We start from the raw sequence: 51,558 nt of genomic DNA on the forward strand, positions 1-51,558 counted from the left end.
TAGTCCGCAAAATTACATAAGTCAGCAAATATCCCCTCCATTGCATATGAAGAAAAATATAAAAGATTGAGATGTTTGACGATCGACATCAGTCTGCGATCGGATCTTGTCATCATGGCTGTGCCAACGTTTGTGGATCTACAAGGATTTATCGTTGGAAAAAATTTTGTCGTGAAGGAAGCTGCTGTTCTGAGAAAGGGATCCATACCTTTTCATTACATTTTTACATGTCCTGAACCATGGCACATGCTCACAAAATCTGAGAGATGTCAGGTTTTATGGCTGTTGAAAAATCACCATGGATTATCGTGGAATGATGGACACGTTTCATATTGGAAGTCGAAACGTTTAATTACGACTGCGGTGATGGGTGCAACGGGGGAGGATGATGATGCGTCACCTCTCATGTACGTTAAAGGGCACGAAAAACGGCAATGGTTAGCCGATATACTGGACAATGATGCGAGAAACGATGTGATTATCGAAACTTTGGATGCAGACTATGAGGATGTAGCTTCTTTAAATAAGTTAGATGTTAAGAATACTGTACGTTGTGAAAATCATGTAAAAAATTGCGCTTTACAAAATGTATTTAAGATTTATAATTGGTGGTTAAAACATCATGATAATGATTCATCGAATCCATATTTATAATAAATTGATGATGCAATATATTTTTATCGTCTTTCTTATTCTCTCCTTTCTTTCCTCATCTCTATCTATGTACGTGTGCAGTATCGTGTTTCCGTACGTGACACAGCTGCTACAGATATTGTATTTCGATACTACATTGTAGTACATGATAAAACATTTAAATATTTGATAATTGAATATAGTTTTACGTTCGATGACCGTTCGTTTCCGTTCGACGGGCGTTCAATTACCGTTCAATTCCGTTCGATTACCGTTCAATTCCGTTCGATTACCGTTCAATTCCGTTCGATGACCGTTCATTTCCGTTCGATGACCGTTCAATTACCGTTCGACGACCGTTCAACGAGCGTTCGTTTCCGTTCGACGGGCGTTCGATGACCGTTCATTTCCGTTCGACGGTCGTTCGTTTCCGTTCGACGAGCGTTTGATGACCGTTCAATTCCGTTCGATGACCGTTCATTTCCGTTCGATGACCGTTCAATTACCGTTCGACGACCGTTCATTTCCGTTCGATGACCATTCTATTACCGTTCGATGACCGTTCAACGGGCGTTGGTTTCCGTTCGACGGGCGTTCAATTACCGTTCGATAGCCGTTCGACAGTCGTTCGTTTCCGTTCGATGACCGTTCAATTCCGTTCGATGACCGTTCAATTACCGTTCGATGACCGTTCATTTCCGTTCGATGACCGTTCATTTCCGTTCGATGGACGTTCATTTCCGTTTGATGACCGTTCAATTACCGTTCGATGACCGTTCGTTTCTGTTCGATGACCTTTCGAGCAGGGTTGACGCATTATAATGTTATATTATATCATGCTAAGTTGCATGGGAACATGCATACTTTTGTCTTACGGCGCGTTTTTGGTAAAGCGATAATGATATGTCCCTATTCTAAAGTTTGGTACCGAGACGACTGTCTCCTCATAAAGTCGCGATATGATAATATTAATATTATATTATATACCATGCTGAGTTTTATGGGACCGTACTTTTGTCTTACGACGCGTTTTTGATATGGTGGTAATGCCACATCTCTACTATAAAACCTCGTGCTTACGTAGGTGATGGTGATTGTAAGACTTTCAAGGCTATTGTTGAGCAGAATCCAAATGTCAAAAAAAAAGAATGTATTGATCACGTTCAGAAAAGAATGGGCACCAGGCTTCGAAAATTGGTGAGTAATACAAAAGGATTGAGCGGTAGAGGTAAATTAACGGGCAAATTAATAGACGAATTAAGTATTTACTACGGATTGGCTATCCGTAGACACTGTAACTCAATCGAGGACATGAAGAAAGCCATTTGGGCAACACTCTATCACAAAATTTCTACCGATGAGAAGCCGCAACATCATTTTTGCCCGGAAGGCCCGAAGTCGTGGTGTGCTTGGCAGCTACAGAAAGCAATCGTGGGAAACACCAACAAGTTCAAGCATAATCCAGCAATGAGCGATGAAGTTTTTAAAGCTATAAAGCCTGTGTATGAAGAATTGAGTAGGGATGATTTGCTAACGCGTTGCTTGGGCGGGTTCACACAGAACTCAAACGAAAGTTTCAACTCGCTCGTGTGGTCGATGGCTCCCAAGTCAAGTTCCAGCGGCAAATCTGTACTCGATATTGCTGTGAATCTCGCAGTTTTATATTTCAACGATGGATTTTTCGGAATTATGCAAGTTATGAAGCAAATGGGCATTTCAATCGGACTGAGTTGCTACAATTTCTGCTCGGAAGCCAACGCCGCGCGCATCGCGCAATCTGAGCGCTCCCTGTCCGTAGAGGCGAGAGAAGCTCGCTCAACATCATTATCGTCAAGGAAGGATGAAGAGCACAAAAATCTTAATTTAGAAGGACAATTGTATGGCCCAGGCATCGCCGATTAGTGGTAAATAAAAAATTACATTGAAATATACGTACTTTAAACTTTAAACGCGTTTTACTCGAAACCATGTTTTTCAAGCTGGCCGTAAAGCTAGCGCCTACAATTTTCAACCAATCGACTGGAGATTTTAACTGTAGCTAAAAAATTAAATTTTCTAGTGAACGCCCGTAGAACGTTTTGATTTATGAAAATTTACTGACTTTATAGCCGATTTTCGGCCGATTTTTTCCGAAAAAACGTGTTTCTTTTTTAAACTGACGCCATTTTTTAAAAACTCAATATTTTGAAAAGTTCTACGGGCGTTCACTAGATTTTTTGATATAATTTCAAAATCTTTTTTGTTTTTTATTCTAGATGCACAATTGCGACCTGTAGGTTTACGGCCAGGGAGGTCATAAAAAAAAAAGATGTTTCATTCCGACAGATGTTGTGCCGCCATTTTGTTTTTAAATGACTTAAAAAAAATTTTTGTATATACTATAAGAGATGTATAATGATGTCTAAACTGAATTTCAATAAATTGTTTTGCCTTTCCACAATAAATTCAAGAAAATGAGCCTTGATTTTGACCCCACAAGGTAGTGTTACCCCTTAAACGGTCATCCAACGATCGTCGAACGGTCATCGAACGGAAACGAACGCTCGTCGAACGGAAACGAACACCCGTCGAACGGTCATCGAACGGTAATTGAACGACAATTGAACGGCTATCGAACGGCTGTCGAACGGAATGAACGCCCGTCGAACGGCAATTGAACGGTAATTGAACAGAATTGAACGGTCATCGAACGGAAATGAACGCCCGTCGAACGGAAATGAACGCCCGTCGAACGGAAACGAACGGTCATCGAACGGTCATCGAACGGTCATCAAACGGAAATGAACGGTCATCGAACGGAATTGAACGGTCATCGAACGGAAATCAACGACTACCGAACGCAAAACTATATTCAATTATTAAACAAATATTTAAATGTATTACAATGTATCACCATGTATCGAAATACAATATCTGTGGCAGCTGTGTCACGGACGGAAACACAATACTGCGCACGTACATAGATAAGGAAAAGGAAAGAATGAAGAGAATAAGAAAGACGATAAAAATATATCGCATCAATTTATTATAAATATGGATTCGAAGAATCATGGTGTTTCAACAACCAATTATAAATCTTAAATACATTTTGTAAAGCGCAATTTTTTACATGATTTTCACAACGCATAGTATTCTTAACATCTAACTTATTTAAAGAAGCTACATCCTCATAGTCTGCATCCAAAGTTTCGATAATCACATCGTTTCTCGCATCATTGTCCAGTATATCGGCTAACCATTGCCGTTTTTCGTGCCCTTTAACGTACATGAGAGGTGACACATCATCATCCTCCCCCGTTGCACCCATCATCGCCGTCGTAATTAAACGTTTCGACTTCCAATATGAAACGTGTCCATCATTCCACGATAATCCATGGTGATTTTTCATCAGCCATAAAACCTGACATCTCTCAGATTTTGTGAGCATGTGCCATGGTTCAGGACATGTAAAAATGTAATGAGAAAGTATGGATCCCTTTCTCAGAACAGCAGCTTCCTTCACGACAAAATTTTTTCCAACGATAAATCCTTGTAGATCCACAAACGTTGGCACAGCCATGATGACAAGATTCGATCGCAGACTGATGTCGATCGTCAAACATCTCAATCTTTTATATTTTTTCATATGCAATGGAGGGGATATTTGCTGATTTATGTAATTTTGCGGACTACATTGGTCAATGGATTATATTCGACAACCCGATCGTGCTAGATGAGACAATAGGCGGTAGTATTCGCCGGTATATTTTCCCTGCATTCAAACTCTATTCTCACGTCCACGGTAGCAGTTTTGACAGACTCGTTTTGTCGCGAACAATCAATGACCGCGAGAGGACCGCAATGTAGAAACTTTGAAATAGTTAATAGCATGGTGCTGTTATCGCATCCGTAATAAGATTTGCGAAAACGAGAGTACATGTTGAATAGGACGGCGAATCTATTTTTTTCAAAATCTAAATTTAAATCATCGTAGGGATAAAATTCCGAGATTAAATAGAGTTTAACGTTGGTCAATTTGCAGTTATCGAATAATGTAACATCTTGTGACACTGAATTCTTTTTACCAGTTTGCAGTGCAAAGATCACGTATCGTGGTTTCTCTAGCTGGGAGGCGGCTTTCACGGTCCACGAATGCTGAGTCGTGCTATGCAGCAGAGGAAATTCGTATAGATCCCAAGATCGGAAACTCATGTTCAAGTATCGTCCGCTTTCCAACATTCGCAACATCGACAATTTATTAATCTCGTTCAATATTACATGATGCATACGCCACTGTATCTTGAGTAATTCAATCTCTGCTTCCGACGATGGATGTCCGAATAGACAATTATTATCGTTGCGCGAACGTATCAAAATCAATTCGTGACGAGCGTTAATCACAACGCGTTTATAATCTTCGCAAAATCCCAGCAACATGTTGAGCGGTACGCAATAGTTGAAATAATTTTTGTCACCGTTGTACGTCAAATCCCACGCAGCGTTCTTCAAGTTTATACTTTTCTGGTGCGTTAGAGAGACATAATTTTTGAGCGTCGAAGTTATTCCAAAATTTCTGTTGCGATCAATCTCTACTCCGTCGAGTTCGTATCGAAGCTCATCAAACATGAATGCGGCGCAATTGTTTCCCAATACAACCTTCATTTCGTAATTCGCTTTACGCACATTAAACCTTCCCTCAATGTAAAGAAAGCTTTCGCACGGCAACGTGTACAAATCCTGATGTATAGGTATTCGTATCTCATCGCTGTATCCAAGCGTCGTATTGGCGTACGGATTGTACGTATGAGTCTCAATCTTGACGATGCGATCGTCAAAGACTGGCTCACCTCCGATATTCAAAATATCAATCATTCTTTTCGTACGATGAATCCCAATGATTTTAAAAATTCACGATTCAACGCGCTCAGCTTCTTCTTAACGGCTATCTTATTATGGTCACCCGATACCGCAATAGTATTGTCCCTCGTAAAAGTATTGTATCTCGCGTGCTCCGTTTCGCTCAGCACGAGCATACTATGTTTGTCGCCGCCGTATATGCAATCTTACAGTAATTTCCTCTCCTCGAAAATCAAGCAATCGACCTCTTTGATCCACAATACGTATCGTTAAATCCGTAATGCTCCGTACGATGATCGGCAGATAAATGATCTGTGCAGGCGTTTCCGATATCTTATATCCTGGCGGTACGCTCGTGAAAATTCATGTATCGTGTGTACGCGCATGCCATTGCTGTACGCACCAGTAGTCACGTTACATTCTATACGAATAATATTTACGTTTATAATATTAACCGGTTCGTCCGATTCATACCACTTGCGAGGTTGCAATATACGATTCGATGAGAATCCAAGCAAGGATCCTACATTGTCGGGTTTGGTAAAGTTTATTCTGTAGGTGCATTTGATTTCGCTCTTTAGCGTGCTATGATTGGCGCGGAGCGCTTTTGGATATTCCTCATCATAATCGTTTTCAACATCTCTGGAAAGGTGTTCATCTTGCAAAATTGCGCGTTTGAGATAGTCATTTATAGCGTGTAATTCGTACGAATCCTTCGGGAATCGTAATTTCCTTGTCGTCGTTGCCAAAGTAAAATTTATTATTCGAAAAATTTACATTCGGAATCGTGTGATAAGTTTCAAAATCAGTTAATCCGAGCTCGTAATCGGCATCGGTCAAATCTATAGCGGGAAAATAGCTTACAGCGAGAACGCTGCTTTTGCCACTCAACGTAAGTGTCAGTGACATGTCGAACGAATACTGAGTCGTGACGATGGATTGTTAGGCTTTAAATTGATCGTCGACTGTTTGAAGAAATTTTAAACACAACTGTCCACAGATGCTCTGATTGTAACTTTGATAAGATGCGTAATTGTATTCAATTTTCACTCGTCCGAAATATCGCACAAGTTCCTTGGGTGGTCGAAGATTTCCAAAACTGTCGAAATATACGACACGATCACCCCTCTTTGCATACGCTACCCAATGAGTACCGGGACCATCAACGTCATCCAAATTGACGATACCGCTCTCGTTTCGTCGTACACCGTTTACCGGTAAATTACTGCGCATGAAAACACCTCTAAAGAAAGATATGTGCATACGTTTCGCCAATTGTTCCAATTGCACGTTAGTTGTCGCACCCGTAGGCATTTTTAATGTTTTTTCGACGTTTTTTTTTCTCTTAGACTTTGTTGAGAATCCCTGTCCACGCTTGTACGGAGCGAGATAAAGTCCGCGACCTTCCATAGCGCGATTGTGACGCTGCAACTTTTCCAGCTGACGTTGCGCCGCCTTGCTATCGTTTACCGCCGTTGCGATTCCCGCCGCACCGCCGGCCAAAGAACCGATAACTCCCAACAACGGTAAAAGTGGTAAAATACCACCGCGTTTCGCTACTGGAAGTATTCGTTTTTTCCTCCTCTTTGTCGTCGATGGCTTTTTCATCCCCATGCCGAGTTTTGTCTTTGCCTTCATTGCCGCCCAAACAGTCGTAGCGGCTGCTCTTTCGCCAAGAGTCGAATCCCTCGCGGTAATGCGTTCTCGCGCTCTTGCAGCTAGTATGCGATCCGCGACGTGTCGTTGACCGAGGTTGTTGCTTCGCGACTAAGCAATGTCGTGCTCGCGACAAGCGGCGTCTAATGGATTGATGCCTCGATCGCCTCTAGCCAATCGTTTCTCTAATCGAGTTCCCGGGCCGCAAAACTGATAACCGGGAATATGTAATTCGATTGGAAGCGCGTTTATCGCACGATTTAAGAGACCGCTACCTCTTACGATTCTCGCTGACATTCGTAGCAATCTTTTATTAACGGTGGCGGACCGTCGATGTGTGTTCGCTGCCACGGCTGATTGTAATGTCGCATGCACGAACGATATTGTCGAACCTCCGAATCAGCCTTTATATATTCTGGAAGCTTGTCCCACAATCGTTCCACGTAATCACCAAAATTTTGCAGTAAAACAATCTTTGGGATATACTGCAGTTGTTCGGCGGTAAGCCGTAAAATGTCTCTTTCATCTGACAGAAGGAGAAACATTTTTGATACTGAGCGGTTTCGAGTTGAGACACCTCTATAAATAGGTCTCCTCCCTCGTGATCATTCGCAAAATTGATTCGAAAGAGAAAACATGCGGTTCGTGCGACAAGCGCGGATAATCAAAGTATCAAATTTCGACGATAGACTAATATCGGAGAAAAAAGTACGCAAGCATGGAAACATGCTACCGACTACTATACGCAGTATCGTTTGCGGCCCTTCAAACTGCGGTAAGACAAACGTGTTGATTAGTTTGATAGAAAGTCCGTACGGTGTACGTTTCGAGAACGTGTACGTATACTCGAAATCGCTTCAACAACCGAAATATAGATACTTGGAAAATTTATTAGCACCTATAGACGAAATTGGTTATTTTACATTCTCTAATAACAGCGATGTCATTCCACCGAGCGAGGCGCTTCCGAATTCCATCTTTATCTTTGATGACGTGACATGCGACAAGCAAGATACGATAAGAGGGTACTTTGCAATGGGTCGACACTCGAGCGTCGACTGTTTCTATCTTTGTCAAACGCCAAGATACCTAAGCATCTTATACGCGACAATGCGAATCTTTTGATTTTATTTAAACAAGACGGCACAAACTTGAAACATGTGTACAACGATCATATAAATACCGACATGTCTTACGACGATTTCCGCGCATTGTGTCAGAAATGTTGGCAACGCAAATATGGCTTCGTAGTCATTGATAAAGACAGCACGTTGATCAATGGACGATATAGAAGAGGATTTAATGATTTCGCGATACCGTAAAGCGATCAGTCGTCGACACATCGATCGAGCATCATGAACGGCGATCGTGAAAAGATTGCGAGAGAGATTGCAAAAACGAGCGAATCAATTCGCAACAAATATCGCGCTTTGAAAACTGGTAAAATGGAGGAAGACGTTGCATTGGAAAGACAATTTAAGCCAATTACCGAACCTTTAAAACAGCTTGTCGAAAATACTGTGGAATCTGATGCGCCGAAAATCGAACCATTGAGTTTGACGTTTGGAGAGAAGCACGAGGAAAAAATAAAAGAGTCAAAGCAAGGAATAAAGCGAGCACGGATAAATATGCCAATAAACGATTCGCTGATATATTCGACACCGAATCGATCAAAACGAAACAATTTTCTAATATGGCTACTGTTTCTACTCCGATAGAAGTACAACCGCGTCAAACAATGCCATCCCCGTCCGTCGAAGAAATTTACGAGACCACACCCGATTCGTTTGTAACATCGGTCCGACACGAATTAGAAACGTCCGAAGGTCAGAAAACGTTCCGAGATCATTTTGGTCCACTAGCGCAAAAATATATAGGAGCTATCATGAGTGTTGATAAAAATAAGAGTATGGATTACGTCTACGGGGTTAAATTTACTAGCGAAGGAATGATGCTCGGTGATAAACGTTTCGATGTGGACATGGAAGATAATATAATTATCGATGGAATAAAATATACGGGAATCGAAGGTATCTACGATTTGATTTTTAAAAATATTCCCAATCATAAAAAATACACTCAAGACGATTTGTATAAATGTCAAAGTATATTAAAAGCAACAAATGCGCATAAACGTGACAACAAAGTTAATAATCCTATTAAAAGTAATAAGGGATACAAGTACAAATATATAATTGCACCATTATTTCCCGATAGAAAGGTGGGAAGAGGTATAGACGCGCCGCGCACCATGACTCTAAGCGACAACATGATCGATTACGTGCATTGGAACGATCCCAACGAATTGGTAGATCGTTTGCGATTGCTGGACGCCTCACGTCGAGCTGGCAACAATGCTCATGACAATGAAACTTGTCAATTATCGAAGAACTTCGCGAGGCTGGCATTATTATAAATTAAACTATGCGTCGACATTTCGGTACCGAGAACATTGACCGAATGACACGTATCGTCGACGCATAGTTTAATTTATAATAATGCCAGCCTCGCGAAGTTCTTCGATAATTGACAAGATTTCATTGTCATGAGCATTGTTGCCGGCTCGACGTGAGGCGTCCAGCAATCGCAAACGATCTACCAATTCGTTGGGATCGTTCCAATGCACGTAATCGATCATGTTGTCGCTTAGCGTCATGATACGCGGCGCGTCTATACCTCTTCCCACCTTTCTATCGGGGAATAATGGTGCAATTTTATATTTGTACTTGTATCCTTTATTACTTTTAATAGGATTATTAACTTTTTTGTCACGTTTATGCGCATTTGTAGCTTTTAATATACTTTGATATTTATACAAATCGTCTTGAGTGTATTTTTTATGATTGGGAATATTTATAAAAATCAAATCGTAGATACCTTCGGTTCCCGTATATTTTATTCCACCGATAATTATATTATCTTCCATGTCCACATCGAAACGTTTATCACCGAGCATCATTCCTTCGCTAGTAAATTTAACACCGTAGACGTAATCCATACTCTTATTTTTATCAACACTCATGATAGCTCCTATATATTTTTGCGCTAGTGGACCAAAATGATCTCGGAACGTTTTCTGACCTTCGGACGTTTCTAATTCGTGTCGGACGGATGTTACAAACGAATCGGGTGTGGTCTCGTAAATTTCTTCGACGGACTGGGATGGCATTGTTTGACGCGGTTGTACTTCTATCGGAGTAGAAACAGTAGCCTTATTAGAAAATTGTTTCGTTTTGATCGATTCGGTGTCGAATATATCGGCGAATCGTTTATTGGCATATTTATCCGTGCTCGCTTTATTCCTTACTTTGACCCTTTTATTTTCTCCTCGTGCTTTTCTCCAAACGTCAAACTCAATGGTTCGATTTTCGGCGCATCAGATTCCACAGTATTTTCGACAAGCTGTTTTAAAGGTTCGGTAATTGGCTTAAATTGTCTTTCCAATGCAACGTCTTCCTCCATTTTACCAGTTTTCAAAGCGCGATATTTTTTGCGAATTGATTCGCTCGTTTTTGCAATCTCTCTCGCAATCTTTTCACGATCGCCATTCATGATGCTCGATCGATGTGTCGATGACGACTGATCGCTTTACGATATCGCGAAATCATTAAATCCTCTTCTATATCGTTCATTGATCAACGTGCTGTCTTTATCAATGACTACGAAGCCATATTTGCGTTGCCAACATTTCTGACACAATGCGCGGAAATCGTCGTAAGACATGTCGGTATTTACATGATCGTTGTACACATGTTTCAAGTTTGTGCCGTCTTGTTTAAATAAAATCAAAAGATTCCCATTGTTGCGTATAAGATGCTTAGGTATCTTGGCGTACGTTTGACAAAGATAGTAACAGTCGACGCTCGAGTGTCGACCCATTGTAAAGTACTCTCTTATCGTATCTTGCTTGTCGCATGCCACGTCATCAAAGATAAAGATGGAATTCGGAAGCGCCTCGCTCGGTGGAATGACATCGCTGTTATTAGAGAACGTAAAATAACCAATTTCGTCTATAGGTGCTAATAAATTTTCCAAGTATCTATATTTCGGTTGTTGAAGCGATTTCGAGTATACGTACACGTTCTCGAAACGTACACCGTACGGACTTTCTATCAAACTAATCAACACGTTTGTCTTACCGCAGTTTGAAGGGCCGCAAACGATACTGCGTATAGTAGTCGGTAGCATGTTTCCATGCTTGCGTACTTTTTTCTCCGATATTAGTCTATCGTCGAAATTTGATACTTTGATTATCCGCGCTTGTCGCACGAACCGCATGTTTTCTCTTTCAAATCAATTTTGCGAATGATCACGAGGGGGGAGACCTATTTATAGAGGTGTCTCAACTCGATACCGCTCAGTATCAAAAATGTTTGTCCTTCTGTCAGATGAAAGAGACATTTTCCGGCTTACCGCCGAACAACTGCAGTATATCCCAAAGATTGTTTTACTACAAAATTTTGGTGATTACGTGGAACGATTATGGGACAAGCTTCCAGAATATATAAAGGCTGATTCGGAGGTTCGACAATATCGTTCGTGCATGCGACATTACAATCAGCCGCTGCAGCGAACACACATCGACGGTCCGCCACCGTTAATAGAAGATTGCTACGAATGTCAGCGAGAATCGTAAGAGGTAGCGGTCTCTTAAATCGTGCGATAAACGCGCTTCCCATCGAATTACATATTCCCGGTTATCAGTTTTGCGGCCCGGGAACTCGATTAGAGAAACGATTGGCTAGAGGCGATCGAGGCATCAATCCATTAGACGCCGCTTGTCGCGAGCACGACATTGCTTACTCGCGAAGCAACGACCTCGGTCAACGACACGTCGCGGATCGCATACTAGCTGCAAGAGCGCGAGAACGCATTACCGCGAGGGATTCGACTCTTGGCGAAAGAGCAGCCGCTACGACTGTTTGGGCGGCAATGAAGGCAAAGACAAAACTCGGCATGGGGATGAAAAAGCCATCGACAACAAAGAGGAGGAAAAAACGAATACTTCCAGTAGCGAAACGCGGTTGTATTTTACCACTTTTACCGTTGTTGGGAGTTGTCGGTTCTTTGGCCGGCGGTGCGGCGGGAATCGCAAAGGCGGTAAACGATAGCAAGGCGGCGCAACGTCAGCTGGAAGAGTTGCAGCGTCACAATCGCGCTATGGAAGGTCGCGGACTTTATCTCGGTCCGTACAAGCGTGGACAGGGATTCTCAACAAAGTCTAAGAGAAAAAAAAAACGTCGAAAAAACTTTAAAAATGCCTACGGGTGCGACAACTAACGTGCAATTGGAACAGTTGGCGAAACGTATGCACATATCTTTCTTTAGAGGTGTTTTCATGCGCAATAATTTACCGATAAACGGTGTACGACGAAACGAGAGCGGTATCGTCAATTTGGATGACGTTGATGGTCCCGGTACTCATTGGGTATCGTATGCAAAGAGGGGAGATCGTGTCGTATATTTCGACAGTTTTGGAAATCTTCGACCACCCAAGGAACTTGTGCGATATTTCGGACGAGTGAAAATTGAATACAATTACGCATCTTATCAAAGTTACAATCAGAGCATCTGTGGACAATTGTGTTTAAAATTTCTTCAAACAGTCGACGATCAATTTAAAGCCTAACAATCCATCGTCACGACTCAGTATTCGTTCGACATGCCACTGACACTTACGTTGACTGGCAGAAGCAGCGTTCTCGCTGTAAGCTATTTTCCCGCTATAGATTTGACCGATGCCGATTACGAGCTCGGATTAACTGATTTTGAAACTTATCACACGATTCCGAATGTAAATTTTTCGAATAATAAATTTTATTTTGGCAACGACGACAAGGAAATTACGATTCCCGAAGGATCGTACGTATTGCACGCTATAAATGACTATCTCAAACGCGCAATTTTGCAAGATGAACACCTCTCCAGAGATGTTGAAAACGATTATGATGAGGAATATCCAATAGCGCTCCGCGCCAATCATAGCACGCTAAAGAGCGAAATCAAATGCACCTACAGAATAAACTTTACCAAACCCGACAATGTAGGATCCTTGCTTGGATTCTCATCGAATCGTATATTGCAACCTCGCAAGTGGTATGAATCGGACGAACCGGTTAATATTATAAACGTAAATATTATTCGTATAGAATGTAACGTGACTACTGGTGCGTACAGCAATGGCATGCGCGTACACACGATACATGAATTTTCACCGAGCGTACCGCCAGGATATAAGATATCGGAAACGCCTGCACAGATCATTTATCTGCCGATCATCGTACGGAGCATTACGGATTTAACGATACGTATTGTGGATCAAAGAGGTCAGTAGTAATACTATGAGGTTTCTAACGCGTGGGCTCCGCGGGGGGGTGAGGGGCGAGGGGTAACCGGGGGGGTGACGTCACGCGGGGAGGGTGATGACGTCACGCGGGGGATGATGACGTCACGCGGGGATGATGACGTCACGCGGGGGATCACGCGGGGGATGATGACGTCACGCGGGGGATGATGACGTCACGCGGGGGATGGTGACGTTACGCGGGGGATGATGACGTCACGCGGGGGATGATGACGTCACATGCGGGGATGGGGGATCCGCGGCGCGAGCGATGGATGAGAGGGTCTGCGGGGGTAGGGGGGGATCCGCGGCGCGAGCGATTGACGAGGGGTCCGCGCGGGTAGAGGGGATCCGCGGAAAGAAGTCGGTAGTGTGAGAAGAATAGCTTTAGTTGTGGGAAATGGATAGTGCTACATGTGGGAAAAGGATGGCATCAACGTGTGACAAGGATGACATCAACGTATGACAAGGATGACGTCAATGTGGGACAAGGACGACGCACTGTAAGATGAGAGAAGGATGATGTAAAGGTAACTGAGCAACGAATATATGAATGAGAGAATGATAATATTGCGAACAACGCATGCGAGAGAGAACGATAACGCGAAAACAACGCGTGCGAGAGAGAACGATAACGCGAAGACAACGCGTGCGAGAGAGAACGATAGCGCGTACGAAAGAGAGAGCGATAATAGCGCGAGAACAACGCGTGCGAGAGAGAACGATAATAGCGCAAGACAACGCGTGCGAGAGAGAGCGAGAGAGCGCGAGAACAACGCGTGCGAGAGAGAACGATGGTATCGCGAGACTTACAACTAACGCGCGAGAGAGAACGCAACGAAGATATCGCTATACTTACAACTAGCGCAAGAGAGACGCAAGGGATGAGAGAGCGCACGGAGAGGCGCGTAAATAAATACATTCTTTTTTAAATTAAAATATATAAAATTTATTTTAAAATGTGTGTATTATACAATTTTGTGTGTGTGTGTATGTGTGTGTATGTGCTTTATATGTAATAATAATAAAATAAAAATTTAAAAAATATATAATAAAAATATATAATAAAAAATAAAAATATATAATAAAAAATACATGGGGAGGGGATGATGCGCTAGGCTAAGGGAAGGCCGCTCCTGCAACAGAAAAAGAGACATTTCATTAGCTTTATTTTAATAATTAATAATAAAAATTGTAAAAAAATAGATATACCTTAGCCCCCTGGGGCTACTAAGTCCTCCCACTCCTCCTCTTCTCCCCAATCTTCCTCTTCTTGGACCCATATCTCTTCTTCTATTTCTTCGTAGGGCTCTTCCCCGAAGAGCCGCCGCAGATCAAATATATCTCCATCTAGGCCCTCCGGGGTGTCGTCCCACACGTCTCCAAAATTCTCCCTCTCGGCCCGGCGCACCGCCCGCACCCACTGGCAGTGCTCTATGTTCATGAAGCCCGGAATGCGGACTTCTTCCTGGAACTACATAAAAAGTATAATTAATATAAATACAAAATTTTTTACACTTTTTCACAAAATAATCACAAAACACTACTTACGTTCCACGTGAAAGTCATGTTGAGTGCTACGATACATAATATGTCCATCAATTTCGTCTTCCAGTCCTTGTACAATGATGCAAGATGATCCATTGTTTTTTAAACTTTTACACACTTCTTACTCGCGCACTTGTAAACTCTTTCTGATGAGAGAACGAGGTCTCGGCACGAGATTTTATAGTAGAGATGCGGCATTATCACCATATCAAAAACGCGTCGTAAGACTAAAGTATACGCGGTCCCATGCAACTCTCAGCGTGGTATATAATATAATATTAATATTATCATATCGCTACTTTGTGAGGAGACAACGAGCTCTCGACACGAAACTTTAGAATAGGGACATATCATTATCGCTTTACCAAAAACGCGTCGTAAGACAAAAGTATGCATGATATAATATAACATTATAATGTGTCAACCCTGCTCGAACGGTCATCGAACGCAAACGAACGTTCGTCGAACGGTCATCGAACGGAAATGAACGGTCATCGAACGCAAACGAACGCTCGTCGAACGGTCATCGAACGGAAATGAACGACTGTCGAACGCAAACGAACGCAAACGAACGCTCGTTGAACGGTCATCGAACGGAAACGAACGCTCGTCGAACGGAAATGAACGATCATCGAACGGAAACGAACGCCCGTCGAACGGAAACAAACGCTCGTCGAACGGGAATGAACGCTCGTCGAACGACCATCGAACGGCTACCGAACGGAAATGAACGGTCATCGAACGGAAATGAACGGTCATCGAACGGAAACGAACGCTCGTCGAACGGAAATCAACGACTATTGAACGCAAAACTATATTCAATTATCAAATATTTAAATGTATTACAATGTACCACAATGTAGTATCGAAATACAATATCTGCGGCAGCTGTGTCACGTACGGAAACACGATACTTCACACATACATAGATAAGGAAAAGGAAAGAATGGCGAGAATAAGAAAGACGATAAAAATATATCGCATCAATTTATTATAAATATGGATTCGATGAATCATTATCATGATGTTTCAACCACCAATTATAAATCTTAAATACATTTTGTAAAGCGCAATTTTTTACATGATTTTCACAACGTACAGTATTCTTAATATCTAACTTATTTAAAGAAGCTACATTCTCATAGTCTGCATCCAAAGTTTCGATAATCACATCGTTTCTCGCATCATTGTCTAGTATATCGGCTAACCATTGCCGTTTTTCGTGTCCTTTAACGTACACGAGAGGTGATGCATCATCATCCTCCCCCGTTGCACCCATCACCGCCGTCGTAATTAAACGTTTCGATTTCCAATATGAAACGTGTCCATCATTCCACGATAATCCATGGTGATTTTTCATCAGCCATAAAACCTGACATCTCTCAGATTTTGTGAGCATGTGCCATGGTTCGGGACATGTAAAAATGTAATGAGAAAGTACGGATCCCTTTCTCAGAACCGCAGCTTCCTTCACGACAAAATTTTTGCCAACGATAAATCCTTGTAGATCCACAAACGTTGGCGGAGCCATGATGACAAGATCCGATCACAGACTGATGTCGATCGTCAAACATCTCAATCTTTTATATTTTCCTTCATATGCAATGGAGGGGATATTTGCTGACTTATGTAATTTTGCGGACTACATTGGTCAATGGATTATATTCGACAACCCGATCGTGTAAGATGAGACAATAGGCGGCAGTATTCGCCGGTATATTTTCCCTGCATTCAAACTCTATTCTCACGTCCACAGTAGCAGTTTTGACAGACTCGTTTTGTCGCGAGCAATCAATGACCGCGAGAGGATCGCAATGTAGAAACTTTGAAATGGTTAATAGCGTGGTGCTGTTATCACATCCGTAATAAGATTTGCGAAAACGAGAGTACATGTCGGACGGCAAATCTATTTTTTTCAAAATCTAAATTTAAATCATCGTAGGGATAAAATTCCGAGTTTAAATAGAGTTTAACGTTGGTCAATTTGCAGTCATCGAATAATGTAACATCTTGTGACACTGAATTCTTTTTACCAGTTTGCAGTGCAAAGATCACATATCGTGGTTTCTCTAGCTGGGAGGCGGCTTTCACAGTCCACGAATGCTTAGTCGTGCTATGTAGCAGAGGAAATTCGTATAGATCCCAAGATCGAAAACTCATGTTCAAGTATCGTCCGCTTTCCAACATTCGCAACATCGACAATTTATTAATCTCGTTCAATATTACATGAGGCATACGCCACTGTATCTTGAGTAATTCAATCTCTGCTTCCGACGATGGATGTCCGAATAGACAATTATTATCGTTGCGCGAACATATCAGAATCAATTCGTGACGAGCGTTAATCACAACGCGTTTATAATCTTCGCAAAATCCCAGCAACATGTTGAGCGGTACGCAATAGTTGAAATAATTTTTGTCACCGTTGTACGTCAAATCCCATGCAGCGTTCTTCAAGTATATACTTTTCTGGTGCGTTAGAGAGACATAATTTTTGAGCGTCGAAGTTATTCCAACATTTCTGTTGCGATCAATCTCTACTCCGTCGAGTTCGTATCGAAGCTCATCAAACATGAATGCGACACAATTGTTTCCCAATACAACCTTCATTTCGTCATTCGCTTTACGCACATTAAACCTTCCCCCGATGTAAAGAAAGCTTTCGCACAGTAACGTGTACAAATCCTAATGTTGTATAGGTATTCGTATCTCGTCGCTGTATCCAAGCGTCGTATTGGCATACGGATTGTACGTATGAGTCTCAATCTTGATGATGCGATCGTCAAAGACTGGCTCACCTCCGATATTCAAAATATCAATCATTCTTTTCGTACGATGAATCCCAATGATTTTAAAAATTCACGATTCAACGCGCTCAGCTTCTTCTTAACGGCTATCTTATTATTGTCACCCGATACCGCAATAGTATTGTCCCTCGTAAAAGTATTGTCTCTCGCGTGCTCCGTTTCGTTCAGCACGAGCATACTATGTTTGTCGCCGCCGTATATGCAATCTTATGATAATTTCCTCTCCTCGAAAATCGAGCAATCGACTTCTTTGATCCACAATACGTATCGTTAAATCCGTAATGCTCCGTACGATGATCGGCAGATAAATGATCTGTGCAGGCGTTTCCGATATCTTATATCCTGGCGGTACGCTCGGTGAAAATTCATGTATCATGTGTACGCGCATGCCATTGCTGTACGCACCAGTAGTCACGTTAAATTCTATACGAATAATATTTACGTTTATAATATTAACCGGTTCGTCCGATTCATACCACTTGCGAGGTTGCAATATACGATTCGATGAGAATCCAAGCAAGGATCCTACATTGTCGGGTTTGGTAAAGTTTATTCTGTAGGTGCATTTGATTTCGCTCTTTAGCGTGCTATGATTGGCGCGGAGCGTTATTGGATATTCCTCATCATAATCGTTTTCAACATCTCTGGAAAGGTGTTCATCTTGCAAAATTGTGCGTTTGAGATAGTCATTTATAGCGTGCAATTCGTACGATCCTTCGGGAATCGTAATTTCCTTGTCGTCGTTGCCAAAGTAAAATTTATTATTCGAAAAATTTACATTCGGAATCGTGTGATAAGTTTCAAAATCAGTTAATCCGAGCTCGTAATCGGCATCGGTCAAATCTATAGCGGGAAAATAGCTTACAGCGAGAACGCTGCTTCTGCCAGTCAACGTAAGTGTCAGTGACATGTCGAACGAATACTGAGTCGTGACGATGGATTGTTAGGCTTTAAATTGATCGTCGACTGTTTGAAGAAATTTTAAACACAACTGTCCACAGATGCTCTGATTGTAACTTTGATAAGATGCGTAATTGTATTCAATTTTCACTCGTCCGAAATATCGCACAAGTTCCTTGGGTGGTCGAAGATTTCCAAAACTGTCGAAATATACGACACGATCTCCCCTCTTTGCATACGCTACCCAATGAGTACCGGGACCATCAACGTCATCCAAATTGACGATACCGCTCTCGTTTCATCGTACACCGCTTATTGGTAAATTATTGCGCATGAAAACACCTCTAAAGAACGGTATGTGCATACGTTTCGCCAATTGTTCCAATTGCACGTTAGTTGTCGCACCCGTAGGCATTTTTAATGTTTTTTCGACGTTTTTTTTTCTCTTAGACTTTGTTGAGAATCCCTTTCCACGCTTGTACGGAGCGAGATAATGTCCGCGACCTTCCAGCGCGATTGTGACTCTGCAACTCTTCCAGCTGACGTTGCGCCGCCTTGCTATCGTTTACCGCCTTTGCGATTCCCGCTGCACCGCCGGCCAAAGAACCGACAACTCCCAACAACGGTAAAAGTGGTAAAATACCACCGCGTTTCGCTACTGGAAGTATTCGTTTTTTCCTCCTCTTTGTTGTCGATGGCTTTTTCATCCCCATGCCGAGTCTTTGTCTTCATTGCCGCCCAAACAGTCGTAGCGGCTGCTCTTTCGCCAAGAGTCGAATTCCTCGCGGTAATGCGTTCTCGCGCTCTTGCAGCTAGTATGCGATCCGCGACGTGTCGTTGACCGAGGTCGTTGCTTCGCGAGTAAGCAATGTCGTGCTCGCAACAAGCGGCGTCCAATGGATTGATGCCTCGATCGCCTCTAGCCAATCGTTTCTCTAATCATGTTCCCGGGCCACAAAACTGATAACCGGGAATATGTAATTCAATGGGAAGCGCGTTTATCGCACGATTTAAGAGACCGCTACCTCTTACGATTCTCGCTGACATTCGTAGCAATCTTTTATTAACGGTGGCGGACCGTCGATATGTGTTCGCTGCCACGGTTGATTGTAATGTCGCATGCACGAACGATATTGTCGAACCTCCGAATCAGCCTTTATATATTCTGGAAGCTTGTTCCACAATCGTTCCACGTAATCACCAAAATTTTGTAGTAAAACAATCTTTGGGATATACTGCAGTTGTTCAGCGGTAAGCCAGAGAATGTCTCTGTTATCCGAGAGAAGGAGAAACATTTTTGATACTGAGCGGTTTCGAGTTGAGACACCTCTATAAATAGGTCTCCCCCTCGTGATCATTCGCAAAATTGATTCGAAAGAGAAAACATGCGGTTCGTGCGACAAGCGCGGATAATCAAAGTATCAAATTTCGACGATAGACTAATATCGGAGAAAAAAGTACACAAGCATAGAAACATGCTACCGACTACTATACGCGGTATCGTTTGCGGCCCTTCAAACTGCGGTAAGACAAACGTGTTGATTAGTTTAATAGAAAGTCCGTACGGTGTACGTTTCGAGAACGCGTACGTATACTCGAAATCGCTTCAACAACCGAAATATAGATACTTGGAAAATTTATTAGCACCTATAGACGAAATTGGTTATTTCACATTCTCTAATAACAGCGATGTCATTCCGCCGAGCGAGGCGCTTCCGAATTCCATCTTTATCTTTGATGACGTGGCATGCGACAAGCAAGATACGATAAGAGAGTACTTTGCAATGGTTCGGCACTCGAGCGTCGACTGTTTCTATCTTTGTCAAACGTACGCCAAGATACCTAAGCATCTTATACGCAACAATGGGAATCTTTTGATTTGATTTAAACAAGACGGCACAAACTTGAAACATGTGTACAACGATCATGTAAATACCGACATGTTTTACGACGATTTCCACGCATTTTGTCAGAAATGTTGGTAACGCAAATATGGCTTCGTAGTCATTGATAAAGACAGCACGTTGATCAATGGACGATATAGAAGAGGATTTAATGATTTCGCGATACCGGAAAGCGGTCAGTCGTCATCGACACATCGATCGAGCATCATGAACGGCGATCGTGAAAAGATTGCGAGAGAGATTGCAAAAACGAGCGAATCAATTCGCAAAAAATATCGCGCTTTGAAAACTGATAAAATGGAGGAAGACGTTGCATTGGAAAGACAATTTAAGCCAATTACCGAACCTTTAAAACAGTTTGTCGAAAATGCTGTGGAATCTGATACGTCGAAAATCGATCTATTGAGTTTGACATTCGGAGAGAAGCACGAAGAAAAAATAAACGAGTCAAAGCAAGGAATAAAGCGAGCACGGATAAATATTCCGATAAACGATTCGCCGATATATTCGACACTGAATCGATCAAAACGAAGGAAACAATTTTCTAATATGGCTACTGTTTCTACTCCGATAAAAGTACAACCGTGTCAAACAATACCATCCCCGTCCGTTGAAGAAATTTACGAGACCACGCCTGATTCGTTTGTAACATCGGTTCGACACGAATTAGAAACGTCCGAAGGTCAGAAGACATTCCGAGATCATTTTGGTCCACTAGCGCAAAAATATATAGGAGCTATGAGTGTTGATAAAAATAAGAGTATGGATTACGTCTACGGTGTTAAATTTACCAGCGAAGAATGATGCTCGGTGATAAACGTTTCGATGTGGACAAGGAAGATAATATAATTATCGATGGAATAAAATATACGGGAACCGAAGGTATCTACGATTTAATTTTTAGAAAATTTCCCAATCGTAAAAAATATACTCAAGACGATTTGTATAAATATCAAAGTATATTAAAAACAACAAATGCGCATAAACGTGACAACAAAGTTAATAATCCTATTAAAAGCAATAAAAGATACATGTATAAATATATAATTGCGGCATTATTCCCCGATAAAAAGGTGGGAAGAGGTATAGACGCGCCGCGCACCATGACGCTAAGGGACAACATGATCGATTATGTTGGCATTGGAACGATCCCAACGAATTGGTAGATCGTTTGCGATTCCGTTCGACGAGCGTTCATTTCCGTTCGATGACCGTTCAACGAGCGTTCGTTTGCGTTCGTTTGCGTTCGACAGTCATTCATTTCCGTTCGATGACCGTTCGACGAGCGTTCGTTTGCGTTCGATGACCGTTCATTTCCGTTCGATGACCGTTCGACGAGCGTTCGTTTGCGTTCGATGACCGTTCGAGCAGGTTTGACACATTATAATGTTATATTATATCATGCATACTTTTGTCTTACGACGCGTTTTTGGTAAAGCGATAATGATATGTCCCTATTCTAAAGTTTCGTGTCGAGACCTCGTTGTCTCCTCACAAAGTAGCGATATGATAATATTAATATTATATTATACAGGGTGGCCCACATAACTCTTAACAGCTCAATATCTCGAAAACTATGCCATCGATTTTAAAGTTCTTGGTCTTAAATTGCATGGATCTGAAGGGCCTTTCTAACTACATAAACGTGAAGTGGCCCCCCTTCCCCTTTAAGGGGGGGCGGGGGTAACTTTATAATTTTAAATGGAACCCCCTATAAAACGTTACATATTTAGATTCTACAGGAAAAAACAAGTAAATTTTGTCTGAAACATTTTTTTGTCAGATATTTCCATGATGAGATATAACAGTTTGAAGTTTCGACTTGTAGGTACTTACTAAGCGCTCGGAAATAGCGTTGTTGAATTATACGCGCTTGAGTTCTTTGCTTATTCGTGAAGAAATAAAATGTTCTTTAAATTAAATGTTCAAAATGTCCACCACGGACTTGTAAACATTTATGTACTCGAAACATCAAAGTTGTTCTAACATTTGTTAATATTTCGGGAGTCACTGAAGCGCAAGCGTCACGTATTCTTTGTTTCATATTCTCTTTTGTCGTCGGCGGTTCAAACATAACTTTGTCCTTTACATATCCCCATAAGAAGAAATCTAATGGTGTTAGATCGGGGGATCGAGGAGGCCATTGACGAGGTCCCCCACGATCTATCCATTTGTTCCCAAATTTTTCATTCAAAAATTGTCTGGTGATGATTGCAAAATGTGGAGGAGCGCCGTCTTGTTGAAACCACATTTCTCTTCTAATGTGTAGTGGCACATCTTCCAAAAGCGCAGGCAAATGATTTTTTAATAAATCACAATAACTTTCAGATGTTACAGTTTCTTCAAAAAAATAAGGTCCAATCACAAAATCTCCTATTATGCCACACCAAACATTTAAAGACCATCGATGTTGAAAGGGAACAGATCGCATCCAATGTGGGTTTTCAACGGCCCAATAATGCATATTATGTTTATTTACATGTCCTGAATTCATAAAAGTAACCTCATCGGAAAAAAGTATTTTGCATAAAAAGTCATTTTCCATAACACCCTGCAGCCACTCACAAAATGTTACGCGGTGATCGTATTCTGCCATCGAAAGCTCTTGTGATAAAATCAAGTGATATGGATGATATTTTTGCCGTTTCAAAATTCGTTGAATTGAAGAACGACTGATATGTGATGTTTGTGCAAGTTTACGTTGACTAATATGAGGATTTAATGTAATTGCAGCAAGAATATTGACACTATTATTTTCATTAGTGACAGGTTTAGGTTTATTGCGAATTTTTTTACACAATTCACCGTGCTCACGAAGCCGCTTTTCTAAATTATAAAATGTTACATGAGATTTTTCGATCCCATAACGTTCAAAAAACATCACTGCTGCACGCCGATAATTTTTTTGGCATTCACCTAACACTAATAACATATTCACTTCTGTATCAAAAATAGCCATAATCACAATGTTACTGCTTGAATAACAGCTCTAAACTGAAAACGTTTTCATGGATAATTGAGTCAAACTCAAGAATTGTAAATATTATTATTTTTGTTTTTTCACGAATAAGCAAAGAACTCAAGCGCGTATAATTCAACAACGCTATTTCCGAGCGCTTCAAGTAAGTACCTACAAGTCGAAACTTCAAACTGTTATATCTCATCATGGAAATATCTGACAAAAAAATGTTTCAGACAAAATTTACTTGTTTTTTCCTGTAGAATCTAAATGTATAACGTTTTATAGGGGGTTCCATTTAAAATTATAAAGTTACCCCCGCCCCCCCTTAAAGGGGAAGGGGGGGCCACTTCACGTTTATGTAGTTAGAAAGGCCCTTCAGATCCATGCAATTTAAGACCAAGAACATTAAAATCGATGGCATAGTTTTCGAGATATTGAGCTGTTAAGAGTTATGTGGGCCACCCTGTATATCACGCTGAGAGTTGCATGGGACCGCGTATACTTTTGTCTTACGACGCGTTTTTGATATGGTGATAATGCTACATCTCTACTATAAAATCTCGTGTCGAGACCTCGTTGCCTCGTCACAAAGTTGCAGATAGTGTGCGAGTTAAGAAGTGCCAAATTAAAAAAAAATGGATCGCGTAGATATATATCCTGAATGGAAGAGAAAATTATTCGATATTTTATGTATCGTGTTCCTGAAGCTTTCATGTGGAATGTAAGTATCATTTTTGCGAATATTTTGTAAAAAAATTGTGTATTTATATTAATTATATTTTTTACGTAGTTCCAGGACGAAATGGAAATTCCCGGGTTCGCCAACATAGAGCGTCGACAATGGTGCGGACGGTGCGGCGGCAAGCGCGGGAGGACTTCTTCCACATGTGGGGCTACACCCCGGAGAGTCATCAGATCGAAGATATTTTCGACCTGCGGCGGCTCTTCAGGGAAGAGCCCTACATTGAAATTATTCATGAAAATTGGGTCCAAGAAGATTGGAATATTGAAGAAGAGAAAGAGGAGGAGGAAAGAGAAGAGGAGGAAGAGGAGGATGAGGAAAGAGAAGAGGAGGAGCAGGAGCAGGAGCAGGAGGATGAGGAAGAGGAAAGAGAAGAGAAGGAGAATGAGGAAAGACAAGAGAATGAAAGAGAAGAGGAATGGATTGATAGATGTGTTTTTTCTTTTATAAATTTTATTGTAACTAGGTTTCCATTAAGGCAGTATATTTTCTTTTTTCTGTTTCAGGAGCGGTCTCCTACCTAGCCCGGCGCAACCTCCCCACCTTTATATTTATTATTATTAAGTTTTATATTTTATATATTTTTATATTTTTAAATTAAATTTTATATCTTATTATTATTTTATTAAACACAGACACACACACAAATGTATTATTACACAGACACATTTTAATGAACTTTATATATTTTAATTGAAAAATTGCAATTATTTATACGCCTTTCCTTGCGCTCCCATCCTTTGGCATCTCTCTCTCGCGCTAGTTGTAAGTCTCGCGATATCTTCTTTGCGCTCTCTCTCTCGCGCGTTAATCATAAGTCTCTCTATCTTCGGCACTCGTCATTGTTCTTTCGCGCTATCTCTTTCTCTCGCGCTTAGATAGAATAAGTATAGTAATCTCTCTCGCACGCGCTATGACACAGAAATGTAACTGTTACACAGTTAAATAAATTTTATATTTTATATTTATAATTGAAAAAATGTATTTATTTACACACCTTTCCCTTGCGCTCCCATCCTTTGCGCTATCTCTCTCGCGCTAGTTATAAGTCTTTATCGTTGTCTCTATCACACTCGTCATTATTCTCGCGACATTATCGTTCTCTCTTTCGTACGCGCTACGTTCTCTCTCGCACGCGTTGTTCTCTCTTGCGCGCTAATTGTAAGTCTCTCTCTTTCGTATGCTCGTCACTCACTCACTTACCTTTGCGTCGTCCTTCTCCCACCTATACGTCATCTTACAATGCGTCGTCCTTGTCCCACGTTGACGCCATCCTTGTCGCACGTTGATGCCATCCTTGTCGCACTGTCGTGCCTTTGTCGTCCTCTTCACACTTAGCGTTATCCTTTTCCCACACGTAGCGCTATCCTTCTCACACCTTAGCACCGTTTCTCTTTCCGCGGATCCCCCTTCTCCTCGCGGACCCCTCGTCCATCGATCACGCCGCGGTTCACCCTTCCCCGCGCGGAGCCCCTCGTCCATCGGTCGCGCCCATAGACTTACTAGAATAGACTGCTCATGAGCGTTCATTATGGTAGTGGGGGTATCCGTCACTGAGAAAAGGATAACTGTCGTTAATATGAGTTTCTATCTCTTTCTAGTGGGCGTGACTTACGTAGCAGAGCGTGCGCGCTGTACGCGTGACTCTAGCGGTTTACAGCATAGCGAAATGCGCATCAAATTTGTTAGAATTATGTATATATAAGAAGTTAAAACATTATATATATATATGTATATAAAATATTTTAGCATGTAGCTTATAGTTTTAATAATGTTTAATACTGTTCAATATTTTGTTTCCAATTATATCTTATAGTTTTATATATATATATATATATATATATATATATTGCGACGCTTTTTATTTTTAATTTTTCAATCCTCCTCGGGTGTTGGAGAGGAGGATGTTAAAGGGGGAGCGAAAACGCCGTCAAAAACACAAGGCGGATAGAGGATACTCGCGCTCGAAGGAACTAAGATGGAGGGTGTTCTCGCGCGAGCCGCGGCGAAGCGAAGGCCGTTTCGAGATCTCGAAGTTGGGCGCCAGATACGGTCTCTCGCGTATCAGTTCGCTAAAACGCCAGAATGACACGAAAAGGAAACGTTAGTCTATTTCGCCACGGGCCGACTAGCTCACCTAACGGTAGAGGGGCAGGGTCTGTTGAAAAGGATATTGAATTATTTTCTGCGAGGTTGTCGGTAATTACCAAAATTGACAAACACAACGGAATCTAACACTCACGAAAAACGAACACTCAAATAACTTACGCGAATTTAATAGAAAAGATAATATAACAAATTTATTCAAGAAAAGAAATATAAAGAAAGAATATAAAGTCAAAGAAATAACGAGTTTCCAGAAAGAAATAATAATAATAACATAAATTAGCAAATCTGAATTAACGGAATATAACTGCGGTTAACATAATTTCGAAAATTTGAAACAACGGAACGTATACCGAATAATTCTTCGACAGCGGTGATAACAATAACAATAAGAAAGCTTTGATATTTGTAGTTTTTCTGGCCCGTTTTTATGGCCGGACTTTGCGAGGCCGAACGGCGTTTCGAAAACGTAACGACAATTTCGACAATCTTATCGATGACTCATTTTACAGATCTATTTCCTTTGTTCTTTCATTCGCTCTTTTAATCGACAGCACTATGTTCGGAAAGAGGCTTAATAATTGAGCGAGAGTAATCAAGCAATTTGCGAAGACGGAAAATCTCGCTTGCGACGAACAAGATCGATTCGCTCGAAATTCGATAGCCGTCGGACGCCGCTTCACTTCTGTTCGGCGTAACGCTTTTTACCCACGCGAAACCCTCGAAGTTCGGCACTTTCTTAATTCGCTGTAATCTATTATACACCGCGACACACTCATACACACGACGAATATCTCACAATATGCACAATTCATACAAGTAACAAGCGTAACAAAGACAGCACGACATTTGTCACGCCACGACACGCACACGGTCACACTCTCACATACACGCCAATTACTAACGAAAATTGCCCGAAGATCGATTACGGGGATGTCTTATGCGGCTTCGACAACTCTTCTCGACAGCACGGATAGCGAACGCATTCCCCGCGATTTACTGCGCACGTGATCGATATATGAGAGCCGGTCACTACGCGTTTCACGACACCCCGAATCCCAGAGAGAGACGGTTCCTTATCAGCTACGGCCGACGTTACGATTGTCCTGGGTGCCTCGGTCGCTTGTTTCCGGTCGCCCGAAATACACGAAAATCGCGAGCTCGGTACAATCCCCGAGCGACAACGAGACACGAAAATGGCGACGGCGTCAAAGCGGCCGGTCCGCGGACAGAATCGCGTACGTGGCTCACAATTCAGCGATGGGCAACCTCACCGATACTTTCTCCCGTGGCCAGGGGATGGTCCTCGGCTCGTCCTCTCGACTTGATCTGCGACGGCGACACACATGACGACAACGAATATATATCTCGACAAACGTCTACAAGTTGAGAGCGCCCGCACCAGAATGATTCCCTGGATCTCGCGATCCAGGGTCGATAGCGGCGTCAATCCTGCGCGCAAGGGTGCGCGGATTCGCGGCCAATAGCGCCGCGACACGCGAGGTATTACTGCGCCCCGCGACAACGCCGTATCGAGGGCCGTAACGGCCCCGATAATTTAAAATTCCGAATTTCGGCGACCCTACTATCCGTGGTCTTCCGGAGGCAGGTCTTTCGTCCTCCGTCCTCGGAGGATGGCGCCGATCCGGTCCGGTTATCCCGGTTCGAGACAGCTGGTTCTTTGCCGCTTTTCCGCCTTTAATTGAAGGGGGCAAAATTCACCCGCGACTCTGCGCTGCCCTGTTCCTTCTCCGTTCTCAAGTCGGAGGTAGGAAATGTCGTGTCGGCTGTCGTAACAAGGATTCCTCTTGGGCCTTTTCCGGTTTCCTTCCGGCGGGTTGTCCGACGTCAAGAAAATGATACAAAAAAATAAATTAATAATAGCGCGAAATATACTAATGGCTCGTCTCTCCGGAGATTTCGATACGGCTCTCGCAATCTTTTTTCTGGCGCGGCCGCTCGGCTCGCGTCCCGTCAAGATTTCCGGGGCGGATGGACGCGCGTCGGGACGGCAACGTCACAATATATATATATATATATATATATATATATATATATATATTAGATTTTTTAGTTTTACAATTTTAAATAAATAAATAAATATATATATATATATATAAAATTATAAAATTAAAAAGTCTAATAACTATAAGATATAATAGAAAACAAAATATTGAACAGTATTAAACATTATTAAAACTATAATAAGCTAAATGCTAAAATATAATTTTCTTATTACAAGTTCCATCAAAGAAGTTTAGTCTTTATATTTTTGTCAGCTGTAAAATGTAGAAAAACTGCCAAAAAATTATGAAATAATAAAAAAGAATGTAACAACATATAAAATGGTTTAGTCCAAATTTATTCGAAACATATTTCAATATTTATAAAAAAACATACATATATCTATGTTATTGCAAAATAATAAAAGAATACATTTTCTTATATAGTGTTATTTTACACTTTTTAGTTTTTTGGTCAAAATTTGATTAAAATATAAATACGTTTGTGCAACTGTTAAAAAACATATTTTCTTATAAACTTTTCAATATATTACGCTTTTTATAATATTTGATAAAATATGCAATAAAACAAAAATAAAACTTAAATTAAAATAAATAAAAAGAAGACTAATAAAGTCTATTGACCCTTAAATAAAACTAATTTTGTATTTTTCGATCTTATACGAGTTGTAGTATTTTCTAATGAATTTGTTTCGTGATGTAAACGTATCTTAAAATATTGATGTAATATCAATCGTATGAGTTGATTACGATGATCAGCTAATGGCACTTGATCATACATATGTTCATTATCTAAAAATAAGCTATTTATAGGAAGTAAATGAAGCGCACTAATATTCATTTGTTGCAAAATTTTGGAATATTTAAATTATGTTTATAGTGGCGCACAATTGTTTCAGCTATTTTACAAATGTGTATAACATCCTTGGAAGCAGATATTAAATTTCCATAAGCCTTTCTACGTTGAAGCAACGATTCTGACTGTTGGCCTTTCTTAACTATTAAACTATTTTTGCAAATATCACAACTAATTTTTTTATTAATTGTTTTAACAACAGCTCCACTGATATAACTGATAATATCGTCAAGATAATTATTAAAAGTCACATCAGAAATTGAAGTATAATCGTGATCAAAATAAGTTTGTCCTATGTTGTTTGTATCATTATTTTTATCTGACAAACATAAAGTTTGATCTTTTAAAGTATCATTTTGGTTTAAATCTTTTAAAATGTTATCTTCTTGTAAAAGAAGTGTGTCATCTTTTAGTATGCAATTGGCTGTTAATGGTACGCTAATATTAATATGCGTTAAAAGCTTTTTATAAGCACTTTTGAATTGTCTAGCCGTAGGATTGTTATTAAATCCACCGCAACGTCTAATACAAGAAAAAAATGTTTCTAGATGATCTTGTGATAATTTGTAGGTAAGAAAAAACGTAATCTTTTTTTCTTCTAATAAATCTCTTGCTAATAAAACTACGTTTTTTAAATCAATTATAAATCCAAAAAATGAAACTTTTCTACTAGTTTGTAAAATGTTAACATTATTTATTTTTAGATTTTCAATATATGTAATATATGAATTTACTTTTTCTTTTATTTGTTCAAAATTTGTATTTGTTATACCTTGTTTAGTTGGGTTTTTATTGCATAAATTTTTTGAATTTAGCAAATCAAAAATGTCATTAAATATTTGACAAAATCAGCTAGTACCAAATGCACCAGTAAACTGAGGAAGCTTTAAATCTTGTTCACAAAATTGTAATGCTTTAGATGTGCTACAACTTAATGTTTGAGCTGCAAGATTAACTTTCATCTTCTCATTTCGAAAATTTATATGTCTTTTACGTAGTTTGGTTGCAACGTGTAAACCTTGTTCATCTTGAAATTTAACTAATTCACAAATAACCAATTAACATTTCCTTGATCATCTGTAATTAAATAATCCGCAAGCATATTGCGTATTAACTTAAGCATATGACATGCATCCAACATAACATACAGATTTTTTTTTGTGTAAGGATTCTGAATATATGTCTTGGAGTTGTTTTCGAAAAGATTAACTCCAAAATTCCTAATCATTGAAATATTAGAGGACGCACCGTCGAACGTTATATTTCTGACATCTATATTAAAATCGTATAAAGCATGTAAAATATTATCTAGAATGTTTTTTTTTTCCAAACCTGTTAAACTATTTATTAAATAATACGCGATTGGAATTTTAAAACTTTGATTTATACACGTTAACATAAAAACAAAAGCATTTGATGCTTGTAACATATTATTGTTATTGTCTTTTAAATTGTTAGTATTCTGTATGCCTAAATCTACGTATCCATGAAATTCTCTTCCATCCCATTCGACACGTTTACGTATTGCCATTTCATCTAAAGTTAAATTAAAATAAAGTTTCTTATTTTTTGTTTCGGCTTTTGTTATTAGACGATTCACAACACTTAATGCTTCTTGAGAAATTCCAGGTTTATAACAAACTGATAAGAGCCATCTACGCAAAGATGATGGATGCGGTAATCTTTTCAAGAAATAATTTCGTGCATATAAATATGCACTTGGTGAATAAAAATAAAGAGTTAAAGCAAAGTTCCTTAACTCAGACGGAAATTTTTGACTTTTCTTTTTTTTATCAACTCTTCCAACAAATGATCAACATGGGACGGAAGGTTACTCTAAAAAAGATTTAAAAAATAAAAACGATAAACATATTTCATTTTTAAAACACACAAAAAGTACAGTATAATTTGATGATCAAAGTCCGAAGTGCAAATTAATATATTCACGGATTAATTAAATTCAAGATTAACAAGATCTGCTGATCTCAAAATGCAAAAGATGTATTAATTTTCAAAAAATTAAAAAATAAAAATAAGTACAGGTCAAATATTAAGTTCTAGTATATCTAAAATTCTATATCTATTTCTGTACCTAAAATATATTTATAGTAGTAAATATATCCTAAGAGTGTCCACATTTCAGGCTTTGATATATTTACAATTACAATATAACTGATATCATATATTTTCAATAGATATAATTCAATGTAAATAATTTAAGTTTTTACTTTTAACATTTTTTCTGCTTGATTCGATAATAACTCCTTTTCTTGAAGTGTTTTTAATAAATTTTTAACAGTATTTTCTTGCTTTTTTATTCTTTTCATTCCACGTAATGTAGTATCTTTGTGTGTTCTTGTAACTTTAACAAAGTGTAAAAATTTCTCCTAACTTTTCTGTGATATAAAATCATCCTTCGAGAGCCATTCTGTTTGATTTTTTATAGTGACTTTAAACTTTTTACGTGAAAATATTAATGATTTGTCTTTCCTGAAATCAAATTGCACAATAAAAATTTTATAAAAGAACAAACATAATAAAAAAAAGATATTATTTTACCTTTTTTTTGACACTTTATTACTTGTATCCCTCTCAGGATTCTCTTCATCTCTGTAAATACAAATAATATAGTTATAAATAATAGAGTTCCGTTTCAAAATTTTTTAAATGTAATATATATACAATGTATATATATTTAAAAACGATTGTTCTTTTGTATACCTTGTATATATTATTGCATTTAAAGAAATTAGAAAGTCTTACATTATTTGCTAAATTGTTGAATACTTTTATTGCTTAGAAAATGTCATTATTTAATAAGAAAAAGAATATTGATAAAGAAGGAATTATCAAAATATGCAATGCATTTTATTAAGTTACTCACTCTACAAATTCGGATGGTTGTATATCATTTATATCATCATTCATATCATCCACTTGTGAATTCCTGAAATAGAATAAAACAATTATATATATGGCCCAAAACGCGTCAACCGGATCACCTCTCTCTCCAAAATTCAACGCAATGTATCGAGTTGTTTGAGGTCTCAAAATTTTTGTTAAATCACAATCTTTCGAATGCCGTGTGGCACTTTTTGTAAATCAAGATGGCGGCTACAATATGGCGCCCAGAAGGCGAAAAAATGACTCGGTACTTCAATGAATTCCATAATTTTCGTTTAAAATTGATGAAAACAAGTTTATAATAATTTTCATGGACACATATTATATCTAGTTAAATTTTTCAGTTATTTTCGGTCACCTAAACTCTCCCCTCCCCCTCTCCACTCCAAACAGTGGCCCAAAAATTGATTTTCATACTTTTTTCTGCGTAATTATCTAAAAGCTTTCAAGTAAAAAGTATTTGTATTAACCATGTCAAAGTAAACGTTGATGAATTGTTCTGATATCTTGTGACTACGTTACCTAACCTTAAAAATTGAAAAAATCAGTCTTCAAATCTTCACTGAACGATTTTCTTTCAGGATTAATTTCCATTTAATTGAATATATCTTATCATACTTTATATGCTTGATTTTTTCAATATCCAAACAATTCTAACCTAAAAATACAATAAACTTTTTTTCATGATTTTTCTTATGTCTAAAGTCAGATGCACTTTCAATAAAAAACACACATTTCTGTGTATTCAAAGGGGAAAAAATTTATGATAAACTTACTTCTTAACTAAACATTTTATTTACATCATAAGAAAATAAACCTTTTTCATAAAGCATCATCATAAAGATAGTGGCCAGCAATGTTTGAAAAATTGTTTTTTTGCATCTCCATATCGAAATCCCGAATTATTAATTATAGAAAAAATTGATGAAAAAATTGAGTATTCTAAAAGAAAAGGTATAGCGATTTCATTGGATCAGCAGTAGATGAATTGTTTGTAAATAAAGTGTTATAGCTAGTGTATGACGGTAAGTAGAGGCAAGCATAAACTTTTGTAATAGAATGTGCATTTAATAATTCCTATTCCGCTCTTAGTATTACCCAGGATCAACGACGTGGACGTTGCGGAAGCATGATCCCTTTGGGGTGCTTAATTTCGTGAGTCCCCTTGCCTCTCACGTTTCGGGGTGCTTGATTTTCGTGAGTCCCCTTGCCTCTCACGTTGCTTGATTTTCGTGAATCCCCTTGCCTCTCACGTTTCGGAATGCTTGATTAGCGTGTCATCTCGTCTCTTCTAATGGACTAATATTGAACAAGAGACATAGGTTCTTTAGCTTTGGAATATCGCATGACTTGAAGTCTACTGGAAGAAATCGGTATAAAACCATGACATTGTTGAATATTCGGCACTCTTTGTGCCGAAGAAAATCGTTTTTTGCAACGAATTTTGAGTTTTTGTATGGGTTACTTTGTCGTACATATTGATAGAGATATTCTTGAATCTCTTGCTTGCCCAGTCATATAGAGCAAGGTGATTCAGGATAGCTTCAGTGGCAGGAACTTGTAAACTGTGTCGCGTAGCTTCTCTCTTAAAAATAGCCCCGATACCATCAGGAGCTCCTTTGCCATGAGCCGTCGCATGGCAATGCCATTCTGCCTGCACACCGAAGTCGGCCTCGTGCATCATCAGATTCTGCATCTGATACCTATTCTTGAAGTGTTGTTTGGCTCCATCGGTCATGTATATTATTTTTCTAACATTTGGACAGATCTTTTTAATTAACGGCAGAATAATTTTTTGTGTACAATACACTGCAGCTGTATCGTGTGTTGTTGAGTCTGATAACACTACAGCACTATGATGTCGTATTTCCTGGCCTGCATTGTAGTAGAAAACGATTGTCACTAATGTACATTGATCATTATTATAATGAAAAGCTTGAGCAGCATCTTGTGCGACATAAGCGAAGTTTTCTGCAAAATCAAGTTGAACCAAAACTTCATCATTTTGTAAATTTTCCTTACGTTCTGCAAAAAATTTAGATTGAGATTTGACAAGAAAATGATGTGGTAATAATGACAATAAATGTTCCGTGAAACGATCGATGAAATCGACATCAGAAAGACACTCACGAAGCAAAGTACAACGGTCTGTTGATGTCCAAGTACTGAAAATAACTTGCGTAATAAAATTCTCATTTAATATTTCTGTGAGGTTATCTTTAAATTGGTCTATTTTAGGACAATTTTCACACGTCTTTAGATAACATTTGTCATTAGGATTATTACACATTACGAATAGCATGCAATCTTCTTTACTCTTCAATGGCACTTTCAAGTTTTTTGTGAGCTCACCAAGATTAAGTGCATCAATCATATTCTTGAAATTTTGACATATAACACACACGCATGAAGTATAAGTGCCAGAACTTCCAGCTAAAACACACCACTTAGGACGAAGTTCTGTGAATTTTGTCAATCCAATGTGTAGATTTTCATATTTTTCTTTAAATTGAGAATACAATACTTTAATATCCGAGAGTAGTAAACGCTTTTGCCTTTCCTCTTTTTGGCCATTGACTTTTATTTTGACGGTAGCTTTTTTATGTGGCATAATTCGACTGTTAAGGTCATCTTCATAAAAATTAATGACCTTCAAAATTGTTTCTTCTGGTAATTGTTTACCTTTTTTCGTTGTTGGTGAGGATAATACTCCGTCAGACATTCGAAGATCTTTTCCTTTTTTTGCTATTCTATAAGAAGTCTGAAATTCATCCATTATCTTACGAATACTCCAGCTTTCTGGAGCTATTGTGAGAATTGAAACACGTAACGGATCATTTTCTGGCAAACTAGCAAATTTCGATTTGATCCCATTTAGTAGTTCTTCTAATTGTTCTTCTCTAGAGATACATTTCTTTTTGTTGGGTGATTCATCTGCCACAGATTCATTATCATCCAGAGATGATGTGTTCAAGGTTCTATAAGAAGATTGAGATAATTCGCGTTGATCGCATAATCTTCTACAATCATAACATATAGTCGAATTTCTAGGCAGATGTGGGAATAATAAAGATACTTTTTTCGATATTTTACGCAAGCCTTTACCAATATGATTGGGATTGCCAAATGGATTCATACATCTATCTGTACGGCTGAAGTTATTGCTTTTTCTTTTTTTTTTTTCGAATTATTCATCATGATGGCTATTAACGAATATTCTCTTTACATGAGTGCGTGAATAAAGAAAAGTATGAGATGAACTCTGTCTAAGTAATATTTATCAAAAATAAAATCATTTGTCAATTACATTTCCTCTTCATATTTTTTAACGAATAATGCAGCATTTCGTAGTAATAAATTATCTAAGATCGACAATATAATACACGAATATTTTAATAAAGAATTATATTCATGAAAACTGAAACGAAAACAATGAAAAAAATAGTACTAACGAAACTTATTGCATATACATTGAGGAATTTATGACAATGACATTCATAAGTACTAAACATTGTGCGTTAAAGCAATGAATAAAGATTCATCATAATAGATAGTTTCATTCCAAATTATTTGTTCATACTTCTACTATGTATAATGAAGTCAAACGGTACTCTTGGAACATTCGAATATAATTTTTATGTACAACAATTTCACGTATACTGTTGAATGTATAATCTGTCTAAAATATTTGAATCCATGAATTTGAGATAAAGTTCATGCTGTTAACAGTCGCAAATATAAATAATTAATTATTTGTATGCATTACAAATAAACTTTTTGTAATTCAACAGTGCGTAATGTAGTTGGTCAAATCTTTGTGAAACATCCAAATATGATTTCCATATATAGACTTTACATACAAAATCTGTTCAGAATATTTAATAGAAAAGTTTCATACTCAGCGATTTAATCAACGTAGTGTCAGTTCAGCTATTTAACGGTCAATGAATAATGAAATTTGATTTTTATATCGTTTTTTAAATAATCACAATTATTTCTTTCCATCACATAAATGTTTCAATATTTTAAATCTTTTTTTTAATGATAAATGATACACCTTACTGAAATCCTCTGTGGGATCTGTGCAAGATATTATACAGGATTCCTGTATAATGTCTTACACTAATCCTCAAAATATCAATAAATTCAATTCCGTAATTATTTGTCAAAATTTGAGATGGAATATCCAAAATACTTCTGTCCGACAATATCATAAATATAGTACCATCGAACAATATTGATATATTAATGCTGAATATCACTATGATGTTTTCAGCGTTTAATATACCTATTTGAAAAAATACAAAAAAATCATGTAAGAATTTTTGTATCCTGTACTTTGATAAAAGTTTAAAGATTTTATTTTAGTTTCATAATGAGAATTTCTTTTCATTTTTCCTTTTAAATCTGTAAGAAATGTGTGTTTTTTGATGAAAATTATTATAAACTTGTTTTCATCAATTTTAAACGAAAATTATGGAATTCATTGAAGTACCGAGTCATTTTTTTGCCTTCTGGGCGCCATATTGTAGCCGCCATCTTGATTTACAAAAAGTGCCACATGGCATTCGAAAGATTGTGATTTAACAAAAATTTTGAGACCTCAAACAACTCGATACATTGCGTTGAATTTTGGAGAGAGAGGTGATCCGGTTGACGCGTTTTGGGCCATATATTTTTATATAGCATACATACATACACGTATATACAGGATGAGCCATTTTAATTAACGCACGCAATTATTTCGGAAACAAAGCATTTTAGAGAAAAATGTTTCAGACAAAAGTTTTATGGTTTCGAGGGGGCCATAAGATGGTATCATTGGTTTGACACTGAAGAGTCATTTGAAGGTCACGTGAAGGTCACTTCAATTTTTTTAAATGGAACACCCTATATATTTTTGCACACTCTTGTAGCTTATCTCGAGAGCTTTCCAAAACACTATAATTAAGTACCTTTTCGTTAAGTACTTTTTGAGTTATGAGGCTTGAAATAATTTCTTAATTTTACATAAACCGTAAAATATCTTGTAAAATATTCATTTTTCGATTATCTTACCTTAATACTTTTACGTACAAAATAATGAGAGGAATCAATTGGTGTAAAGAAAACACATAGTTGTTTTTAAGAAAAAATATGGAATTGTTAATTGCAAATTACATATTTTTTCTTCAAAACAACTATGTGTTTTCTTTACACCAATTGATTCCTCTCATTATTTTGTACGTAAAAGTATTAAGATAAGATAATCGAAAAATGAATATTTTACAAGATATTTTACGGTTTATGTAAAATTAAGAAATGATTTCAAGCCTTATAACTCAAAAAGTACTTGAGGGAAAAATATTTTATTATAGTGTTTTGGAAAGTCCTCGAGATAAGCTACAAGAATATGTAATCAAAAATAGAGGGTTCCATTTAAGAAATTGACGGTGACCATCACGTGACCTTCAAATGACTCTCCAAGTTCAAATCATTGCCACCATCTTATGGTCCCCTTCAAGCTACACGACTTTTGTCTGAAACATTTCTTTCTAAAGTGCATAGTTTATGAAATATTCGACCGTATCGGGACTTTTGGGACACCCTGTATATACAGGGTGATTAATTAACGCACGCAATTATTTCGGAAACAAAGCATTTTAGAGAAAAATGTTTCAGACAAAAGTTTTATGGTTTCGAGGGGGCCATAAGATGGTATCATTGGTTTGACCTTGAAGAGTTATTTGAAGGTCACATGAAGGTCACCTTCAATTTCTTAAATGGAACCTACTATTTGTCATTGCATATTCTTGTAGCTTATCTCGAGAGCTTTCCAAAACACTATCATTAAGTACCTTTTCGTTAAGTACTTTTTGAGTTATGAGGCTTGAAATAATTTCTTAATTTTACATAAACCGTAAAATATCTTGTAAAATATTCATTTCTCGATTATCTTATCTTAATACTTTTATGTACAAAATAATGAGAGGAATCAATTGGTGTAAAGAAAACACATAGTTGTTTTTAAGAAAAAATATGTAACTGTTAATTGCAAATTATATATTTTTTCTTCAAAACAACTATGTGTTTTCTTTACACCAGTTGATTCCTCTCATTATTTTGTACGTAAAAGTATTAAGGTAAGATAATCGAAAAATGAATATTTTACAAGATATTTTACGGTTTATGTAAAATTAAGAAATTATTTCAAGCCTCATAACTCAAAAAGTACTTAACGAAAAGGTACTTAATTATAGTGTTTTGGAAAGCTCTCGAGATAAGCTACAAGAATATGCAATGACAAATAGTAGGTTCCATTTAAGAAATTGAAGGTGACCTTCATGTGACCTTCAAATAACTCTTCAAGGTAAAACCAATGATACCATCTTATGGCCCCCTCGAAACCATAAAACTTTTGTCTGAAACATTTTTCTCTAAAATGCTTTGTTTCCGAAATAATTGCGTGCGTTAATTAAAATGGCTCACCCTGTATATATATATATATATATATAATTATACATGTAGGGAATATTTCTGCGCAACTATATTTGTGTCTACGCAGGCAAGTTTAATAAATGTCTATGTAACTATAATTATGGTTGCGCAGACAAATATGTAAATTTTTACACACACATATATATATAATTATTATTATACATGTATGGAGTATTTCTGCGTAACTATATTTGTGTCTACGCAGGCAAATGTAATAAATGTCTATGTAACTATAATTATGGTTGCGCAGTCAAATATGTAAATTTCTACACACACACACACACATATGTATATATATGTATATAATTATGTACTATAGAACTATAGAGTTATAGATATACATACTTATGCAACAAAATATTTATAAAAAAAATCCCTAAAAATTATTTATCTCTGAAAATATATATATATTATATGTAATTTTTACAAAAAGATGTGAAATCCCTCCAAAAAAAACCTTACAAAGGTAAAAAAAATACGCCAAGTATATAAAAAATATTCCACCTTGTATGCAACAAATCGTTTATAAAAAAATATCCCTAAAAATAATTTATAATAAAAATTTTCTCTCAAAAAATATATATTTTTCCTAAAAAAAAATCAAAACTAAATATGAAATCAATAATTAATTAGCCAAGTACGTTGAAGCAATTGATAGGGATTTGTAATTTGAAATATTTGTCACAAATTCAATCTTGCATTTATGTATTAAATTCTCAACAAAATGAAAATGATTTTCAAAATAAGTTCAATACTTTGTATGATATATAAAAATACATTATTATGTATGATCGAAATAAATATTTGTACAATATATGAAATAGCATTAATATATTGCGGATTTTATATTGCAGATTATAAATAGTAAATCATAAAACTATTTAACACTTACTGCAGTAACATCGATTGCATTAATTGCCAATTTTGAATTTAAAAGAGAAAAACTAATCGACTTGTTTTAACATCATAAATTTTACTATGTAGACCTGGAACTAAGGATTTAAGAAGTTACATACAAAAATTTGACCCGAGTCGTATTATAATTTATACATTTTTATTATTAGGAAATATTTAATTTTGAAATTAATCATAAGCTTTACAAAGTAAATTTGGAACTAAAAAATTAAGACCAAAACGACTTACAAAAACTTGGCGTGCTCGGGTCATATTATAATTCACATATTTCTATAATTGAAATTAATTACAGGTATATAATTCGCAAACTTTGTAAAATTATATGTATTATAATGTGACCCGAGCATGCCAAGTTTTTATAAGTCGTTTTGGTCTTAATTTTTTTAGTTCCAAATTTACTTTGTAAAGCTTATGATTAATTTCAAAATTAAATATTTCCTAATAATAAAAATGTGTAAATTATAATACGACTCGGGTCACATTTTTGTATGTAACTTCTTAAATCCTTTAGGTCCAGGTCTACATAGTAAAATTTATGATGTTAAAACAAGTCGATTAGTTTTTCTCTTTTAAATTCAAAATTGGCAATTAATGCAATCGATGTTACTGCAGTAAGCATTAAATAGTTTTATGATTTACTATTTATAATCTGCAATATAAAATCCGCAATATATTAATGCTATTTCATATATTGTACAAATATTTATTTGGATCATACATAATTGTGCGCGTTTACGCGAGAAAGCTCCCGTTGCTGGAACTATTCCGACTGGGATACAGTGGATGTGACGAACCGGATATGAACAACTGTATGATCCTTCACAAAAACATTTATTATACAAACGATAGCGTCAAACAATGGATTAGTCAAAGTTCGCGGGAATGTTCACAGTTCAAGGGCACAGTCCTTTTGCAAGCAGATTCCCGGGAGCACCGGTTTAACAGACCAAAAGTTGCCGCGGGAGTGATTATCGGTTAATCGCCAGGCGCGCACAACAAGAGCGAGCGAGAGCGCTAACGACATGAGCGAGCGATAGCTTTTATGACAAAAGCGGTTCGACGACACGAGCGAGCAAAAATGCTAACAATAGGAGCGAAGCTTTTATAAAACAGGCGCGTTAATAACACAGATTTAACGGCGATAGTTCGTTCGTCGAATGCGAGAGAGTACAACGTATAACGGGTGCGAGTGAGCGCGCGAGAACGAGGGAGCACACGATTAGCAGAAATTCGTTTGTCTTGCCGAGTTGATTTGTCTTGCACTAAATTTCCGAGAAGCTTCCGGTCACGATTCACTTGCACGGACACAAAGATTCACCACTCCGTGTCCGAAAACGCGGATCGAGAAGGTTCGATCAATCGTAACGGATGGCTCGAGTCGCGGACGCTTGTGCTCACCAGCTCGTCTCAACGGGCTCTGTGAATTTGTATAAAGACTTTTGCGGATGCGACACGGGTCGCGAACATTCGATTATCGAGGCCATTCAGTCAACGACACGCAGGATCACGCGACCCTTTGATTGGCCTATGATCCTTGGATCATACGCGTCGCAATTGTCTTGCGCCACGTAGGTGAGACGCCGCGGGGTGGCATGGAAGAAGATAAATTCGAATAATTACGCGTGGATGGCACCACCGATATCGATTAAGGGCGCGATCGCGCTGGCCCGTCGCTCGAACAATTGCCGCGATCACGTGAGATGCGCGTGTTCGTATACCTAGCGCACTACATCGCGAAAATATCTGAACAATAATAATGTATTTTTATATATCCTACAAAGTATTGAACTTATTTTGAAAATCATTTTCATTTTGTCGAGAATTTAATACATAAATGCAAGATTGAATTTGTGACAAATATTTCAAATTACAAATCCCTATCAATTGCTTCAATGTACTTGGCTAATTAATTATTGATTTCATATTTAGTTTTGATTTTTTTTAAGGAAAAATATATATTTTTTGAGAGAAAATTTTTATTATAAATTATTTTTAGGGATATTTTTTTATAAACGTTTTGTTGCATACAAGGTGGAATATTTTTTATGCACTTGGCGTATTTTTTTTACCTTTGTAAGATTTTTTTTTGGAGGTTAAGAAGATTTCAAGATCAACTTAATTTTTTTAAATAGAACCCCCTATTTTTTATTACATATTCTTGTAGCTCATCTCGAGAGCTTTCTAAAACACTATAATTAAGTTAGTTTTCATTAAGCACTTTCCGAGTTATGAGGCTTGAAATAATTTCTCAATTTTACATAAACCATAAAATATCTAGTAAAATATTCATTTCTCGATTATCTTACCTTAATACTTTTACGTACAAAATAATGAGAGGAATCAATTGATGTAAAGAAAACAGTTATTTTTAAGAAAAAATATGTAATTGTTAATTGCAAATTACATATTTTTTCTTCGTACTACTTTTCTTCGTAACTACTTTTCTTTTTTACTATTAACTTTTTAATATTAATTTTACCTTACGAGGTAGGCGTATCAACTAATGTGAAAGGGCAGCGCCCCATTTGACCACGTTGATATTGACCACGTTGATATTGACCACGGTGATATTGACCACAGTCCCGATTGACCATAGTCCCGATTGACCACAGTCCCGATTGACCACAGTCCCGATTGACCATAGTCCCGATTGACCACGGTGATATTGACCACGTTGATATTGACCACGGTGATATTGACCACGGTGATATTGACCACGGTGATATTGACTACAGTCCCGATTGACCACAGTCCCGATTGACCATAGTCCCGATTGACCATAGTCCCGATTGATCACAGTCCCGATTGACCACAGTCCCGATTGACCATAGTCTCGATTGACCACGGTGATATTGACCACGTTGATATTGACTACGTTGCGATTGACCACAGTTCCGATTGACCACAGTTGATATTGACCACGGTGATATTGACCACGGTGATATTGACCACGTTGTGATTGTGCGCCTTACCTACCGGCGGGGTGGTTGCGGGAGGAGGGCCGAAGGCCCCCTTGCACCCCCCCCACGCGCGCGCGCGCGTGTGTGTGTACATATGTGGTCAATATCACCGTGGTTAATCGAGGAACTGTGGTCAATATCAACCATGGTCAATATCAACTGTGGTCAATATCACCGTGGTCAATCTCACCGTGGTCAATATCACCGTGGTCAATCAGGACTGTGGTCAATCGGGACTGTGGTCAATCGGGACTGTGGTCAATCGGGACTGTGGTCAATCGCAACGTGGTCAATATCAACGTGGTCAATATCACCATGGTCAATATCACCGTGGTCAATATTAACGTGGTCAAACGGGTCCCACTCAATGCGAAAGTAATAAGTTTACCTTCATGGTCTCTCTTTCGTAGCTGCTTTTTCAAAACAGCTCGATGATTTCGAATCCATGTACTTAATTGAGTCTTGGCGATTTCCTGTGAAAATAAGAAATTTACTCATCATGCAGTAAAGAGAAGATATTAATTAGCTATTAAGTATATTATACTTACATTATTTGCAGTTGTACCTCCAGCTAGTTGTGAATATGCAGCTACAATACTTGATGCTAAATTGTTATAATCTTGCTTTGAAGGTTTTGTACATGTAGTCTGCCACAAATAATGTCCCCAAAATGCAATGAAGTAACGTTGTGCTTTCATTATATTATATTCTAGTCTGCGTTGTAAATCATACATTAGGGGAGGTAACGATGATGGATATGGTATAGATTCCGACTTCAGATTAGAAAATTTCTTGGTTTCCTTTTTTATACTGTTTTCTAAAGAATTATTTTTTTTATCATCTTCCGTTTCACCATCGATTGAAGATTCCTGCATTTCCACAAGTGATCTATTCTCTGAGTTGATCGGTTCAGTATGTATTATTTTATAATCTACAAGACACGTTTCACCAACACTGATTTGCATGTCCTCAGGAAAGTCGAAAGTGACATCGGCGTGTGGTTCAATATTTGATTTTTCAAACAAAAGTATTGTTACGTTTTACTGACTTCCCGAATCCTTCCTTCCGCGATGACTGCTTAATTCGCCTTTCATGGTTGTAGCGTAAAAGAATGTTAGACGCGTAATTCGGTCGCTCCTTAGTACACACTATCAGGACTGACGAGACACTGAGAATCTTTCTTTCGAAAGATTGTAACAGCGCGCGCGATAAGAAAGATTAGGCGGTTAGACTCACGCAACTAATCAGTGAACATTGACCATCAGATATCTATGAGTAAAAACACTTAGGAAATAGTACCGATCATCTCAACAAATAATTCTTGTCACGTACCTATGATTTCGAAATTTATCAAGTACCTATATTTCGAAATTTATCAAGAATAATAAACCACTTGATTTCTAAAATATGAATGATATTAAGAAATAAATCTTATAGATTATAAATTAGGAAACTAATAATCAATCAGTAAACACTTAAAAAGAGTAAATCTTAAGAAATCGATGACGAATTGATCTAATCAATATTAAAAAATTGATTAGTCAATAATCGGAAAATCGATCCAAATTAAGAAATATGAAGAAATAATTGCATCAACTGAAAAGATGCGTACGTGACGAAAATTGTCTGAATCAGATATAAAAAGGAGAAGCTCACACCAAGAATCATCAGTAATCCGGGATCAGTAATCCGAGCTCAGTAACCCGAGTTCAGTTCAGCAATCCGAAAATAGTCATCGGTAATCAGCAGTAATCAGTCTCCAGCCAGCCAGCCAGCATCTTTTTAATATTCCGAACAAATAATTCTCGCAAATTCAACGACCTACGGGGACTTCGCTACGATCCACCGACATCCACCCTTGCAAAAATCAATCTCGACATCTGCAATAGTAAGTCAATTCACGATCTCGATATTTGAATACTTATTTATTATTTTTTATATTTTGCTCTCAGTGGAATCTCGTTCCACTCGCACTTATGCCGAGAAGCGTCGGGCCAAACGAATTAGGTATCGTCGGAACCGCCGAACGCACAACCTATTGGCTCGGACTGTGGCTGACCTCTCCTTTGTACTAGATATAAGTAAATTAAACACATCTTCCCATCACCAGAATCTTCTTGAGCAACATTCAAGAAGATATGCGAGACGCTCCGTATCTGTCTCCTGGAACCCTTCCTCCTAATTATATTCCCGTATATGAGGCAGAAGTAGATCCTCCATCTGACCCTCAATTACTTTCACCCCCTCCTTCTCCCCTTAACGAACCATCACCAGATTCACCTCCCCCCTCTTTCCCTACTCTTCCTCCTCCGATTTATTCCTTTATCGATCCTAGCGATCAACGCATCGCGAGATTCCTTAGCATCTTTTTCCCTGAGTACACTGATCCAATCCCTCCAGGTTGCTTTACTTTAGGACCTGATCCAATACATATTTCCACCCTTAAAGATTTCCTCAGCACCGCTCCTCCCAATATCTCCGTCCCTTGTTTCACCCCTTTTACTGATAAGCCCATCTCCTTTTCTATAGAATATCTACGAGTAAGTATCCTCCAGAATCTAGCTATTCTCCTAATTTCGATTAAATCCTCCTCGTCTCGCATCCACACACACACACAAAATTATTATTCTAATATTAATGTAATTATTAATATTAATAAGAATAATAAATAATGAAAATAAAATTACAAAAAAAAATTAAAAGAAATTCACGAGCGAGAAGTCGAACCCAAAACCTTGAGCATACGAGACCGACACGCTATCGCCCCGGCTACTCGACCGCTCGATCTCGAGATATACTTTTAAAGTATATAAGTTGTTATGGGATTTTTAAGGCGTTTTATCTCGTAACTGGCTGGCTAGTGCGCTCTGGCACTACTACAACCACGCGAAGTCTCATTCCCAACTCAATTTCCCACCTCGTGCCCTCCCCTTGTTAATCAATCCCTCTCATTATTCCTACTCCTGAATCGCACTAGGTCCCGTCCCGGGTAATAAGGATTAAGTTCCGTTACCAAAAAGGGGACCGTCGAGCAGACATACGGACCGAGAATAGAGTAACATCGACCCTTCTGGTCGTTGACCTATCTTCGTCTCTCCCGCAAACTCGCTCGACCCGAGACATCTGCCTTTAAGGCACCTGTTCTCGGGATATCTGTGTTACGCCCTTCCTTCGGCCCATCCTTCCCCGGGCCTGGACTTAACAGTACCTTTATTTCACTTTTGTTCTCAATCTCATCATCGTCTTCTATATCACATAATTTGTTATTTCGATCAGGATCATATTTTTGCAATACAATCATCTTATTGTTTATCATTGATCGTAACATGACGTCATTCTTGGGGGCTTCCATCAGACGATTCCATACTATTTGTGTATCAATTCGAGATCAGAATTTTATGCATTTACAGTGATCGGTATCAAACAATATATTTTTTTCTCCATATTCACACAGGCACGATAAGTTATAAATGTCTTTACAGCGTACACAACACAATCAGCGCACATAAAAATAGTATAACACAACTACGATAGTAGCAAATTATAACAAAATGATGGACTAAACACGCTCGCTCGTGTCGAGACGCCGGCGCCGTCGCCGCAGCGTAAATCAATCGCGATATCTTATCGTGGCGCGAACCACTAATCACAAAAACCGGCGTTTCTTGCAACTCAAGCGACCAATAGGTCAAGACATTAGCCGAAACGCTCATTTGTCGCGTCGTTCACATCAATGATATAGCGCCCGCAAATGTACGGACGCGGCACACGCGCACACATTCAGAGAGCCAAGTACATGTGCTGCGCAGAAGCGTTTTGTGCAGCACACGTACATGGTTCTCTAAATGTGTGTGCATGTGCCGCGTCCGTTTTCTGGCACCATGTATAAGATATTATTAAAGAAGACTCTGTGCATCATGGAGGGGCAGGAATTGCAAAACCAATTTTTTTTGTGCAATGTGCTTTTTTAAATGTCATTCGAACAAAGATTTAATTTGTCATTATGTACGATGTCACAAAGATCCACAATTTAGAATTCCATGTGAAGAATGTGGTGCTACATTTCGTAAATGGAAGTCATTTACTCAACATTGTAAACGACAACATCTTAACTCTGTACGAACGATAGACAATGTTGACCAAAATATTGAAAATCTCGCTGAAGAAGAGAACAATAATATTCTAATGGAGCAACAAAATCCATTTGGAAAAGATGATAAAGGTAAAATAATTTATAAAAGAAAGAATTATTATAATATTAATAATATATTAATATATTAAGAGCATAACATTGATCAATGAGGATAATTTTTTTATGTCTACTTTCTGCAATTATCAGTACAACTGCTTTGCTTATGTTATTTATTTTTATATTATATCTATATAAATAAATATTGTATTTTATCTATAAATTTATTTTAAAAATACGTATTAATGTACGTATTAATGGTTTGTATTAATTTACAGACGAAAACAATGAACCTATTCAAATATCACTTTTACATGATCTTCATTGAAATTCAATACAATTCATTATAAATGTGCGGGAAAACTATAAAGTATCTCTCATACAGTTATTGAACAAATAATGGATGGAGTTATAAAGGGCCCCGCACATTTTATATGAAAAAAGTGGCTTCGGTCAAATTGGCTGAAATTGAAATAAGTTGTAGTTTAGGCGGTGCTGATCAAAAATTTCCTGAGACAAAAAGTCCAAAAATCATAAGTATAAAAGATACGATGATTTGAAGTGGGTAATATTGAAGTTCAAAAAACATCTGTTTTTGAATATATAGGTTAAATTAATATATAAATGTTTGAAAAAAAATATTTATATATAATGTATATCACTTCTACAATATTTAATGATTCCAAATCCTTTCTGTTATATATGCGTGCATGCGTATATGCGTGCATGCGTACGTGCGTATGTGTGTGCGCGCGCGCGCGCTGTACCTGATCTCTGCGTAACAGACACGCATGACAAAAAGAGTTTAGAATCATTAAATATTGTAGAAGTGATATACATTATATATAAATATTTTTTTCAAACATTTATATATTAATTTGATCTATGTATTCAAAAACAGACGTTTTTTAAACATTAATACCATCCACTTGATTTTATTTATGTGGTTGTGCGTAATACCGACTGGGGATGTAACGATAAACGAGATAATATGGTTACAGAGAGCGCAACTTTTTTCTCTCTTTCTCTTTTTTTTTCGCTGATTCTAAACTCTTCAAGAACGTGGCGGTGAAAAAACAATGGAAGCTGAAACCCGAAAATATTTGCAAGATGCGTCAACAATATCATATTGATAGGATCTCGATACAGTTATATACTGGCCGCGGCGATATTCACGGCGAGAAAGAACGATCGAGCGAATTGCAGCCGTGAAATTGTGATATAGAATAATACTTCGAGTCCGTATAGAATGATTAGGAAATGAAAAGAAGTAATTCTCATGTGACTCGCTTGATTAACGGCCTGATTTTGTAATTGCTTATTTTTCTTTGTATGATTCTTTGTTTGTTTGCACCGAGAAAGGCGCGAACATATTTAGGATGAAAATTAATCTTTGTTTCAATAATTAATTGTAATAATTTAATTTGATATAATGTAAAATATTAATCTATAATATTTATCTCTGTAAATATTAATCTTAGTAGTATGGGTCGAAATTACAATAAGAGCTTAATTTAAAATTAAGAAAGTTTTTAAATATTTTATTCTGCTATTGAACGGATGATAATTTGATGATAATTAGTGTTACGTCCAAGGGACTTCACGATTCTTTTCTTTCCCATGACCGGCGCACACGTGTACGATTCTCAAAAGGTTAATGTCAATCAAATTGGAATAGGATTCAGTAAATGCTCCAAAAACGTCAGCCAGATATACGGGCTATAAAATCATAAGGTAATAGCATCCAGTCACAGTCAAGACGTCAGCCAGTCAGCCGAAATTGATATTTACCTATCACTTAAAATCTCATAAAATTTCAAAAAACTATAAAATATAAAAAAAAACCATTCATGAAAACGCGAGTGACCGGATGTCGCGACGCGACACATGACATATCTTAATTTCAAGGGGGTAGTAAAAGTCACCTCTTGTCTTTAACAGATGCACCCTGCACTCAGAAAGACATAAATTATTGTCGCTTCCGATACTGAGAATCCTAAACCTCCCCGTTTGGAAAACGCTCTCCTATTTGCGGACGAATATAATCAAATTCTAATTTGTTACATTTGTTCTAAACACCCATAAGAAGGGGCAAAGGAGAAACGATGGAAATTCAGCGAGAATTTCTATTCGTTAGCTTTTTCAGGAACTTTATGGAGGACAAGAATAGGATATAAACGCGAACTTTCGACGAGTAAATCAGAAAAATCAGTAAGTCAATACAGTCGATGCAATCAATAAAATCAGTAAGTCAATACAATCGATATATACAGTCAGTGAGCCAATAAGTCAACATAGTAAATCAATCAGTAAATCAGCACAGTCACATACACTTTCGATCATCAATTAACCGCCACAAGTATCCTGTCATCCTCGACGCCAAAGATCAGGAACCCAGTGAGAATCGCAACCCAATCACCACTAACGTTTTTTCTTCATGGAAAATTGTAAGTTAATCTGATCTTTAAATTATTCTTTTCCTCTTCTTCTTGTTAAAAATTTTTATATTTTAAATCTTGCGTTGACTTTTAATGGAAATTACGTTTTCTCTTTCCGACCCCACATTACTCACCCCACACTAAATACATATTACAATTTATTTTTATTTTTTTAGTTTTATTACTTATTACTCTAAGATTAATGTAACTACCGGCTGAGCATAAAAATAACATTAAATTCAGCCCCACTCTGTTTCGACCGATGACCCCCGCACTCATGTAACATCCGCGAAATAAAATACACACACACACACACATACATACATATCATTGTTACAGAATAATGTATTAGATATACTTTTCATATTTATAAAATTTTATATAACTTTTCTTTTGAGTATATGTATACAATACAGGGTGCGCCAAAAGTCTGGATACACCTAAATATCTCACAAACGGTGCAGTTTAGAAAAAAATGTTTCAGGCAAAAGTTGTATGGTTTCAAGGGGGACATAAGGTGGTACCATTGGTTTGACCTTGAAGAGTCATTTGAAGGTCACGTGAGGGTCACTTCAATTTTTTTAAATGGAACACCTATATATTTTTGCACACTCTTGTAGCTTATCTCGAGAGCTTTCCAAAACACTATCATTAAGTACCTTTTCGTTAAGTGCTTTTTGAGTTATGAGGCTTGAAATAATTTCTTAATTTTACATAAACCGTAAAATATCTTGTAAAATATTCATTTTTCGATTATCTTACCTTAATACTTTTATGTAGAAAATAATGAGAGGAATCAATTGGTGTAAAGAAAACACATAGTTGTTTTTAAGAAAAAATATGGAATTGTTAATTACAAATTACATATTTTTTCTTCAAAACAACTATGTGTTTTCTTTACACCAATTGATTCCTCTCATTATTTTGTACGTAAAAGTATTAAGGTAAGATAATCGAAAAATAAATATTTTACAAGATATTTTACGGTTTATGGAAAATTAAGAAATTATTTTTTATTAGACGGGTGGTCTCCGACACCCTGTATATATATGTATATAAAATTGGGCTGAGGTCCAGCGCAAGTATCGGACTAAATACAACGTGAAAGATGGACCTTCAAATCACATGATAAAAGAGTAAGATCAATGATCTCTTGCAGTGATTTTTTTCTTTTTTTGCTTCTCATGCATTTTTCTCTAACATACGCTTCTTTGTTGTAGTCTATGGGCTAAATTCAATCGAACTGGGTCTGTAGAAGATGACAAAGCTGGAATGTCAACTTCGAAATCAACTATTGATAATGAGGAACTCAGGCAGACGATTGAGACTTTTTTCAAGACGAATCCCAATGAGAGCATAAGAAAGGCTTGCATAAAGCTTAACATAACCAGAACATCACTACAAAGAGTTTTGAAGTCATTACAATTCTTTCCATACAAGATAAGTCTCAGTCAACAACTGAGTGAAAATGATGCGAGACGTCGATTTGATTTTGCGGTTAATTTTCTCGAGCGAGGTGATATCGATATCAATGACATTTGGTTTAGTGATGAGGCATGGTTTCAGCTGAACGATTATGTCAATAAGCAGAACTGGAGGTTTTGGGGTCAACAGCGGCCAGTAATGACCAATCAAGTCAAGGTGCATCCTCAGAAGATTATGGTGTGGTGTGCTATTAGCAGCCATGGGATAATTGGACCCTATTTCTTCATGGGAAGCGTTAATTCTGAAAATTACAATGCAATGCTGACAGATTTCTTCATTCCAAGATTGCAGCAAATTGACATTTTCGGCAGACATTGGTTTATGCAGGACGGAGCACGTCCCCATCGCACTCAAATCGTTTTTGACACTCTCCAACAGTTCCAAGAGAGAGTAACTGGTTTAGACTACCCTGAGAAAGTTGGTGGTGGTATTGAATGGCCTCCTTATTCACCCGACTTGAATCCATGCGATTTTTATTTATGGGGTTATCTCAAGGATATGGTGTATAAGAAAGACCCAAGGAACAAGGAGGACCTCAAAGAAACAATCAAAAAGTGCTGCAAGGAAATCCCCAAAGAGATGATGCAACGCGCGATTTCATCTTTTAACCACAGACTAACTGCTGTGATCGCACAAGATGGCTGGCACTTCGAACATATGTATCATTAAACCGCATGAAATTCTCTATATTTAAAAAAAAATTTCTTGAATTGATCATTTCATTCGAAAGTTATTCAATTTTCAAGTTGGAGGTACCCGTAGGGCCACCCTGTATATATATATATATATATATATATATATATATATATATATGATGTATAATAAATTTACTTACAGATTTATTAATCATCCTCGCGTTCAATTTTTCAATCG

The 51,558-nt window shown here is 37.8% G+C and overlaps 3 protein-coding genes and 1 long non-coding RNA gene across 4 annotated transcripts; 2 read left to right on the forward strand and 2 right to left on the reverse strand.

The window, feature by feature from the left end:
• Positions 1 to 1,944: 1,944 nt before the first annotated feature.
• Positions 1,945 to 2,535, forward strand: LOC145975327 (uncharacterized). The gene has a single exon (XM_083105712.1). It carries the CDS (start codon positions 1,945 to 1,947, stop codon positions 2,533 to 2,535), a length of 591 nt encoding a protein of 196 aa, XP_082961838.1.
• Positions 2,536 to 14,681: 12,146 nt separating this feature from the next.
• On the reverse strand, positions 14,682 to 25,861 carry LOC145976313 (uncharacterized). Its single transcript, XM_083107378.1, has 2 exons — positions 25,535 to 25,861; positions 14,682 to 14,942 (listed from the first exon to the last, which is right to left on the reverse strand). Exons 1-2 carry the CDS (start codon positions 25,859 to 25,861, stop codon positions 14,682 to 14,684), a joined length of 588 nt encoding a protein of 195 aa, XP_082963504.1.
• A 6,018-nt stretch (positions 25,862 to 31,879) lies between these two features.
• LOC145975719 (uncharacterized) lies at positions 31,880 to 42,168 on the reverse strand. Its single transcript, XR_014440068.1, has 3 exons — positions 42,093 to 42,168; positions 32,202 to 32,264; positions 31,880 to 31,927 (listed from the first exon to the last, which is right to left on the reverse strand). It is a non-coding gene; the product is annotated as an uncharacterized LOC145975719 (long non-coding RNA).
• Positions 42,169 to 50,472: 8,304 nt separating this feature from the next.
• Positions 50,473 to 51,354, forward strand: LOC145976314 (histone-lysine N-methyltransferase SETMAR-like). Its single transcript, XM_083107379.1, has one exon. It carries the CDS (start codon positions 50,473 to 50,475, stop codon positions 51,352 to 51,354), a length of 882 nt encoding a protein of 293 aa, XP_082963505.1.
• The last annotated feature ends 204 nt before the right edge of the window (positions 51,355 to 51,558 follow it).

The sequence above is a fragment of the Camponotus vicinus genome, unplaced genomic scaffold (assembly GCF_025532165.1).
Source record: "Camponotus vicinus isolate PSW18456_S1 unplaced genomic scaffold, iyCamVici1.0 SCAF_8, whole genome shotgun sequence".
NCBI classification, from domain to species: Eukaryota; Metazoa; Arthropoda; class Insecta; order Hymenoptera; family Formicidae; genus Camponotus; species Camponotus vicinus.

Excerpts from the sequence above, each read along its gene's own strand:
- LOC145976313 (XM_083107378.1), bottom strand. The coding sequence starts at position 25,861 with ATGAACGCTCATGAGCAGTCTATTCTAGTAAGTCTATGGGCGCGACCG. Across the intron at positions 14,943-25,534 it reads GGGAGAAGGACGACGCAAAG|TTCCAGGAAGAAGTCCGCAT; the intron begins GTAAGTGAGTGA and ends CTTTTTATGTAG.
- LOC145975327 (XM_083105712.1), top strand. The coding sequence starts at position 1,945 with ATGAAGAAAGCCATTTGGGCAACACTCTATCACAAAATTTCTACCGAT.
- LOC145976314 (XM_083107379.1), top strand. The coding sequence starts at position 50,473 with ATGTCAACTTCGAAATCAACTATTGATAATGAGGAACTCAGGCAGACG.